This window comes from Schistocerca nitens, chromosome 3 (genome assembly GCF_023898315.1).
Source record: "Schistocerca nitens isolate TAMUIC-IGC-003100 chromosome 3, iqSchNite1.1, whole genome shotgun sequence".
Taxonomy (NCBI): Eukaryota; Metazoa; Arthropoda; class Insecta; order Orthoptera; family Acrididae; genus Schistocerca; species Schistocerca nitens.
Window position 1 is genome coordinate 279,017,055 of NC_064616.1, and position 72,089 is coordinate 279,089,143.

Sequence of the window (72,089 nt, forward strand, 5' to 3'; positions counted from 1 at the left end):
TCTCACGCGGTCTGCACGTCCAGCACGAACGCTGGTCCAACTGAGGCGCCAGGTGGAAATCGCATGGCAAGCCGTTCCACAGGACTACATCCAGCATCTCTACGATCGTCTCCATGGGAGAATAGCAGCCTGCATTGCTGCGAAAGGTGGATATACACTGTACTAGTGCCGACATTGTGCATGCTCTGTTGCCTGTGTCTATGTGCCTGTGGTTCTGTCAGTGTGACAATGTGATGTATCTGACCTCAGGAATGTGTCAATAAAGTTTCCCCTTCCTGGGACAATGAATTCACGGTGTTCTTATTTCAATTTCCAGGAGTATATATATATATATATATATATATATATATATATATATATATATATAAAATTTCCACCGCCAGTATCTCTGCAACCACAATAGATATTCACAAACGGCTTTCACGAGTAGGAATGTACGGTAGGGGCACACTAAAGTAAATACACACATCAAAAAAGTTTTGCGCTCATGAAAACCACACATTGTATGTTGTACCACCATACAGCGAGACCTTCAGAGGCGGTGGTCCAGATTGCTATACACACTGGTACCTCTAATAGCCAGGAGCACGTCCTCTTGCATTGATGCATGCCTGTATTCGTCGTGGCATACTATTCACAAGTTCATCAGGGCACTGTTGGTCCAGATTGTCCCACTCCTCAACGGCGATTCGTTTTAGATCCCTCAGAGTGTTTGGTGGGTCGCGTCGTCCATATACAGCCCTTTTCAATCTATCCCGTGCATGTTCGATAGTGTTCATGTCTGGAGAACATGCTTGCCACTCTAGTCGAGCGATGTCGTTATCCTGAAGGAAGTCATTCACAAGATGTGCACGATGGCGGTCGAATTGTCGTCCACGAAGACGAATGCCTCGCCAATATGCTTCCGATATGCTTGCACTATCGGTCAGAGAATGGCATTAAAGTATCGTACATCCGTTACAGAGCTTTCCATGACCACCAGCAGCGTACGTCGACCCCACATAAATGCCACCCCAACACAGCAGAGAACCTCCACCTTGCTGCACTCGCTGGATAGTGTGTCTAAGGCGTTCAGCCTGACAGACTTGCCTCCAAACACGTCTCCGACGACTGTCTGGTTGAAGCATATGCGACACTCATCGGTGAAGAGAACGTAATGCCAATACTGAGCGGTCCATTTTACATGTTATTGGTCCCATCAGTACCGCGCTGCATGGTGTCGTGGTTGCGAAGATGGACCTCGCCATGGACGTCGGGAGTGAAGTTACGCATCATGCAGCCTATTGCGCACAGTTTGAGTCGTAACACGACGTCCTGTGGCTGCACGAATAGCAACATGGTGGCGTTGCTGTCAGGGATCCTTCGAGCCATAATCCGTAGGTACCCGTCATCCACTGCAGTAGTAGCCCTTGGGCGGCCTGAGCGAGGCATATCATCGACAGTTCCTGTCGCTTTGTATCTCCTCCTGTCCGAACAACATCGCTTTGGTTCACTCCGAGACGCCTGGAGACTTCCCTTGTTGAGAGCACTTCCTGGCACAAAGTAACAATGCAGAGTCTATTGAACCGCGGTATTGACCATCTAGGCATGGTTAAACTACAGACAACACGAGCCGTGTACCTCCTTCCTGGTGGAACGACTGGAACTGCTTGGCTGTCAGACCCCTGCGTCTAATAGGCGCTGCTCATGCATGGTTGTTTACACCCTTGGGCGGGTTTAGTGACGTCTCTCAACAGTCAAAGGGACTGTGTCCGTGATACAATCCCCACAGTCAACGTCTATATTCAGGAGTTCTAGGAACCGGGCTGATACAAAGCTTTTTTTTATGTGTGTACTGTGTGATATTCTAAACCACGTGCAAATATTGGTTTCAACTCAAACTCGTTTTTTTTAATAGGGGCCCCATGTTACCCCATATCAACAACATGAGAAATCACAATAATAATGGCGTTGGTTGCTTCGCAATAGGTCAATTGGATCCCGAGAAATTGGAACGCAAAGTTGACACGAGAAAGGAACGAACACCGCCGCTGTTTCACTTGCTGCGATGGAATCGTGAGCCGTTCGGTGTTAGTAATCGCGATGTGATAGACGCACTACGATGCGACAAACGCTGTACTTAAATATTGCTATGTACACTATTACGATTAGTACGTGGCCTGGGAAACATACGGATGTCCTTTCATCCACAATGAAAACAAAGATACAGTTTACTCGCACGTTCTTTGTTGAACTTTTCGATAGTACTACAATGGATATATCGGTAACGAAATACCGATAACCACCGGTCAGAGTAAACAAAATTAATGGTTGTCAAAGGGTCGCACAGAGCCATACATGCTATTTGTACGTAGTTGTACATCAGTGACACGATGGTACATGGCATGTACAAAAATGGTTCAAATGGCTCTGAGCACTATGGGACTTAACATCTGAGGCCATCAGTCCCCTAGAACTTAGAATTACTTAAACCTAACTAACCTAAGGACATCACACACATCCATGCCCCAGGCAGGATTCGAACCTGCGACCGTAGCGATCTCGCTGTTCCAGACTGAAGCGCCTAGAACCGCACGGCCACAACGGCCGGCATGGCATGTACACGACCTGTCACTGACCATCTTTAATCACTGCGACACAACTGAACCGTTGCAGATGGAGCAAAGCATACATAAGCATACAGTAGTACAAACAAAACAAACATACGTCTTCTCCGTAATATATAAAATATATGCCGGTGTGCAATCACGTTTCTCACTGCCGACACACTACAATGAATGTTCGGAACGACGGCTCTTTGCTTGGCAACACCGATGTGCATGCGCTATCACGGGTCCACTCACTAATGAGAATGTTCGTGGTGTTACTGCAGCGCATGCAGCGGTAATATGGGCTTTCATGTTGACTGCTGTTGTTGTGACCTTATAATTTTATTTAATATTGTGTATATACTGGTTTCTGGTGAGGAGGAAAGTTAGTTATTAGAATTTTATTAATGATCTCGTTGATAAGGAGCCGTATCACAGTCATCACAGTCGCTCAAGAAAGTTATAATTAAGCTTTACTTGTTTAATCAGAATCGGACGATGATTCTCCTTACCGCAGTCTCGATGATTCGAAGCGATCTGCAGTCCTGTGTAAATAAAATGTCTCGGTTTTCTTACGTTGCGTAGTCAGTCGGGAAACCTCAGATCAAGCGGAAAGTTTGCTTTGATAGAATTTAACTATCCGATGAAATAATGAAGCTCTTGGATATAGTAATTGCATGTTCGTTTCCAATTCATAGGAAGTTCCCTTCTGATTACCAACGAAACGACACCTCCATGCAAATTTCCAATTAGAGAATACAAGTATAATGAAATTCCTTACAGACCTTTGATGTAAATGCTCAGTATATATTCTCTTGATTAGCATACAATATATTTCCAATCTCGTTCTTCCAGTAATCTCGATAGCAAAATTACAATTATTCAGTGCGGTTACTCGGCACGGAGAAGATCCTAGAAGTCCTCTCAACACACCAGAGAGAATACTACAAAGAGTAATTATGCGTTCATGGAATAGTAACAGTACTGTACTACTTTGCGCATCGATTCTGCGAGTATATACAGGGTGTTTCAAAAATGACCGGTATATTTGAAACGGCAATAAAAACTAAACGGGCAGCGATAGAAATACACCGTTTGTTGCAATATGCTTGGGACAACAGTACATTTTCAGGCGGACAAACTTTCCAAATTACAGTAGTTACAATTTTCAACAACAGATGGCGCTGCAAGTGATGTGAAAGATATAGAAGACAACGCAGTCTGTGGGTGCGCCATTATGTACGTCGTCTTTCTGCTGTAAGCGTGTGCTGTTCACGACGTGCAAGTGTGCTGTAGACAACATGGTTTATTCCTTAGAACAGAGGATTTTTCTGGTGTTGGAATTCCACCGCCTAGAACACAGTGTTGTTGCAACAAGACGAAGTTTTCACCGGAGGTTTAATGTAACCAAAGGACCGAAAAGCGATACAATAAAGGATCTGTTTGACAAATTTCAACGGACTGGGAACGTGACGCATGAACGTGCTGGAAAGGTAGGGCGACCGCGTACGGCAACCACAGAGGGCAACGCGCAGCTAGTGCAGCAGGTGATCCAACAGCGGCCTCGGGTTTCCGTTCGCCGTGTTGCAGCTGCGGTCCAAATGACGCCAACGTCCACGTATCGTCTCATGCGCCAGAGTTTACACCTCTATCCATACAAAATTCAAACGCGGCAACCCCTCAGCGCCGCTACCATTGCTGCACGAGAGACATTCGCTAACGATATAGTGCACAGGATTGATGACGGCGATATGCATGTGGGCAGCATTTGGTTTACTGACGAAGCTTATTTTTACCTGGACGGCTTCGTCAATAAACAGAACTGGCGCATATGGGGAACCGAAAAGCCCCATGTTGCAGTCCCATCGTCCCTGCGTCCTCAAAAAGTACTGGTCTGGGCCGCCATGTCTTCCAAAGGAATCATTGGCCCATTTTTCAGATCCGAAACGATTACTGCATCACGCTATCTGGACATTCTTCGTGAATTTGTGGCGGTACAAACTGCCTTAGACGACACTGCGAACACCTCGTGGTTTATGCAAGATGGTGCCCGGCCACATCGCACGGCCGACGTCTTTAATTTCCTGAATGAATATTTCGATGATCGTGTGATTGCTTTGGGCTATCCGAAACATACAGAAGGCGGCGTGGATTGGCCTCCCTATTCGCCAGACATGAACCCCTGTGACTTCTTTCTGTGGGGACACTTGAAAGACCAGGTGTACCGCCAGAATCCAGAAACAATTGAACATTTGAAGCAGTACATCTCATCTGCATGTGAAGCCATTCCGCCAGACACGTTGGCAAAGGTTTCGGGTAATTTCATTCAGAGACTACGCCATATTATTGCTACGAATGGTGGATATGTGGAAAATATCGTACTATAGAGTTTCCCAGACCGCAGTGCCATCTGTCGTTGAAAATTGTAACTACTGTAATTTCGAAAGTTTGTCTGCCTGAAAATGTACTGTTGTCCCAAGCATATTGCAACAAACGGTGTATTTCTATCGCTGCTCGTTTAGTTTTTATTGCCGTTTCAAATATACCGGTCATTTTTGAAACACCCTGTAGATGGTCAAGTAGGAAACGTAATTCACTCATAGAATTGTGCAGGGATAATTAGTAGAATATAAAGAGATATTACATCCTGCTGATATACCAAGTCTTTCACATGTCCCCAGACAAAATAAAGTCCGTGGGGGTGATGTGCTAGAAATCCCTGAATGGGACTACCCTGTCCAATCCACCAATGTGGGAATTGTTGGTTTAGCGCAAGTAGTGCCACCTTGGTATTATGCGCGGGACATAACCCCTCGTACTGTCGCCCGATAAGAGTGCCATCAATGAAATATGGGCCAATGATATGATATCCTACAATACCACACCATGCATTGACACTCCACCGACGTTGATGTTCAACCCAACAAATCCAGCGTGGGTTTTCTGGTGTCCACTAGAGTATATTATACAGGGTGAGTCACCTAACATTACCGCTGGATATATTTCGTAAACCACATCAAATACTGACGAATCGATTCCACAGACCGAACGTGAGGAGAGGGGCTAGTGTAATTGGTTAATACAAACCATAAAAAAATGCACGGAAGTATGTTTTTAACACAAACCTACGATTTTTTAAATGGAACCCCGTTAGTTTTGTTAGCACATCTGAACATATAAACAAATACGTAATCAGTGCCGTTTGTTGCATTGTAAAATGTTAATTACATCCGGAGATATTGTAAACTAAAGTTGACGCTTGAGTACCACACCTCCGCTGTTCGATCGTGTGTATCGGAGAGCACCGAATTACGTAGGGATCCAAAGGGAACGGTGATGGACCTTAGGTACAGAAGAGACTGGAACAGCACATTACGTCCACATGCTAACACCTTTTTATTGGTATTTTTCACTGACGCACATGTACATTACCATGAGGGGTGAGGTACACGTACACACGTAGTTTCCGTTTTCAATTACGGAGTGGAATAGAGTGTGTCCCGACATGTCAGGCCAATAGATGTTTAATGTGGTGGCCATCATTTGCTGCACACAATTGCAATCTCTGGCGTAATGAATGTCGTACACGCCGCAGTACATTGGTGCAATGTCGCCGCAGGCTGCCACAATACGTTGTTTCATATCCTCTGGGGTTGTAGGCACATCACGGTACACATTCTCCTTTAACGTACCCCACAGAAAGAAGTCCAGAGGTGTAAGATCAGGAGAACGGGCTGGCCAATTTATGCGTCCTCCACGTTCTATGAAACGCCCGTCGAACATCCTGTCGAGGGTCAGCCTAGTGTTAATTGCGGAATGTGCAGGTGCACCATCATGCTGATACCACATACGTCGACGCGTTTCCAGTGGGACATTTTCGAGCAACGTTGGCAGATCATTCTGTAGAAACGCGATGTATGTTGCAGCTGTTTGGGGCCCGACAATGAAGTGAGGACCAATGAGGTGGTCGCCAATGATTCCGCACCATACATTTACAGTCCACGGTCGCTGTCGCTCTACCTGTCTGAGCCAGCGAGGATTGTCCACGGACCAGTAATGCATGTTCCGTAGATTCACTGCCCCGTGGTTTGTGAAACCCGCTTCATCGGTAAACAGGTAGAACTGCAACGCATTCTCTGTTAATGCCCATTGACAGAATTGCACTCGATGATTAAAGTCATCACCATGTAATTGCTGATGTAGCGACACATGAAACGGGTGAAAGCGGTGACGCTGCAGTATGCGCATGACACTACTTTGACTCAGTCCACCGGCTCTCGCAATGTCCCGTGTACTCATGTGTGGGTTCATGGCAACAGCAGCTAACACACCAACTGCACTCGCTTCTCCTTTGACGGGCCTGTTACGGACCCGTTTGCGTGCTACGACCATACCTGTTGCATACAGTTGGCGGTAGATGTTTTGCAATGTGCGGCACGTTGGATGCTCTCTGTCCGGGTACCGTTCTGCATACACCCTACAGGCTCCAGCTGCATTTCGTCGACACTCGCCATAGTTGAGTATCATCTTCGCCTTTTCAGAGTTCGAATACACCATGGTCACAGTTCCTACAACACTACACTATCACAGACGTCTGGTAACACGGTGTACTACAGTTGGTCTGCGTGCGGAGACGAATGCAGAATAACAATAGCAGCAAGCGCTACATGCGGACACTGCGACAGCTAGACCAAACCACAATAGTGCACTACAGTCACACTCGTAAACACGGTCGTCATCATAAACATGTCCCTGCAGATGCTGCTCGCCGACCGTGGCCCGTGTTTGTTACAACACGCAACTGAACGTCAGAGGTTTCAAGCGTCAACTTTGGGTTACAATATCTCCGGATGTAATTAACATTTTACAATGCAACAAACGGCACTGATTACGTATTTGTTCATATGTTCAGATGTGCTAACAAAACTAACGTGGTTCCATTTTAAAAAACGTAGGTTTGTGTTAAAAAACATACTTCCGTGCATTTTTGTATGGTTTGTATTAAACAATTACACTAGCCCCTCTCCTCACGTTCGGTCTGTGGAATCGGTTCGTCAGTATTTGATGTGGTTTACGAAATATATCCAGCGGTAACGTTAGGTGACTCACCCTGTAAAGTTGACGTTCCCATTGCTTATAAAAGTGGCCTCATCGGTAAACAGTACCCTATGCATAACGTCATGGCTTTGCCACAGAACCCACTGATAGTATTCTAGAGACTGTGAACGTCGGTGCCGTGGAGGCCTTCATGTAGCGCTACGTGATACCGTTAGCATCTATGCCTGTGCGGAATATGCATCACTCTTGTTCGAGGGATTCCCACCTCTCTTTCTTTCTCTCTCCATTTCACGAACACTTGCGTGAAGGTTTATTGGAGTGGCTGCCAGAACATCTATGTCTTCTGCTTCGTGTATTACGCCTCTGCTCCGGATCACGTTCGTGGAGACAGCCGCCCCGTCACGCGAACCCCTCCAGCAATATTCATGAAGGTAGGGCGGGTCGGATGCGTCTATTTGGGTATCGCTGGGCATACACATGTGCCGCACGTGAGCCATTTTGGTGACGTTCTCCGCACAGTAATATCATGCCACCCATTCATAATTTGTGAATACCATGTCGAATGCCTAGAACGGATGGACGGGTGAATTAATATCATGATTACAACAGTGACGCCAGTTACAGTGTACAGTACGCCGGTGTCATTTTCCTATACGTACATCCACACTGAAGAACATGATTTGTAGTGAGCCGTTCCCGCACACAGCGTCGATTTCGGTCCGTTCCTGTACACAACTGCAGAGGCGGAGAGCTGACCAGAACAGCGTAAAGGGGCGGCTGACACCGACCGGTACTGTTCCGTAGTCTGCACGTAGATAAATACAACACGCGCGAGGGGCACCAGTATGTACATATCAATGTTTGTGGTAGGAATCCCTATTATTACTTCCTGTCCTAGTGATAACAGTAAAAGTAAGAATATGTACGTCAATTACATCGCGATTACGAGGTACGTACGGGTCACGCTTGCATCGCTGGAAGTACAATAGCGGCGTGTTTCGTCCCTTTTACGTGTCAACTTTGCGTTCCAGTTTCTCGGGATGTAATTCACGCATTGCAATGCAACAAACGCCATTATTATTGTGATTTCTCATGTTATTGATTGCGTATGGAAAAAATATGAGGTGTTCGTTTAAAAAAAACACAAGTTTGCGCTGAAACCAATATTTGCGCACGGTTTGGAATGTCTCATCGTGAGCCGGCCGGTGTGGCCGAGCGGTTCTAGGCGCTTCAGTCCGGAACTGCGCTGCTGCTACGGTCGCAGGTACGAATCCTGCCTCGGGCATGGATGTGTGTGATGTCCTTAGGTTAGTTAGGTTTAAGTAGTTCTAAGCTGGCCGGGGTGGCCGAGCGGTTCTAGGCGCTTCAGTCCGGAACCGCGATACCGCTACGGTCGCAGGTTCGAATCCTGTATCGGGCATGGATGTGTGTGATGTCCGTAGGTTAGTTAGGTTCAAGTAGTTCTAAGTTCTAGGGGACTGATGACCTCAGATGTTAAGTTCCATACTGCTCAGAGCCATTTGAACCATTTGTCTCATCGTGTTTACGTTCGTGAGCCCCTGCCGTACATTCATACCCGTGAAAGCCGTTTGTCAACATCTGTTGTGGCTCCACAGATATTTGCGGTGTAAAGTTTAAGTGCCTGTTCGTTCCAACGTGTCCCAAGGAACAGACAACATTTTGATCCATCAGCCACTATGAATTAAGACACAAAGGAGTTAGAGACATTAGCTGCAAGCGGGCATTGGTTTAAATCAAAAGGGAGTTGGAAAGTTGTTCAGAATTGGGATTCGAACATGGGCCTCCTGCTTACTAGGTAGACATGCTCGCCACTGCATCATCTGGACGCAATAATCATTTCAGTTTGCACGGACTATCCAACCACGCCTACCGTCAGATCCAACTTCTCAATTTATCCACACACGAATCTAATGCCCCTTGTCCATCATCCTCATTACTCATGGCATTTCGCCCATTCCAGTAAGAGTTCGAACCTAGGGTGCATTCGCACTGAAGAGATCAGTGGCCATCCTCACCCTATATATATATATATATATATATATATATATATATATATATATATATATATATATATATATATATATACCTGTGCCGCTGTTATTAATTGCGTATGGAAAAAATATGCCTTAAAGTATGTGAAAGTTATTTTTCAACTCCGTTCTTTTCGTAATATAAGGATGTAAAATATAATGACTATAGATTTAAAATACATAGCAAGAACGTTTAACATTAATATAAAATGATATTAATAGAAAATGATATAATAACCACCGCAAAGCTCTTGTGCTAACGTCTTGTCGTCTGTTTCTTCGGATCTGTGCGAAAGAACACACATGTAATTAAGGCGAGGACAGCCAGTGATCTCTTCGGTGCAGATGCAAACCAGGCTACAACTCTTACAGGAATCGGCGAAATGCCGCGACTCATGAGAGTAATGGGCAAGGGGTACTACATTTGTAGTGTGTGGGTAAATTGAGAATTTGGGTCTAGGGTAATCAAAGCAGTTGCGCTGGCCACTGTGTCCGGATGCCGAAGTGGTCGGCGCATCTTTCTGGTAAGCAGGAGACCAAAGTTCCAGTCTCAGTCTGGGGTAAATTTTGTACTTTATCCATTGATTTAAATCAATGCCCATTCGCAGCCAATGTCTATAATTCATTTGTGTCTTAAAATAATTTAACACGTGGCTTAAAATTACACAAGGGAGAGCTCAATGTAACTTATCTGTCTACCTTAAAGTATGTGAAAGTTATTTTTCAGCTCCGTTCTTTTCGTAATATAAGGATGTAAAATATAATGACTATAGATTTAAAATACATAGCAAGAACGTTTAACATTAATATAAAATGATATTAATAGAAAATGATATAATAACCACCGCAAAGCTCTTGTGCTAACGTCTTGTGTCGATGCTGCAAGCCTGGACAATCCGCCGCTGTCCTCAGCCGACGTACACTATGTGACCAAAAGTATCCGAACACTTGCCTGAAAATGACTAAAAGTTCGTGGTGCCCTCCATCGGTAATGCTGGAATTCAATATGGTGTTGGCCCACCCTTAGCCTTGATGATAGCTTCCACTCTCGCAGGCATACATTCAATCAGGTACTGGAAGGTTTCTTGGGGAATGGCAAGCACTTCTTCACGGAGTGCTGCACTGAGGAGAGATATCGATGACGGTCGGTGAGGCCTGGCACGAAGTCGGCGTTCCAAACATCCCAAAGGTGTTCTATAGGATTCAGGTCAGGACTCTGTGCAGGCCAGTCGATTATCGGAATGTGTAACCACTCCGCCACAGGCCGTGCATTACGAGCAGGTGCTCGATCGTATTGAAAGATGCAATCGCCATCCCCGAACTGCACTTCAACAGTGGGAAGCAATAAGGTGCTTAAAACATCGATGTAGACCTGTGCTGTGATAGTGCCACGCAAAACAATAAGGAGTGAAAGCCCCCTTCCTGAAAAACATGACCACACCATAACACCACCGCCTCCGAATTTTACTGTTGGCACTACACACGCTGGCAGATGACGTTCACCGGCCACTCGCCATACCCACATCCCGCCATCGGATCGCCACATTGTGTACCGTGATTCGTCACTCCACACAACGTTTTCACATTGTTCAATCGTCCATCGTTTACGCTCTTTACACCAAGCGAGGCGTTCAAAAATGGTTCAAATGGTTCTGAGCACTATGGGACTCAACTGCTGAGGTCATTAGTCCCCTAGAACTTAGAACTAGTTAAACCTAACTAACCTAATGACATCACAAACAGCCATGCCCGAGGCAGGATTCGAACCTGCGACCGTAGCGGTCTCGCGGTTCCAGGCTGCAGCGCCTTTAACCGCACAGCCACTTCGGCCGGCAAGCGAGGCGTCGTTTGGCATTTACCGGCGTGATGTGTGGCTCATGAGCAGCCGCTCGACCATGAAATCCAAGTTTTTCACCTCCTGCATAACTGTCACAACACTTGCAGTGAATCCTGATGCAGGTTCGAATTCCTGTGTGATGGTCTGGATAGATGTCTGCCTATTACACATTACGACCCTCTTCAGCTGTCGGCAGTCTCTGTCAGGCAACAGACGAGGTCGACCTGTATGCTTTTGTGCTGTACGTATCCCTTCACGTTTCCACTTCACTGTCACATCGGAAACAGGGGACCTAGGGATGTATAGGACTGTTGAAATGTTGCGTACAGACGTATGAAACAAGTGACACCCAATCACCTAACCATGTTCGAAGTCCGTGAGTTCCGCAGAGCGCCCCATTCTGCTCTCTCACCGTGTCAAATGACTACTGAGGTCGCTGTTATGGAGTACCTGGCAGTAGGTGGTAGCACAATGCACCTAATGAGGAAAACATATGTTTTTGGATGTGTCCGGATACTTTTGATCACATAGTGTACATACGACGGATAACTGGCACGCACCATCCTCGACCCCGACCACTGCTACACCAGTATGTCTTGGAAGATGTCAAAATACCCTTTTAATCTGATATCATTATGTTCATTGACCATATGCTGTGATTCTCTTTTGCCGTGAATGAAGATTTTCAATTCTTCTATTACTGGGTGACTATAGTTAAACTTTTGCTATTTGAGGGGGCACCCATCAAAAAGAAGTGATCGTAGGACAATAAAACTTCTTGGAAACATTTTTTAGTACATGCGGAAGAGAACTAACGAATATACCATTGACAGAAATAAATTTTAATTTCCACCTGAGAGGGTAACATCTGTTAAACGTATTCGCTCTTTACGTTCCAGTTCAGAAACTTTGTTCAGTGTGACGACCATCTGCCTCCACGACAACCTGGAACTTCACTAGAGATACCACTTCACTACTGTTCGCAGCACTTCTGAAACGGTGGACCATGGAATGTTCAGCAGTCTTGACACAGCTCGTGCACTGTTTGAAGATCTCATATTGCGTCCGGCATTCTCGGCCATGACAACAGTAGCTTCTTCAACAATTTTTGGCACAATTGGCCGTCGAATTCTCACAAGAGCAGTTCCCAAATCGCCAGTTGATTCGAACTTCCGAATCATGTTTTTCCCCAGTGCGGAAAAAGGACCCTCCACATGCCTTTGATGGGTCGATACTCGCGAAGTAAATACTTGCATACCTTGTCCTGACCATGTTGACTGTTTGCAACCGTAATGCACACTGATGCTTGTGTTTCAGCCCTACGTCACCGTACCACTACCGGCGCGTAACGACAAGTCATGACACTATAACATTATTAACAATACAAATCCTGCAGCGCACAATCTGTTAATCGTTCCTATAAAGTTGGCTATCCATACCGTACACAGTTTTCCGTCTATACTGGCTCAAATAGGAAAATTTTAACTGTAACCTCCGTTTATACCGAAGTTATAGCTTTTAGGTGCCATGTATAAAATTTATAAATTATCTTGTATAGAGCCTAGATTGTTTATCAGTGTTCAGTCTATTACCGAGGACACTCTCGTTCTGATAGCATACACTGATCAGCCAGAACATTATGACCATCGATCTATTATCAATATAAGCCCGTCCAGACGAAAGCAGCGTCACCTGGTGAGGAATGACTGCTAGTCAGTCACACGCACGGTACATGTACACTAATTGCCATTAAAATTGCTACACCAAGAAGAAATGCAGATGATAAACCGGTATTCATTGGACAAATATATTACACTAGAACTGACATGTGATTACATTTTCACGCAATTTGGGTGCATAGATACTGAGAAATCAGTACCCAGAACAACCACCTCTGCCCGTAATAATGGCCATGATACGCCTGGGCATTGAATCAAACAGAGCTTGGATGGCGTGTACAGGTACAGATGCCCATGCAGCTTCAACACGATACCACAGTTCATCAAGAGTAGTGACTGGCATATTGTGACGAGCCAGTTGCTCGGCCACCATTGACCAGACGTTTTCAGTAGGTGAGAGATCTGGAGAATGTGCTGGCCAGGGCAGCAGTCGAACATTTTCTGTATCCAGAAAGGCCCGTAAAGGACCTGCAATATACGGTAGGTGGATCAAAACAAAATGTCCAGACACTCTGTGACCAAAATGGTACTGAAACAGAGGATGACAGACTAAAGGTCGAAATACTAAATGTCTTTTTCCAAAGCTGTTTCACAGAGGAAGACTCCACTGTAGTTCCCTCTCTAGATTGTCGCACAAATGACAAAATGGTAGATATCGAAATAGACGACAGAGGAATAGAGAAACAATTAAAATCACTCAAAAGAGGAAAGGCCGCTGGACCTGATGGGATACCAGTTCGATTTTACACAGAGTACGCGAAGGAACTTGCCCCCCCTTCTTGCAGCGGTGTACCGTAGGTCTCTAGAAGAGGGTAGCGTTCCAAAGGATTGGAAAAGGGCACAGGTCATCCCCATTTTCAAGAAGGGACGTCGAACAGATGTGCAGAACTATAGACCTATATCTCTAACTTGGATCAGTTGTAGAATTTTGGAACACGTATTATGTTCGAGTATAATGACTTTTCTGGAGACTAGAAATCTACTCTGTAGGAATCAGCATGGGTTTCGAAAAAGACGATCGTGTGAAACCCAGCTTGCGCTACTCGTCCACGAGACTCAAAGGGCCATAGACACGGGTTCCCAGGTAGATGCCATGTTTCTTGACTTCCGCAAGGCGTTCGATACAGTTCCCCGCAGTCGTTTCATGAACAAAGTAAGAGCACGGCGTTGCGTATTACCCTCCTGAACCCACCGATTCCATATTCTGCTAACAGTCATTGGATCTCGACCAACGCGAGCAGCAATGTCGCGATACGATAAACCGCAATCGCGATAGGCTACAATCCGACCTTTATCAAAGTCGGAAACGTGATGGTACGCATTTCTCCTCCTTACACGAGGCATCACAACAACGATCCACTAGGAAAAGCCGGTCAACTGCTGTTTGTGTATGAGAAATCGGTTGGAAACTTTCCTCATGTCAGCACGTTGTAGGTGTCGCCACCGGCGCCAACCTTGTGTGAATGTTCTGAAAAGCTAATCATTTGCATATCACAGCATCTTCTTCCTGTCGGTTAAATTTCGCGTCTGTAGCACGTCATCTTCGTGGTGTAGCAATTTTAATGGCCAGTAGTGTAGTATCAGTGGGCGTGCTGTCCGTGTGCAGAATGAAGGGTGGCGTGCGATCTATCTGAGTTTGAACGAGGGCAGATTTTGATGGCGCGGAGACTCGGTTCGAGCATTTCGGAAACTTCACGGCTTGTAGGGCGTTCGAGGAGTGCTGCAATGAGTGTCTTCAACACGTGACGAAACCAAGGTGAAAACACGTCCGCCGGCCGGTGTGGCCGAGCGGTTCTAGGCGCTGCAGTCTGGAACCGCGCGACCGCTGCGGTCGCAGGTTCGAATCCTGCCTCGGGCATGGATGTGTGTGATGTCCTTAGGTTGGTTAGGTTTAAGTAGTTCTACGTTCTAGGGGACTGATGACCTCAGAAGTTAAGTCCCATAGTGCTCAGAGCCATTTGAACAATTTGAACCTTTGAGATCGATAAATTACCTCCGGGAATCGATCACACAGCTGTTAAGGGCTAGCCTGCCGCCTTAAGGCCATCTGGAAGAGGGTGCAAGGGAACAACCACAAAGCAACCAGGAAACAGATGGAAAGATGTAACAAAAATGTCATCCTCTCCCTATAAACCTGGTGATTTGGTTTTGCTAAAAAAAAAAAAACCTAGTATAAGGAAAGGAAGAGTGAAGAAATTTACCCCTCTGTGTGACGGACCATATTCAATCATTTGGTTCTCTTCCCCTGTCAATGCAGAATTACACTGCCTGACCAGAAGGTGGTCGTCCATTTTGAGAGACTAAAACCCTATTCAGGAACTATGCCTCTCCCACCGCCCTCTGAGACAAGCGCCGGACCTTCAGCAGGTTCTGCTCCCCCTGTGAAGTAGAGGAAAATGGAAGTTCCACCACCCTCAGCTCGTCCTAGATACGCTCTGAGATCTAAACACCCATATGCCCTTAGATCCAGGGACTAAACACCAAGGTACTGCTTCTTACTTAGGAGATTCCCAGTTATATCAACCAAAAAAAGGGGCGGGGGGGGGGAGGCTTAAGCAACCACGTTGTTACTTTCCTTTGCAACTGCACATTCTACCTATACAATATGTGTTTTATGCTCCCATGCTATGGTAACTAAGATATCACCCTACCCTCCCTCTCTGAAAGAGGTTATCAGAGCTTTACCCACCCATCTCATACCCAGGTAATTTCAACAACTTGAAAACCCACCCATAAATTTACTTGCACACCTAAACCCTTTACATGCCCGCTGACCAGATTATAACTCCGAGGGGAGTTTGAAAGTAAGCAACCTCGAGCTGATGGAGCGCAAAGCGGAAAAGCATCGCAGTAACAAAGGGCTCTGTTATGGGGTGTCTTCCCGTGCACCACCATTTAGCTTGGTGGCGCTCTCCATTTCTGAGCCTCCTCAGAAGTATAGTACCACCATACCACCTTCTGTCTAGTCTGGCGCATATTAAGAACCGACTACCTGCTCCCTTTCCAAATCCTTGAATGGTTTCACCATCATGTGCCCATCACAGCCTATTCACTTTTGCCACCAAAAAAGTAAAAAAATTCTTTATAAATGAGCTATAGTAATTTTACCCAGTAAACCCTTATAAATCGATTCATTCGAGAAAGGAGTTAGAGTACTATTCGTAACAGTCACTAATCCTACTCTAATATTATTAAGTTACATGAACTGCATTTTATAAATGGTTAATTCAAATGTCGCCTGCCGGAGTGGCCGAGCGGTTCTAGGCGCTACAGTCTGGAACCGCGCGACCGCTACGGTCGCAGCTTCGAATCCTGCCTCGGGCATGGATGTGTGTGATGTCCTTAGGTTAGTTGGGTTTAAGTAGTTCTAAGTTCTAGGGGACTGATGACCTCAGAAGTTAAGTCCCATAGTGCTCAGAGCCATTTTTGAATTCAAATGTCCCAAGGAGTCATGAAAATCTTTCACTAAGAACACACCAGAGCTATCTCAGCGCTAACCTGAAACCTGCCTCCGTCGCAGCATGTCTGCTTGTGCCTCTTGTCAGTTTTATAATACTACCTGCTTCATCATGTACCGAGTTTGATAAATTGTTTTACCACTCAATTTTGGCGGCATTCTAAAAACTCACACCCTACATGCATCTCCACCAATAAGAGAACCCCCAAACAGACAAATTTAAGAATTAATACTGTGAATAAAATATTATGTACCTACTCACTACACCCCACACCTCGAACATAAGACTTATGAAAATCGACTATCGAATTGTCCCCTTTATACTCCTGATACCTTTACTGGTATTAGGAGAGAGCACACGACCCAAGAGAACCAGGCTTCAAGCCTCAGCCGCAGCCAACAAGAAAAAAAATAATTACAGGTAAGTCTGTCCCTTGACTACAACATGATACACCACGAGAACACTAAAACAAGTACACCCCACCAGTTAACGGTACCTAACCTCATCTTCCCCACCCATATGTATACCAGAAGGCTCAGTATTATGCACATTTTGCGTGATTAGAGATGTTGAGATATGTCCCACCCGCTATGCACTGCCAGTTGCTAGCTGATTAGATTAATAATTGATATCCAGTAACTTGTCTTTTCTCTCCCCTTATGATTTTGTGTTACATTTAAGCATTTCATAGTCATTTTGCTGTGCAGCAAAGCCCTTGCTATACCCTATATGTTATACCATGCATGTATTTTTATAATTTATGCCATTTGTTTTGTACAATATGCACTTGTATTTTATATTTATGACCCCAGTATGTATAGGCCACCACAGCCCTGGATGCTAGACTAGATATGTTGCACTATAGCAATACTCTCATTACGTAGGACCCCCCTTCAGTCGTGATACACGATTTTGTGAGTTAGCGATTCCGTAATCCTATTATGCGCCATGTTCCTGCCCAGAGCCAGACTGGTATGCTTAGAAGAAAGGAAGCACCCGAGTTGTGTAAGATACTCAATAGAGAAGAGTCGCATGTGCTCCTGAAGTTGGGAAGAAGTGTGCTACCCTCTCGCTGTAGAGGGGTAAGTGAAATAGAATTTGTAATAGGATAAAACTAAATAAGTTTCATCAAAGTAAGTGAAGAATTATAGTTAGCACACCATGTGCGTTTTGCACATTTAAGCGCTCACCTAGATGAACATAAGTTTCGTTGTTGTTCACCCTACTTTTTACAAAGTAATTTAGTGATGAAGTGAAGATGTTACAAGCAAGCATGGTAATCGGCACTGCTACCATTTGGATACAGTGCTCCGCCATGTGTTTAGGAAGTGAGAGACACCCATTTGTTTATTCAAACAAATACACCCATGACGTAGTAAGATTGAAGCACCCGCTGAAATAAGCACTAGATTGTTGATGATTAACACCCATGATGTGACGTCATCACCCAAGTGCAGTAATACATTATCTTATTGGAAATATAGTTAGTAAGACACTTCTCTCTTAATGAATAAAAGTTTTTATTGTACAATGTCGCAGTAGTTCGTGCCCCACTTTTTTTCATAGTTCACCCTGTTACTTCATGGATTTTTGGAATTTTGTGGTAGTTAACCCCCACGAGACGAAATTGCCCGGAGACAGAGCACAGTTCCTCCCTTGCCCATGCATTGCACTGTGTTACTACCATTGCTCTGAGTTATTCGTCTATTTGTTCCAACCTCAACCACTACTTTTTACCTCCCTCCTCCTGTGCCATGTGCCTTACACGGTGCGGTTAGCAACCGCTGAGTGCCCAGCTGATCAGGTTATTCTTTCAGTTTTCGCTTTCGAAAATTGATCGCCTACCTATCTCTTTCATCTCTGCATCAATGACACATCACGACGAGGCTCGCTTTCATCTGCACCCTGGACAGTAGCCAATGCTACTCAGACATATTGCCTCCCCCCCCCCCCCAGAGGGAGGGGGAAGGAAAAACCTCGCATACAGATACCTTTTATATTTTTTCTTCATTCGTACCCTCTTGTGATTGATTTATTTGTTGTTGTTGTTGTGGTCTTCAGTCCTGAGACTGGTTTGATGCAGCTCTCCATGCTACTCTATCCTGTGCAAGCTTCTTCATCTCCCAGTACCTACTGCAACCTACATCCTTCTGAATCTGCTTAGCGTATTCATCTCTTGATCTCCCTCTACGATTTCTACCCTCCACGCTGCCCTCCAATGCTAAATTTGTGATCCCTTGATGCCTCAAAACATGTCCTACCAACCGATCCCTTCTTCTAGTCAAGTTGTGCCACAAACTTCTCTTCTCCCCAATCCTATTCAACACCTCCTCATTAGTTACGTGACCTACCCACCTTATCTTCAGCATTCTTCTGTAGCACCACATTTCGAAAGCTTCTATTCTCTTCTTGTCCAAACTAGTTATCGTCCATGTTTCACTTTCATACATGGCTACACTCCATACAAATACTTTCAGAAACGACTTCCTGACACTTAAATCTATACTCGATGTTAACAAATTTCTCTTCTTGAGAAACGCTTTCCTTGCCATTGCCAGTCTACATTTTATATCCTCTCTACTTCGACCATCATCAGTTATTTTACTCCCTAAATAGCAAAACTACTTTACTACTTTAAGTGTCTCATTTCCTAATCTAATTCCCTCAGCATCACCCGACTTAATTTGACTACATTCCATTATCCTCGTTTTGCTTTTGTTGATGTTCATCTTATATCCTCCTTTCAAGACACTGTCCATTCCGTACAACTGCTCTTCCAAGTCGCCCGCATCTCGTGGTCGTGGGGCGCCGGCACGGTAGCTCAGCGTGTTCGGTCAGAGAGCCGCTTGGCCTCTGTAATAAAAAACTGAGTGGAAGGATCAACCACCGAACTTGAACAGGCTGTCTTGCGACGTCCGCAACGACCTAACACAACGATCAACAAGGAACAAAATGAAAAAAAAAAAAAAAATGGGGTAGCGTTCTCGCTTCCCACGCCGGGGTTCCCGGGTTCGATTCCCGGCGGGGTCAGGGATTTTCTCTGCCTCGTCATGGCTGGGTGTTGTGTGCTGTCCTTAGGTTAGTTAGGTTTAGGTAGTTCTAAGTTCTAGGGGACTTATGACCACAGCAGTTGAGTCCCATAGTGCTCAGAGCCATTTGAACCATTTTTTGCTCTTCCAAGTCCTTTGCTGTCTCTGACAGAATCACAATGTCATCGGCGAACCTCAAAGTTTTTACTTCTTCTCCATGAATTTTAATACCTACTCCGAATTTTTCTTTTGTTTCCTTTACTGCTTGCTCAGTATACAGATTGAATAACATCGGGGAGAGGCTACAACCCTGTCTCACTCCTTTCCCAACCACTGCTTCCCTTTCATGCCCCTCGACTCTTATAACTGCCATCTGGTTCCTGTACAAATTGTAAATAGCCTTTCGCTCCCTGTATTTTACCCCTGCCACCTTTAGAATTTGAAATAGAGTATTCCAGTTAACATTGTCAAAAGCTTTCTCTAAGTCTACAAATGCTAGAAACGTAGGTTTGCCTTTTCTTAATCTTTCTTCTAAGGTAAGTCGTAAGGTTAGTATTGCCTCACGTGTTCCAAACTTTCTACGGAATCCAAACTGATCTTCCCCGAGGTCCGCTTCTACCAGTTTTTCCATTCGTCTGTAAAGAATTCGCGTTAGTATTTTGCAGCTGTGACTTATTAAACTGATAGTTCGGTAATTTTCACATCTGTCAACACCTGCTTTCTTTGGGATTGGAATTATTATATTCTTCTTGAAGTCTGAGGGTATTTCGCCTGTCTCATACATCTTGCGCACCAGATGGTAGAGTTTTGTCATGACTGGCTCTCCCAAGGCCATCAGTAGTTCTAATGGAATGTTGTCTACTCCCGGGGCCTTGTTTCGACTCAGGTCTTTCAGTGCTCTGTCAAACTCTTCACGCAGTATCGTATCTCCCATTTCATCTTCATCTACATCCTCTTCCATTTCCATAATATTTTCCTCAAGTACATCGCCCTTGTATAAACCCTCTATATACTCCTTCCACCTTTCTGCCTTCCCTTCTTTGCTTAGAACTGGGTTGCCATCTGAGCTCTTGATATTCATACAAGTGGTTCTCTTCTCTCCAAAGGTCTCTTTAATTTTCCTGTAGGCAGTATCTATCCTACCCCTAGTGAGACAAGCCTCTACATCCTTACATTTATCCTCTAGCCATCCTGCTTAGCCATTTTGCACTTCCTGTCGATATCATTTTTGAGACGTTTGTATTCCTTTTTGCTTGCTTCATTTACTGCATTTTTGTATTTTCTCCTTTCATCAATTAAATTCAATATTTCTTCTATTATCCAAGGATTTCTATTAGCCCTCGTCTTTTTACCTACTTGATCGTCTGCTGCCTTCACTACTTCATCCCTCAGAGCTACCCATTCTTCTTCTACTGTATTTCTTTCCCCCATTCCTGTCAATTGTTCCCTTATGCTCTCCCTGAAACTCTGTACAACCTCTGGTTCTTTCAGTTTATCCAGGTCCCATCTCCTTAAATTCCCACATTTTTGCAGTTTCTTCAGTTTCAATCTGCAGTTCATAACCAATAGCTTGTGGTCAGAATCCACATCTGCCCCTGGAAATGTCTTACAATTTAAAATCTGGTTCCTAAATCTCTGTCTTACCATTATATAATCTATCTGATACCTTTTAGTATCTCCAGGATTCTTCCAGGTATACAACCTTCTTTTATGATTCTTGAACCAAGTGTTAACTATGATTAAGTTATGCTCTGTGCAAAATTCTACAAGGCGGCTTCCTCTTTCATTTCTCCCCCCAATCCATATTCACCTACTATGTTTCCTTCTCTCCCTTTTCCTACTGACGAATTCCAGTCACCCATGACTATTAAATTTTCGTCTCCCTTCACTACCTGAATAATTTCTTTTATCTCGTCATACATTTCATCTATTTCTTCATCATCTGCAGAGCTAGTTGGCATATAAACTTGTACTACTGTAGTAGGCATGGGCTTTGTGTCTATCTTGGCCACAATAATGCGTTCACTATGCTGTTTGTAGTAGCTAACCCGCACTCCTATTTTTTTATTCATTATTAAACCTACTCCTGCATTACCCCTATTTGATTTTGTATTTATAACCCTGTAATCACCTGACCAAAAGTCTTGTTCCTCCTGCCATCGAACTTCACTAATTCCCACTATATCTAACTTTAACCTATCCATTTCCCTTTTCAAATTTTCTAACCTACCTGCCCGATTAAGGGATCTGACATTCCACGCTCCGATCCGTAGAACGCCAGTTTTCTTTCTCCTGATAACGACGTCCTCTTGAGTAGTCCCCGCCCGGAGATCCGAATGGGGGACTATTTTACCTCCGGAATATTTTACCCAAGAGGACGCAATCATCATTTAATCATACAGTAAAGCTGCATGTCCTCGGTAAAAATTGCGGCTGTAGTTTCCCCTTGCTTTCAGCCGTTCGCAGTACCAGCACAGCAAGGCCGTTTTGGTTAATGTTACAAGGGCAGATCAGTCAATCATCCAGACTGTTGCCCCTGCAACTACTGAAAAGGCTGCTGCCCCTCTTCAGGAACCACATGTTTGTCTGGCCTCTAAACAGATACCCCTCCGTTGTGGTTGCACCTACGGTACGGCCATTTGTATCGCTGAGGCACGCAAGCCTCCCCACCAACGGCAAGGTCCATGGTTCATGGAGGGATACGGAAAACCCGTGAAATTCTCGTTATCAGTAAGAACCGCCGGACTCATTCTGTCCTATCCAAGCATGCCTTGCAAAGCTGCTTGATTTATTTATTGAGATGAATGCAGCCACTCTTACCTCCTCAGGTCTGGTGTTCTGTCTAGCGGAGAAACTGCCTGCTTCCCTCTTCTTTTTTCCTGGCGTGAGCGTTAAGCTGAGCAGTTTTTGCACTCAACAACACAAACGTACATTCACGCATTATTAGCCCTGTAAGTTTGACACTGTCCTCCCACACCAACACTTCCTACTGTCGAGGCTCTGCGACTTTCATAGTCCTCTGCAACGAGATGCCCCACCTCCAAACCAGCTAGTTCACATTATGTGGAAAACCCGTGAAATTCTCGTTATCAGTAAGAACCGCCGGACTCATTCTGTCCTATCCAAGCATGCCTTGCAAAGCTGCTAACATGGGAAGTACTACATGTGTTCAACACTTACCCTTCGCACCCATAAAAAAGCATGTGAAGTCACGGTGTCTCTCACTGAGCAAGCAACCCCCCTCTGCAGCCATCTGGTTGTACCAACAATTAAACCCCAGTTCATTGCTATAGGCAACAGTATTTTATACACCGTACCCCACTCAGTAACAGCCACTATCGTGTGTTACGAGTACCTCCGAGCAACCCAGCCCTGCCGTGTGCTATTCAGTGGCAACAGTTTATTATTTAGTAGCTCTCACTACAATATCAAAAAGGGTTCAAATGGCTCTGAGCACTATGGGACTTAACTTCTGAGGTCATCAGTCCCCTAGAACTTAGAACTACTTAAACCTAACTAACCTAAGGACATCACACACATCCATGCCCGAGGCAGGATTCGAAGCTGCGACCGTAGCGGTCGCGCGGTTCCAGACTGCAGCGCCTAGAACCGCTGGGCCACTCACTACAATATCATTACCCCCATCAAGGAAGTGTTTGCACACTTACCTTACGCCCATAACGTGCGACTCCACCCCTCTCATGTGGTATTTACCAGAGCAACCAATGGTACTACCGTCACCTGTCAATTGGCCATCTCTCGCCAAGCACTCACATTCCCAGCTGATCCAATCTTTAACTGACCTGGTAAACAAAGAGTCAGGGCAGATCACGCTAGACCGTGCCACTGCACATATCACGGATTGGCACAACCACCAGTATCTCAGTCATATAGTCATTCCCAGTTCTGTATGTACACCTCTGAAAATTATCCTTATTGGTTTATTGCTATGGGTAGTGCAAGATCCCCTAGCTTCTAAACTGATACTGTTATTACTCAGCTTAGACGCGAGTCCGTAGAGGGTGGTATATGTGACGTACAGTATGACTGGTCAGCATTTCTACCCGGAATTTGCGAGTGTTAAGTCGGACCTTCCTTGATCCGCCTTGGTGGGTCGTGTCGTCGGATTTCCTCCCACCTGTGCGCGGTGCAGCTCTCGTAAATGTCGTCCATGCAGATTCTTCATTGTCGCATTCGACGACTCTGTCGGTGGAAGCTAATTATCTGAAATTGCTGTCGATCAACTTTGGGGTATCTATTTACTCGAAATTAACATTCATAATGCCTTAATATCACTTTTATTCCTATAAGGTCAATAATGAAACACTCATGTCACAAACTACTCGTAACCGAGTGCATGGCTACCATCGAACAAAACAGGAAGAGCTCTTAACACCGACTGCCGACTTTGGCGTGCAGTCCGTATCTCTTACTACTTTCATCACAGTTCGTGGATTTCCGATCAAGTTCGTACTTACTAAGACAGGCATTTGTTAATGAAAGGGTGTGAATTTTAATGAGACAAACTTATGATAAATAGCTTTAAACATCCAGAGGCTCCTCCTAGTATTCATGTTGTCATAAATGACTTTAATTATTAAATATAGATAAACAAAATCGATGACTTTGGCACCAAGATGGCGGTACTTCCCATCATGTATATTTCCCAAGCTAACGTATGTTGCTATAGTCCAGCACCGAACCCCACCCCCACTACGCGCGACATATGGTCGCTTCGTCACCTAACCGGCCAGGGTGGGAAATGTTTTCCGATCCATGGCCGGCTACGGACTACAGCACTTCCTAACTATCGTGAATACATCAATAAGAGACAATAATTTATTAAGACTGGTAAAAATGTCTTCCTCACATAAGAGGCACCTTACATATTCCCCCTATTGTTTCTTTCAAAAATTGTGCTTTTTTCACGAGACAAAATCGCAATTTTGGAAATAACAAAATTGCGGTATTGCAAAATTCTAAGAGTAGCCTTTACATTTTGGTCATTTGCTTTCTATTGAGATCTCTACCTTTTCCTTTAACTCAGTATTTCTTTTTTCTTTTAATTGGACGTAAACAAAATATTTTTTTAAAAAATTTTCATTACACAAAATTACTAATCGTTCTGTATTATTGCTCTTCTATGTCACCATATTATTAGAATATTAATTTCCATGCTTTCGTTATGAACTCCTATACAAATGGTTCAAATGGCTCTGAGCACTATGCGACTTAACTTCTGAGGTCATCAGTCGCCTAGAACTTAGAACTAATTAAACCTAACTAACCTAAGGATATCACACACATCCATGCCCGAGGCAGGATTCGAACCTGCGACCGTAGCGGTCGCTCGGCTCCAGACTGTAGCGCCTAGAACCGCACGGCCACTCCGGCCGGCGAACACCTATACTTTCAGATAAAGCACAATATATAAATGAATAATTGAAATAGTGAAAGAGTGTAAACATTTCCCAAATAACACCAATACAAAATGAATAACCAAGATACAAGACAATTTGTTATACAATTCAGTTTACAAAACATTAGACATTTTATGTAGAGACTTTTTTAATAATTCGTGACGCCTGTCGAAGAATACGTCACCTCAACACGAAACAAGACGCTCGACTTTCGTATCGGCTCTATTGCCGTTTTTCAAAAAGTTACCAAGAGCGTTCTTTCTTTCATTCGAACAGACCACTGTATACATTGACGATAAACTATATCTTCAACACACTTAGAGACACAGCAAATCTATCTGCCCTATTTTACAGCACCAAGCCGTCCACTACACCACTGAACACTGATGGCTCAAGACAATTTTATTTATTTCTTTTTTCGTACGCCACTGACAACACTTTCTTTCGAACCAGTATTCACTGTAATCCCGAAGTTAGGGTTCTTTGGTTCGCTGGTTCCGCTGGGATCCGGAAGCAACAGCCATTATCAGTTTTTCCCTTTTAATTGATAGGTTTCAAAAATGGTTCAAATGGCTCTGAGCACTATGGGACTTAACATCTATGGTCATCAGTCCCCTAGAACTTAGAAATACTTAAACGTAACTAACCTAAGGACATCACACAACACCCAGTCATCACGAGGCAGAGAAAATCCCTGACCCCGCCGGGAATCGAACCCGGGAACCCGGGCGTGGGAAGCGAGAACGCTACCGCACGACCACGAGCTGCGGACAATTGATGGGTTTCCCAGATTGCTTGGTCAGCTTATAAGGGCGTCCACATTACGTCTCATCATTCATCAGTTACATTACAATGGTACATGAAACAGAAAAAGACTACTTTAGACAGAAGAATACAATAACATTTTACAACAGTTCCTGGGGAATCAAATAACAAAGCTATAAAGCAATAATAATACTGTACTAACATTTATGTACCACATTTCATTACAGTGCATCCTGCTAAACACCACTGTGTCAGTATGTAAGCCTTCGTTTGTATACAAAGTCGTAGACACACCCTCATGACGTCACTCTCAGACGCTAGGGCACCGACCCGTCAGCTGGGCCGGTCAGAGAAAAGCTCATTAAGACCAACCGGTGCCTCGCGTGACGTAACATCCCGCCTCTCATTCATCGACACTGGGTCATTCACCTACTGACCTACTCTCAAAGTAAGTATTATGATTTCCTCATTCCCCTTATGTTTCTTACAGATTCTTTCCATATTATCATGTCTTTCTATATTTAATACACAAATAAGTTAGTTGCTACGTCGGATTAGAGTGTTTTTCATTACTTTTTTCTTCACTAAAGAGATATCTGTCTGGCAGCTACTATTCATGCTCGTCAACTTAAGAGGCTTCCCCGTAACTACCACGATATCGTTTTACATTCACTACATTGTAAATTCCTCTGACTACTTTCGACTCAGGGTGAGCCACTTCCATGACATTAGGGTGTGGTACCCTACTTACCGCATAAAGACCTTCAAAAATCTCATAAAATTTCTTTATTTCAGGGTCAATTTTGGACGATTTCCTGTGAGCTCTAATCAGTACTACGTCTCCCACTACATATTCCTTGGGTATAACATTCCCATCATGTCTTGCCTTCCGATAAGCCCCTTTTGCTTTCATCCTGCTAAACACCAATTCCCGTTTTTCTTCTACATCATGTCTGATCTCTTTGGGAATTTCACTACATTCTCAATCAAATTTCTAGGCTTTTTGCCTGTTAGCAACTCATATGGAGATACCTCAGTTGTCGAATGTGGCAGTTTATTCAGTATCTCCTCAAACTCTTTTATACACATTCCCCAAGCAGTGTGATGGTCGTGGCAGTAAGCCCTACAAAGCCGTCCCAGCTCTTTCATCACTCTCACTACCGGGTTTGAAGCTGGGTGAACCTTGTTATATATATGGCTTTGATGTCTAGCTTCTCCAACATCTTCTTCCATACTCTGGATACGAACTGAGACCCATTATAACACAGCATTTTTTTTTTGGTTTACCCACCTTACGAACGTAATCCTTTTCTAACTTAATTGCCATTACTTTCCCTGTACATCTCCTTATGGGATACAGCCTCAAAAATTCCGAAAATACATCCATTATCACCAAAACGTATTTAAACCCCCCTTCTTGAGTTCGGTAGTGGCCCGAATACATCCGCCGATGCCATCTCTCCTATTTCTTCCGGTATAATACAATACATCCGACCCTTGCTACTAGTTGTAGGTGTCTTCGTTTTCTGGCACTTCTCGCATCTTTCCAGTACCTTTCTAGCCCTCTTTGCCATATTACGGAAGATACATGTTTCTGCCAATTTTTCAGAACACTTTTTAGGTCCGAAATGTCCATAGCTCATGTGAATATACCAGCTAAATTCATTTATGGTATGTTCAAGCAAACAAAACTTCCAGTTTTCCCATACCAGGTTAGTTCTGCGATATACAGGGTGATTCAATACTCCAACTCGTTCCACACTCTCTGTAGCATATCAGGCGTAACAGTTTGGATAGCTGCTGTTATTTCTCGTTTCAAATCATCAATGGTGGCTGGGAGAGGTGGCCGAAACACCATATCCTTAACATACCCCCATAAGAAAAAATCGAGGGGGTAAGATCAGGGCTTCTTGGAGGCCAGTGATGAAGTGCTCTGTCACGGGCTGCCTGGCGGCCGATCCATCGCCTCGGGTAGTTGACGTTCAGGTTTCATGACTAACTTTTTTCGTAGGCCTCTCCATACAGTTGATTGTGGAATTTGCAACTCTCTGCTAGCTCTGCGAGTCGATTTTCCTGGGCTGCGAACAAATGCTTGCTGGATGCGTGCTACATTTTCATCACTCGTTCTCGGCCGTCCAGAACTTTTCCCTTTGCACAAACACCCATTCTCTGTAAACTGTTTATACCAACGTTTAATACACCACCTGTCAGGAGGTTTAACACCATACTTCGTTCGAAATGCATGCTGAACAACTGTCGTCGATTCACTTCTGCCGTACTCAATAACACAAAAAGCTTTCTGTTGAGCGGTCGCCATCTTAGCATCAACTGACGCTGACGCCTAGTCAACAGCGCCTCAAGCGAACAAATGTACAACTAAATGAAACTTTATAGCTCCCTTAATTCGCCGATAGATAGTGCTTAGCTCTGCCTTTTGTCGTTGCAGAGTTTTAAATTCCTAAAGTTGTGGTATTCTTTTTGAATCACCCTGTAGTATTCCCTTTTCTACTAGGTAATATTGCCTCACTTGTGGTTCTTGATTTTCTTCCCATTTCTCCTTTGCCTTACGCAACCTTTCGTCCTTCTCTTGTTCCTGTGATATATTCCTCAGATAACCTTTAATCTTATCCTCATATTCCACCCCTTTCATATATAACAAATGGATTTCTCGGGAATCCGACAAATCTTGATTCTCCTGGTTCATCGCCAATGGCAATCTGGACAGCGCGTCCGCTACTACGTTGTCTTTACCAGGTCTGTAATGTATCTCATATTGGTATTCCTGAAGAGCTATAGTCCAACGAGTGAGTCTGCCATGTGTTAATTGCAGCTTTTCATAAAAGATAAAGCCTTGTGGTCTGTGTATACTTTTACTTTTCTACCCATTAAATAGTATCTGAACTTTTTGAAGGCCCATACTATGGCCAATGCCTCCTTTTCAGTAACGGTATAGTTACGCTCGTGTTTTGTCAACAATCTATTCGCGAATCCGATAGTTCGATGTTCTACCCCCTCTTCCGTCTCTATCATTTGGAATAGATGGGCACCAATTCCAAAGTCCGAACTATCTGCTGACAGACAAAATTCTGTGTCCAGTTTAGGGTGGTAGAGTATTCCCCCTTTACATAGAGCTTCTTTTATGTCATCGAACTCTTTCTGACACTGCTCTGTCCACACCCAAGGTACATTCTTTCCGGTTAAATTATGCAGTGACTTTGCATTTAATGCCTGTTTATCCACGAATTTTCGGTAAAAATTACACAAACCGAGAAACGACTTTATTTCTTTCATGTTTCTTGGCTGTGGGAATTCTTTGATAGACTCCAATTTCTTAGGATTCGGCTTAATACCCTCTGCTGATATAATATGCCCTAAAAATTGTATTTCGCTCTTTCCGAATTCGGACTTACTTAAATTCACGGTAACATCGCCCTCTTGAAACGCTTTCAACACGTCTTCCAGAATCATATTGTGCTCTTGCCAATCACTGGCAGCAATCAGGATGTCGTCCACATAAACGGTGATTCTAGACAATAATTCTTCTCCCAGTATGTTATCCAACACCCTTATGAATGCTGCTACCGATATATTCAATCCGAATAACACCTGCCTCTATTTACAAAAGCTTTGTACTGTTTACGTTTCTCAGCCAATTTTATTTGCCAGTACCTGGCAGTCATATCGAGGCTAGATAGTTTACTGGCCCCTTCGAACTTTTGCAATAATTCTTCAAGAGATTCTGGCCTATCATTCTGGGGCTCTATTATCTTATTCAATATCCTAGCATCCAAGGTTACTCTCACTGAACCATCTTTCTTTGTCACATATACTAACGGACTGCAACATTGACTCGTCGATCTTTCGATAATTAGCAATTTTATCATCCTTTGTAATTCTTTTTCTATTGCCTCCCTTCTTGCCAAAGGTATCACATGGGGTCTCAGATTGAATGGTTGGTGCGGTTTGACTTTAAACTCATAAGGTTCTCCTTTCATTAACCCAGGTCTATTTGAAAATACTTTCTGATACTTTGCCAGCAACTCTCCTAGGTTTTTTTTTTTTTTTTCATCTTGGTCCATATCATCGATATTATTTAATTTAACTTTGATATCTTCTACTGACCATTCTGCCTCAACTGGCTCTCGTCTCTCTTTCCTACAGTCACTCCCCTTCGAATCTGCTTCCCACTGGAAACACTCACGCATTATTTTCAGGTGGAATTTTCCCTGTGCCTTCTCTTTACCTTGAATGGCACTGCCAAACTTAAACTCGATTCTAGTACCATTTACCGTCAAGATCACACTACCCCTTTTTAAATCTACAACAGCTGCATGGTCTACCAATGAATCCATCCCTAAAATAAGCCCTACGCAAAGGTCAGGTACCACTATAGCATTAACTTTTAATACAATTCCTTGAAATCTCACTTCCAATAACACTTGGTTTTTTATGACCTTACTTTCTCAAATGGTTCAAATGGCTCTGAGCACTATGCGACTTAACATCTGAGGTCATCAGTCCCCTAGAACTTAAAACTACTTAAACCTAACTAACCTAAGGACGTCACACACATCCACGCCCGAGGCAGGATTCGAACCTGCGACCGTAGCGGTCGCGCGGTTCCTGACTGAAGCGCCTAGAACCCCTCGGCCACACCGGCCGGCACCTTACTTTTTCCTCCTACTGCACCCACTACTCAAACTCCTTGTAACGGTAACATAGGTACCTCTTCCTGGTCTCTTATTTGGTCATAAAACCTCTCTGATATGGCGTACAACTCACTACCTGTATCAATGACTGCTACTGCTTCGATACCATTAATATCCACATCTATTATCGGTTGATACTCTTCCTTACTCACCATTTCATCTTCCTCTAAAAGAGTTTCTTTAATATCGCACCAATCCTCTTTCATTATCCTTTTGATCCGTATTGGTCCACTGTTCATTTGAGTTCGTGCTCGGACCCCACGAACTCCCCTCTAGTTTTCCTGCTCGGTAATTTCTCTTTCGGGACCTCTTTCGGTCCTGTCACCCTCATATCTCTCTCCCAGTTCTTCGTACCGTCTATTATCATGGCTGTTCAAACCTCCTCGGTTCCAGCCTCCTCTACCACATCTGTTATGCCCGTTATCACGCCTCTCATTATCCCTCATGTTATTGTGATTCCGGTTACGCTCTCTCCAGTTCTCATTTTCCCTTGACCTCCAATTTACACCTCTCCAGCCGTTACTGGGTGTTTTCTCCCCTGATAAAGCATCTAACTGATCAAGTGTTTGTAATATGTCCTCAGTTTTCTTTTTAGGTATGCCTATCAGCTTTTCTTGCACAGATATCGGCAGTTTCACCAACACTACTGCAATAAGATTCTCCTCACTCAGTGGATTATCGAAATACAATTTTTTTTCACAGAAACTCTGGAAATAATCTGTGTAACTATCGAACCCACTCCCAAGAAAATTTCTCCCGTGAAAGATACTATTACGTACAATATCTTGTGTACTATTAGACCAATATTTGTCCAAAAATTTCTTAATAAATTCGTCATAAGTTTGGCATGCTTCTCCTGCTCTCATTCCCCACGACAGAGCGTCCCCTTCCATTCTGCTAGTGACACAACCTATTTTTCTTCTGTCATCCCAATTTTCTGGCAAAACCCCTTTAAATTGCTTTATAAATGCTTTGGGAATTAACTTCCCTCTCGCATCGAAATTATGGAAAGTACACACCTTGGGATAGTGGTCCTCATTATTAATTTTTGCACTATTATTACCTGTTTCAATTAGATTTTTAAATTTAGCATCTTGTGGTGTGCGTACTGTAAGACCTTCAGTACACACACCATCAGATTATTTGACTTGTTGCTCTAACGAATTAGGCTAGCCGGCCGCGGTGGTCTAGCGGTTCTAGGCGCGCAGTCCAGCACCGCGCGACTGCTACGGTCGCAGGTTCGAATCCTGCCTCGGGCATGGATGTGTGTGATGTCCTTAGGTTAGTTAGGTTTAAGTAGTTCTAAGTTCTAGGGGACTGATGACCACAGATGTTAAGTCCCATAGCGCTCAGAGCCATCTGAACCATTTGAATTAGGCGAGTGTCAGCAATATCTCTCGTGGTCTTATCGTGGTGTGTTTATCTTCTGCCGTTAGGTCAGACGATAGAAATGCCACTTGCACGCTTAGAGTAGCAGATTGACGGTGACCAACTTTAAACAGAACTTGATTAATTTTCACACACATTTATTAAAATAATAACAAGCATAAAAATTACTTAACTTGGTTCTGGATGCTATTTACAATTGACAATCTGAGGTTCCTTTGGTATTGGTACGTTAATCTTATTCTCACATATATCTCTGATACCTGACAAAAGTGTCTATACATTTATCTTCATGGCTATGTACAAGAATATGGTAATCTTATTAGGCGCAGACTGAAACTTGACTATAGACTTGTACAGACAAATGTAGAACTCGTACAGACTGGTACAGACTAATGCAGACTGGTACAGACTGGCGCAGACAAACGCAGACTCACTAATCGGAGGTCTGTACACTCGTTATAATACCTCGCACGTTCATGTATCACTGCGCGAGTGTGATCCACGAGGAGAAAAGGTTCTGCGTTAGCAGCAATCTCATTGGCTGCGTTACATATTAATACGCGGATCGGCGGAAGCAGAATTTGGTCCATCTCTATGGCAGCGCCATCTCGTAGTGCGAAGACGGACGAGCGCTGCGCCTGCGCTGTTGTGCTTAGCGGGGCGCGCTCTATTGGGAAAGCTGTGTACGCGCTGACTACGTGGAACTATGTACACAACACATCTAATTTCTTTTCTACCTGTTCAGCAAAGATATCACTGCCCCTGTTCGTAAAATCACTGACTTCTTGCTGAAAACTAGCTACCCTGTCAGATATCTCTTTAGTTTATTCTCTACCAAAACCGACAATTCTGACTTTACTTCCTCCACTCTCTCGTTTACTTTGGGTATTTCCCCTTTTTGCTTTTTAATCTCCTTAGTAACATACTTGTCGAAAGTTGTGATACTTTGTTTAAGTTCACTGATATCTCTACTGTGATGCACTATTGCAGTCTCACTTGGGGTTATCCTCTTTGACAAATCACTTGTTACCGTTTTCTGCTCCTTTACTATAGTTGATATCCTTCCCTCTATGTCGGTGAATTTATTGTCAGCTTTTTTGATATACTCATCTAGCCTATTAGTATTTTTCTTAATTTACTCTATTTTCTTACTCAACGCTTTGTTGCCATTCATTATAGCTATCAACATTTCCCTGGTGCCCATTTCTTCACCTCTACTCTGCATAGCCTCCGGTACTGTGTTTGCACCCTCTCTAACAACGTTTCCAGTGGGAGACAAAACCCCTGTTTCTGCCGTTTCTAAAGTTTCTACCATCTTCCCTGCTCATCATTCCCTACTAGATCAACCATTTCACTTTCCGGTCGCGCTTTAGACCTAGCAAGTGTTAACAATTCATCACTACTCTCCACTAAATTTGCGTTGGCTTGGGCCATATTTTGCTCTATATTTTCCGTTAAGTCACTCATTTTAACGTTTTTCCCGTTGCTCAACAACATACCCTTCTGCACCAGAATCTCGAATCTATTACCCCTACAATGTTTAAAGTTCGACTTACGTTAGGTAAATTTCGTTGTTCTCCAGCCGTGACATTAATTTGAGGCTGGCTCGACCGCTGCGCCCGAGCGTCGAACTCCGAACTGCCGCGAGCGCGCCTCCGGCGCACCACTGTTATGCCGCTCCTTCGATCTGCCTGCCCCGCACTGCTGCCTCCTCTGTATCTGTGGCAGTCCTTGCGATGTCCGTTGCTGCCGCCTCCTTTTCCTCGGAGTCTTCCCGACGATCGATCGTTCCACTCGCGACCGCGAAATGGTCGTGATCCGTAGACGCGATTTTTCCACAACACGACTTTATTACGTTTCGCGGCACCAATTACGCACTACGCGGCGTGTACCGTTCACTTTTAATGTTGCTACCCTCTACCCGTTGTACGTTCACTATTCACTACCTGCTTCCAAATCAGTCATTTGAAATCACTATTACTTGCTGTTCGTAACACTACAAGTCCGCACTCTCGAATGCAAATTTGGTATCTTCAATAATAATCTTCTTGATAGTATTCATCTGCCCACACAGTTTTATCCGACGTCATGGACGCCAAATGCAAACTTGGCATCTGTCTTATTAATGCTCTCCCTCTCACACAGCTTTATTCCACCGAAATGGATGCCAATTGCAAGATTTGGCAACTGTCTTCTTAATGCTCTTCCTCCCACGCAGTTTCATTCCGTCACAAGGGATGCCAAATCCAAGATCCCCTCGCTTCTAAACTGATACTGTTATTACTCAGCTTAGCCACAAGTCCATAGAGGGTGGTATATGTGACGTACAGTATGACTGGTCAGCATTTCCACCTGAAATTTGCGAGTGTAAGTCGGACCTACCTCGATCCGCCTTGGTGGGTCGTGTCGTCCGATTTCCTCCTACCTGTGAGCGGTGCAGCTCTCGTAAATGTCGTCCCGTGCAGATTCTTCATTGTCGCATTGAATGACTCTGTCGGTGGAAGCTAATTATGTGAAATTGCTGTGGATCAACTTTGGGGTATGTATTTACTCGAAATTAACATTCAGAATGCCGTAATATCACTTTTATTCCTATTAGATCAATAATGAAACACTCATGTCACGAACTACTCGTTACCGAGACCATGGCTACCATCGAACAAGACAGGAAGAGCACTTAACGCCGACTTTTGCGTGCAGTCCGTATCTCTTACTAGTTTCGTCACAGTTCGTGGATTTCCGATCAAGTTCGTACTTACTAAGATAGGTATTTGTTAATGAATCGGTGTGAATTTTAACGAGGCAAAATTATAATAAATAGCTTTAAACATCCAGAGGCTCCTCCTAGTATTCATGTTGTCGTAAATGACTTAAATTGTTAAATATAAATAAACAAAATCGGTGACTTTGGCGCCAAGATGGCGGTTATATTATGTTAACCGGGGACCTAGAAACGACGGAGAGGCTCCCTCCCCACCATGCCGCAGTGGTCCACAACCCCACGATGACTGCCACAGTCCACTTCACCTCTCCGCCACGCCACAATAAACCCAGGGTTATTGTGCGGTTTGGCCCCCGGTGGACCCCCCATGGAACGTCTCACACCAGACGAGTGTAACCCCTATGTTTGTGTGGTAGAGTAATAGTGGTGTACGCATACGTGGAGAACTTGTTTGCGCAGCAATCGCCGACATAGTATAGCTGAGGCGGAATAAGGAGAACCAGCCTGCATTTGCTGAGTCAGATGGGAAACCGCCTAAAAACCATCCACAGACTGGCCGGCTCACCGGACCTCGACACAAATCTGCCGGGTGGATTCGTGCCGGGGACCGGCGCTCCTTCCAGCCCGGAAAGTCGTGCATTAGACTGCAGGGCCAACCGGGCAGGCACAAGATGGCAGTACTTCCTGTCATGTATATTTCCCAGGCTAATGCTTATTTTACGGTCCAGCGCTGAGCCCCACCCCACTACGCACGACATGTGGCCGCTTCGTCACCTAGCCAGCCAGCGTGGGAAATGCTCTCCGATTCATGGCCGGCTACACACTACAGCACTTCCTAAATATCGTGAATACATCAATAAGAGAGAATAATTTATTAAAACTGGTAAAAATGTCTTCCTCACATAAGTGGCTCCTTACAGTAGCTTTTAGAAAAAGACTTTTTGCATGACCTCGGTCACCCCTCCCTGCTGTCCCTGAACAGCAGCCTCCTGGGGAATATCACGCTTAAGTTTTTTGTAATGGGAACAGGAATGTTTCTTGTTGCCCCATACTGTAGTAGTCCAGTAGAAAATTGCCATGGTCCAAGTACCATGTGAGTAGAAAAGGAATAATAAATAAATAAAATACCTCCAAAAAGAAAAGGTATTGCCCTCCTTTAGGTATAAGCAACAAAGTGAATCACCGTATGTGTGTGAAGTAATGCAAAAGTGTTAATCTCCTTTCCCCTTTGTGATCTGTGCTTCGTCCCTTCCGGAACCCCCCCACTCATACACTCCGGTGGAAGTTGCAGTGCATCACAGCCCACCGCTGCCCGCCGTGGCCATCAACCTTCACCGCTGCCAGCCCCAACAGCTGATTGGTGCACTTTGTGCTGCCACTCGCAGTGCCTCACAACACCGCCTCACCATCCACCATCGCCCAAATTTTGTCACGCAAGATATTAATACAAAAAGTATTATCATTCTTTCAATACTTTTCCTAAGCAAAAATGCAAATTTTTAAAACAAATCAAAACTCTATTGTCAAAAATTATATAATGCTGTCCTTCGCAGGAGTGAAGGAGGAGAGAAGGGTGTACAGTGGGGATTGTTAATGAATGGATGTAATTTTATAAAAATTTAATTTTTTATATTTCGGTTGATATTCGCCAGTGCCTTCTGCCTGGTGGCTAGTTTCAGCTCATAAGTCACGTTGCATTATACCAGACAGAACCACTTCGAAACTCACATGTTGAACCATCACCAGCTAAACTCATGTGTTACTGATGAGGTAATGCTACCGAACTGCACATCTACAATTTGGCTGTCCAATAGGGAGGTTTGGAGGTGGTCACGTAGGGGTGGAGCCGTGGCCAGCTGCCAGGAGTGGACACGCCTTCCGTTCTCTTCTGCTGGCAGCTTCTGACCCGGTTAGATGCTCTCCTCTCCTACTCTCTTGGGCAACAGTCCATTCAGTTTCTGCGGCTTCTCTAGGCCTGCCTTCAACCACTTTCTGCTGAAATAAACCATCATGTCTGTCATAAAATGTTTAACTTCATCACCTCAACAGGTGCCTACTGCTTTCCCTCCCTCGCCAGTTCTGACACATTAACAGTATCATTTAGTAGCAAATCATGATAACAACAAGGAAAAGCCACACGTTGTTGAGTTCAATCCTGGCTGAACAGAGGGGACGAAGACAGTGGCATATGAGAGCTATTCAGAAAGTATGGTCTGATCAGTAAAGAGAGAGGGAGTGGTGGAGATGGACAGAGAGATAGGGAAGGAGGAGATAGACTAATATAAGACTGGAATAAATACATATCCTGTCATTGCTGGGTACTCAACTAGTAAGTCTATATACATCAGCACCAGCATAAATATATAAAAATGCTTTCTGTTGTGTGTCACCTGTTATGGAAGTGCTGTTCCAACCTGGCAATGTAGTTCGACCATGGCTTCAAATTCTTGTTGAAACTCACGAACAGAGTGATGGCAACCTCATTGTCTGTGCTGGATCAGTGTGGAAAATTTCTAGCATCCTCTCACGGTCAGTTTAGTGTTTAGTATGAGTCTAACAATTGTGTTGGTGCTGAACACAACAGAAATACATTGACTGACATGGAGCGAATATCTATTGACAAACACTGACAATGTACTGTTGGACATAATGCATTGCTACAGTAAAAGGCAATTTAAAGGGGTGTGAGGCACTGTCTAGACCCTCACCTACCTGCAGTACTGTGTTCTTGAGGGCCAGCTGCACTTCTCCAAGCTGTGAAGCTCGGCTGACCTTACCTCTAGTGCAGTTATCAGTACATTGTGCTCCAACAAGTGATTTCTGCCAAGATAGGTTTCCAACACAACCACACTTGGGGAATTTTAATATAACTAAGAATGAGGAGAAACTAATTGGTGGCAGAAGTGAAATATGTTGTGGAGACCCAGTGTCTTCAAAATAAATGGTTGCACATTCGTACTTACATCGAAACTAATTCAAAGATGTCACTTATCAGAATTCATGGAGCTGACATAAACGGAAGTGTGCAGATAGCAGTGGTGCTAAGGCAATGTGCAAAACTTCACTCATGTCAGAGTTTATGTTTTATAAATTCCATAACACAGTTAATCCAAGTAGGGGAGATGCAATTAATGCTCTCTGTTACACGCAACTTATCACAATTCGGCAGGACATCTTGGAATATCGAAAATAAATAATTTGATATTCACCAAGTTAACAAGCCTGCTGTATTATAAAGCAAATATCTCTGCTATATACACTCTGTGATCATCATGCTGTTTTCACCATTCTTAGTGTAATAAAATACTACATTCAGTAATGCATCTTGCAACTAATTGCTTCCATTAGTATTATGCTTGACTGTTTACTTAATTTATTTAGCAGTTTGGGCCCACACAGTGTTATGGCAGCCCACTGCCACCTCTCATGCCACCTCCATTGTTTTTAAACTTCTCATTAATTTTAAAGAAAACTACATTTCTGATGATTATGGCTATAAGGTGCTAATATTTTCATCACTCTTTCTCTCACCAGCTTAATAATTTACAAATTTTTTGACATGGATACCGGCTTTTGTGTCCACTTATGTGAATTATGCTTTCCTTTTGGCCACAGTTCAATGAAAACCCTTATTAATTATTACATCTAACTAATCTCTACATCTAAATCTAATACCTAGACTTTTTATAGTGTTGTTTCATTCTGCCATTCTCGCTTAAGTGCTGCAGTTTTCACTCTTTATTTCTAACAGTCATCGCGATGCTCTTTTCACTTTACACTGTGCGTATAATAAGGAAGGGGTCTGCTTCTCCTCCTTGAGGCCTGCTGCACTCAGGGAACATGAGGGGGCCATGGTGATCCCTGCATTGCTGTGATGTCATTTACTCCTTCAGCCATACTGCCACTGTCTGCGCTCATTCCTACTTGTTGGCTCTCTTTCCCTAATGTGCTCATTTCATTGTCTAAATCAGGTTTTTCATGGGATCACACCACTACCTATTGTCTTAACCCTTCACCTAGTTTGGTAATTAATTGACTCAGATACCTTGTCTAAACATACTGATTAACTTCAGCCGTAATGATCACTTTCCTCCACATCTGGTAAACTTTGGGAGCTTTTCAGCAACACAATCCATATTTTTCATACCAAAAGAGTCTCAAACTTTGTTTCCATGAACATTTTTGCTTAAAGTTTATTACTGTTGTACTCCTACTTACTATATATTGCACTTTCTGTAGCATATGACTTTTCATTGCTTATATCTGTTATACATGTAATAACATTGTCTACCTTAGCTTAAACTATTATTACACTGATTCTCAGTCTTTGTTCACCCACATCATAACCCTAATGGCATACTTCTCTTAACCTGCCAATTTTCTATTACTCTGGAGCTCAAGGCATCTCAGTCCGAATCACACAGGTTTTTGTTCATTTACTTAATCTAATATCAGCAGGCCCATTATAAAGTACAGTTTCTGTTACCTACTTTGCTTCACATTTCATATAATCCTTTATCAGACTGATTAAGAAATATCTTATCATTAACACAAAAACAGTTGCATTGCACACACCTTATCAACTTCACTTCATAATTAAGTGTTTGCACATTTCTCACACCACTGTAACACCAATAACTATCAAACTTTGAAATATATTCAGAAAACGTATTCATCATTCACACCCTCTGTTTATGCAACTCATATACTAGGTTAGTTATATTTATCATCATGTATTTCAGCATTTTGAGGAAACCATCCTTTCCTTTTATCATTCCTGGTAAATTTAGTTGACATATTTCATTATTCCTTTAGGTAACCAGCTTTACTCACATTGTCATTTTCCTTGATTTGCCATTAATTCCACTAGATTAAAGGTGAAAAACTCCCCTCACCTCTAAGGGCAAAAGACAGAAAATATATTGCAGATGGGAGTAGAACCAGGAAGAAAGAATGGCTCTACATAGTTGAGGTGTGCACAGTTGCAATGCTGTGAAGTCCCTCAAAAAGTGAGATGCCTTCCTACACTTCTCCATAAGGACAGTGAAGAGTCTGCTGTCATCACTTCATCTACATTATGTTTATCTTTTCCCAATTTTATTTCACTAACATAACACCTACATTCGCCTTAAGCTGCTCTTGGAACTCTTAAGCCATTCATGTTTATACTTCGCATTTCTTTTTCATTACTACTTTCTTCCCATCTTTTAAATTCAGAGGTTCCCTTAACTGGTTCCTTTTGCTGCAAGAGCAGTGCCTCTACTGCCCTTCCTTTAATATATATCTTCATTGAACACAATTCGAAATTTACATCACAGTGAAGCACATTTTAAAAAATCTATACCAACCAGCAGGTCAACACTGAAATTAGCAGTAATCAGGAATGTGTCATCAACTACTAAATCCACAGTTTTAATTGGTAATGTTATGCCACAATGAACAGCTTTCACACAGGACTCTGGCCACACTGACATATCAGTTTTACTTAGCAAAATTTCAAATGAATCTCCCACAGTAACTGAAATCTCAGAACTGATGTCTACTAACAATTTACTTTCAAAACCACCTATACATATGGCAACAATAGGATCAACCTCAGCCACAGTGAGAACTAACTCACTTTCCACTAACAGATCTTTAATCACGGATCTCCAGTCAAAATGTGGTTTACTTAGGACTCTTTTTGCTTTTACTCTTGCTACCAGGAAACACTAGAATTCGTTAAGCAGCCTGTCATGAAATTACAGTTCATAACCACTCTGCACCTTAGCTCACTTAGCCTTTGAGTCTAAAATCTCAGTTTTCTTATTATCTAACCGTTAAGGGCCATTTGTATTTGAAACTTTCCCTGAACTCAAGCGTATGGATGATGTCGCTTTCTCAGCTTGGCACTACCACACATTATATTTTTGCTGCTGGTACAAATTTGTTTTTCATGAGTATTTTCGTTGCTGCCACTTCGAATGTCTGTATTTTAACCCCATAGACCCCACACCTGCTGACACAAAGAACCTTTGTTTACTGTTCTCACATCCGGGGTACATGTTCTTCAAATAGTCTCACATTTCTGAACACATCCCCACATCCAGACCTTTGTATTACTCCAGAGTCTTCTGCATGACACCTATGTTGGCCAAACCCTCTGCCATTTTGGACACTCTCTGCTTTTGTTTCGTGAAAACACTGTCCAAGCCTACCCCTACCCCCTCCTTTTCCAAAGTGGCTTGAAAGTTCTAACTCCAATGGTGCACTGTATACTGAGACTATAACTGCTAACAGTGGCTGCACTTCACCATCAAGGCTATTTTCCACCACTGCCAGCTGTTGTGTGTATATCCACCTTTGCTACCTATACCATTCTGATTTGTCGTTACCTACAGGGATCTCCAACTTATCTGCCTCCGGCAGATCCCACACTGAACACTGTATAGTTCAACAGGTGATCAGTAAAAGGTTGATTGCCACACTGCATCTCCTTCCTACACTGTGCAATAATGTGTTGGCTCTCAGGTGCGCCGGCCGAAGTGGCCGTGCGGTTAAAGGCGCTGCAGTCTGGAACCGCAAGACCGCTACGGTCGCAGGTTCGAATCCTGCCTCGGGCATGGATGTTTGTGATGTCCTTAGGTTAGTTAGGTTTAACTAGTTCTAAGTTCTAGGGGACTAATGACCTCAGCAGTTGAGTCCCATAGTGCTCAGAGCCAGCTCTCAGGTGCAGTATACGAGTGCCTACTGCCACGTATAAGCCATATTAACCATCAGTGTTTTCTTTGTGGCTTCGTGATTTGTTGTCTGCTCTCACAGACATGCAAGCATTCCATCCATTCCTGGGGCTACCAATTCCTGAGTGATATTGAATGGAAATGTTCAATCTGTGCCTGTGGAGAACAGTTCAATAGCCATTCTCTTCCGCCAAAATTCGCAAAATTCCTTTATGGTCCCGTGATCTGCTTGATATTTGATTCTGCCCAGGAATCTACTAGCATCTCCGTTTGAATTTCTTCAGACCAATATTCTTTTAGAAACTTTTCCTGAAATTCTGATGAGTCAGTACAACAACTTGACACTTTGTTAGCCCATCTGATGGTATCCCCTTCTAAATGTCCTACCACAACAGAAATTTGTTCTTGTTCTGTGCAGGAAACAGGTAATACATCCAAGAACTCCTTTATGAACAACTGTAGGTGCACATTTCCATGCAGATTGAAGTAACTGAATTTCCCACAGTGATTGAAAGCTGTGTGTGCTGAATTCCCAGATGCAGCTTGCATACTCCTTCTTGGCAACTTGGAGATAACTTGTTTATTTTTAATCAGTTGTGCACTCACTCTCTGATTATGTACAACCTGTTCTCTTTCAAACAATTTATGCTCTGTTTGTTCTCTGACTAGAGCCCGAGTCATCCACGCCCCTTAAAATTATTACTGTGTTCCAAATTTATGTTATTAATGTGCTAGTTATCTTGTTATTAATTTTAGTTTCATACTCTGTCTTAACTCTATTGTTGCTATGAAAGCAAGATAATCAGTCTGATTCTCTCCCTACACTAATGAGACTTTTCATACTGATTCTTTGTGACATTTGTCACAATTACTGAATACCACAATTATATCAGAATCCACCTTCATAACAATATTCTTCAATTGTTTCGCCACCTGGTGCTCTAACTGCAACTTATATTATGTAAACTGTTCACCACTGTCACACTTTACTTCTGTTTTAAGCTCAGCATTTCCAAAGACACATGCATATTTACTGGTTCATTACCCTTATTTATTTTGGTTTGAACATCATTATTTATTTTACCCATTTCTTCAGTTAATCCATCTTGAGATTACCTTGTGTAGGAATTAGCGGCAACAGCAAGACATCTTACTCCTCACACTTTGCTTCTTGGTCAAACTGCTTCTTCTGTTCATCTGTCATTGCTTGAATGCCACAAATGCCAGCCAGCACTGAATCACTCAAATTAATTTGCAGTGGTTCCAATTACACTGATTCTAATGTTACAATACTTGCAGATACTACTTTAGTTTCCTTGTCAAACAGTACCCATGTTAAGTCATAACTAGACTAAAAATTTCTGTACTACTTAATTCTCTCTTAATAGTACCCTTATAAGTGGCTCATCATCTTGTAACTGGGTATCTACTGAATCTTTAATTTGATCTGACATTTTGAATTTGCACTGACTGGCTGCCATGTCATCCTCAGCCCTTAGGCATGCGGATACAGAGGGCATGTGGTCAGCACACTGCTCTCCTGGCCATTTCAAGTTTTTGTGACCAGTACTAATATGACCAACAGTAGTTAAAGCATATGAGAGCTTAGCTTTCATTGCAACCACCAGCACATAGTCTCTCACTGCTGTGCTGCTGTGGCACATTGACCCTTCTGTCTGACTACCAGGAACACTGCTGCATACCCTGCCCAGCATCAATTCATATGACCACTAGTTGTCATGTGGGCATCCACTACCATGTATTTATGACTGACTGTCTATCTTATCTGGACCCTCTAAAGTGCTTCAGGCACCAGAACACTCCACCAGTATTCCAAAAGCAGGGTGCATCTCCAACACAGCTGTTTTACCCAAGTGTTGCTCATTCCTATCTTAAACGTGGAGAACATCCACCAAAACCTATATACCATATTATTAATTACTCTGTAAGCTTCCTACCAAATTTCAGCACCATGGTACACCATTCTGAAACCATATTTGGCCTTATTCCATAGTTCCCTGGCTACTAATGCACTGTTTTGTAACATTTAAAACATCCTATCATGTTCAGATAACTTTTTACTATGGCTCTAACAATTATTTTGGTGCCAAACACAACAAAAGTACATCAGACAACTCTGAGAGTAAATGGAATGACAAACCCTAATAATTTACTGTTGGACATAATGCACTGTTACTTTAAGAAACAGTTTACAGAGGTGTGTGGCACTATATACACACTGACTTACCTGCCGCTACTGCATCGTTGAGGCTCAGTGGCATTTCTCCAACCTATAAAACTCACTTGACCTTACCTCTAGTGCATTTATAAGCACACTGTGCTAAAACATGTGATTTCTGCCTAGTACAATATTTCTGTTGATGCTTTGTGGATATGGGACAGTGATTGGTCAGATATTCACCAAAGAAAGATCACCAGACAGACATGTTTCCAGAATTTGTTATTTTATTTACATGGCCAGTTTCAACATCTCACTAAGCCATCTTCAGCCCTCTATGCACTCCATGTATAGAAGATCAGATACATCAGTGCATGGATAACTGGAGCCATCAATACATGAATTCCGTGAATTTTTTGTGGAGTATGTACTTCAAAGACTTGCTCCTTAGACTCAGCAGTTTACAAATGTAAAACATATCAAAACATAGTGCTCTGAATACAAGTGCCATTATTTTTGCACATAATGCTTATTTCAAATTTGACATGCCGAATCAAGTGATCTTCATTATCTTCATATGGATATTTGTGATGTGACATGATATATAGCACAGGTGGAGGAGATTATGTGAGTTTGTGGAGCATAAGATCCAAAGATGATAATGTAGTCTTACAGAAACTGGTTATTGAAATAAATGCTTTACCAGTGATCTTCGAGTTTTGAAGTTCTTCCTCTGAGATTACTATAATTAATTTTTTTCCTTGAATATTTACACTTTCCTGTACAACATTCAAATATTCAGTCTTTAAAATGTTTTGATATATCAGCTCTTACGAATGGAACATTTCATTTGGCAAATGATGTCTAGAGAACAATGTGTGTGATAATGATGGAGTAAAACCTGAGATATGTGAGAAGAGTGATCCCGTTGCTCTGCTAAAATGCTCTGCCTACCATACACTTTAAAGATATATGACTTCATCTAAGAGGTGCCCTCTAACCACTTAATTCTTGGACTGTGTGGGATGTGAAAGCATGTTACAAACATTAGCATTTCCTTAAATGAGTAAAGGCTGAGAGTGTTCTTCAGGAAGATCAGTGGGGACTATTTGATGAAGTACACACAGTAGTGGCAGATCATGGTCAATATTAACATGCTTATATTTGTACATTTTGTTTATTTTAAATTTGACATGCTGATATCCAGCAATTTTCATTATCTTCACATGCATATTAGTGATGACCATATGACCCAAATTTTCAACTGACCACACACTACTACGCAGTGCCCCTGTTCATTTATCTCATTTGTTCATGGTGTTTTCTGTATTTCCACAAGAGGTTTGAACCCTATTGTGCATCTGCACTGGGGATATCAGAGCAGTCAAGCTTACAGATAGTATGTATGCATGCTATCTGTTCTGTCAGATATGTCTGATAGAACAAACACCTCTGTTTTCAATATGGCAGCCTTAAATAGCAATATTTTAGGGAGTTACTGATGTCAGTTGCAATTCGGCACTGAAATAACTCAATCATGAAATTTGAAAATTTGTACCAGACCAGGACACGAACCCAGTTTTCCCTCTTTACATGAGGGGCTGCCTTAACTGCTTTGGCTGTCAGTGTGTGCTTCTTGTCTGAAAAATTCTCAACTTATCACACACTACCACATAGCATCCCTGGCCATTTATCTCTTTTGCTCACAGCATTTCCCATATTTCTGCAAGAGGTTTATACCCCAGTGGACTCACATTTGGCAGGACAACGGTTCAATCCCACATCCGGCCATCCTGATTTAGGTTTCCCGTGATTTCCCTAAATCGCTCCAGACAAATGCTGGGATGGTTCCTTTGAAATGGCATGGCCGAACTCCTTCCCCATCCTTCCCTAATCTGATGAGACCAATGACCTCGCTGTATGGTCTCTTCCCCCAAAACCACCCATCCAACCCTCATTATACCCCACTGTGCATCCACACTGAGGATATCATAGCAGTCAAGCTTACATATGTACTATACATGTGTGCATGTCTTTCCTGTCAGAAAATACTGATGGATGCCTCATGTACAGGCTTTATACTGTCATGAAATCCTTTGGTCTTATAAATATACAAACCATGAAAATGATGCACTGTTTGTGTTTTGGTTGATGCCTGTGTAAATTATGGCTTTTACAGTGCCTAACTGGAGCCAATTAACAAACTCTGTGGAAACTTAAAGTAGGGAAGTGAGTCATTTTGACAGTGATGGCAACTATTGACGATAAAATCTACACTGGTAATATTTTGAGTAACAACTATATCATTGAAATACTAAGAATAGCATACAAAAAGGGGAAATAAAAGGAAAGGATTATCATAGATTCTTTATCAAACATCTATAGAATAAATTCAAAATCATATGAATGGAGGTTAAATCCAAGAAAGTAATTAAGTCATAGATAACATTTATCATGGAAGAGAGTTGTAGCCACATTGAAAAGGAAATTCAATGCGACTACAATGCAACTCAGATATGGAAATATTCAGTTAGTTAGATGCTCTTGAGTCGCTCTAGAGTACTTTCACGATAGTTATCTGGATTCAAATGCTATTAGATTGTTTCAGTTTTTGAAGTTTGATAATTCGTGAGGAAGAGACTGAAGTATTGCTCAGTCATTCGACTGAAGAAAGTAAATCTTTACCTTTCTCAATGCGACGGTATAGTCAGATGAGTGTTAGACTTCAGTTGAGAGATATCGGTTTATCAGACTTAGCCTTCGTACTAATGAACAGTTACAAACCTTGAGAGCAATGGATCAATGACAGAAAAACAATTCTTAGTCTTGAGTAGGACACAATAAAATGAAGACACAAAGAAAGACAAGTATGCCGACTAGTCAAAAGTTGTCGTCAGCGTTACGATTACTGAACTGAACAGAAGTTAATCTTGAATGACATATCAGTGTGCATGTGTTGTAGGAACAAACAATAAATTACAGAAAGAACAATAAAATCTGAGTCAAACGATAAATCTTACGTGTCACCTAATTCATTAAACGGACAATACAATGTGTATTAATAAAAGTTGATTGACTCTTTAAGTATTTTAAGTGACTAAGTGAGTACATGAATAATGGACAGTGAAAAGTGATTAATTTAAACCAGTATTACTGCATATTAAAAAAAAAAGAATTGACATTTACTCCAACATAAGTTATCTCTGGAGTTACGTCAGATGATTGTTAATAACTTGATGTAACAACAGCATAGCAACGGAATAGTAGACAGCAAAATTTCATCCTCGCTATGTATGATGTGAAAAACAACTAAATGATGAAATCAAGAATCAAGATTTTATTTCATCATGGAACTAACCGGGAGTAAAATAAAAATAAACGATTGCAGTTTACCAGTTTGAACAAGCTGAGAAGACTGTTGCAGACAGATAACGGAATATTTCTAAACCACGCGAGGAGTTGTGTTCTTACGAGAGTTACAGGTGCTGTTTCACATCATACCAATAGGGATGAACATCGTTACGAGTCGCGTCTCCTCCCAGCGAGTGAAGAAGGAAGGAAGGGATGTCACAGCATACACAAATAAGTCCATGAGTTACAGCAGTTGCCTGGGATGTGCCTACAAGATGAAGTCCGTGAGTCATAATATATGGCAGAGCAGGAGGGAATAAGGATTATTTGTAGGATGATCCAACCTGGCACTCAGAATATGTCCTTGAGAATGAAGGGTTTCAGGCATGTCTGGGATCAGTGTGTGCCTGAGGAGTAGCTCTATGATGATAGATGCCACTGGAATGACAGTACTTCCTGGATGATGGCTGTCAGCAGTTGCCAGAGGTGACAGCTCAATGATGGTGATCCCATGTGGGACAACATATGGCGAGGCATGGCAACTGGGCATGGCAAACAGCAGGCCTACATAGCTTTGGTGACAGGTGCTCATGGAAGGGTGAGGACTTGGTGGGCTGCTGGTGCAGCTGGCATGAAGCCCAGAGTGGTAACTGCCCACAGCATGGTCTGGTGATGGCCTAAATAGTCTCCCATTAGGGATATCCTCATGGTGTTGAGTGAGCACATTATTTCGTGTAAGGATGTCATGTTCTGCCTACAGTGCTCTCTATTGTGATAGGCACACTGCCTGTCAGCAATGTTGGCAATGCCAGATGCCATGGAGGCTGTGTGAAGTTATGAGGTAAACTGTCGAAGCTGTCTGAAACTAGGCTAGTAAACAGCTTGGTGACTTGTATTGACTTGAGTTATTTACTTGCCTCCTTCTGGAGAGGTGGTAGCCCACAATGCCTACCTGGTATGCAGAGCAGTATAATACCAAAGTTTTGGACAGATGGAAACTGTTTTAAAACAAATTGTTTTACTGTACCTAGTTTGGCAGTGAATGTCATCTTGGAAATAGAATTTATGTCTGACTATGACTATAACATTACTATGAAACACAGGATTCTGGAACTCAATCCTGCAAGGGAAAGAAAAAGAATTAATTTTAAAAGAGAACTTAAAGGTGGTGAAATTATGGCTCATTTAGAAGATGTCTATGATACTGGTCAATCTGGCCACCATCAGGGATACAATAAATAATTTGCATTTTTATTAAGTATAATTGTATGAATATATGTGATGCACATGGACCTTACCATCAGTGGTGTGGCTTGCGTGTCTCAGCAATAGAGATTGCCATAATGTAGGTGCAACCACAATGGAGGGGTATCTGTTGAGAGGTCAGACAAATATGTGGTTCCTGGAGAGGGGCAGCAGTCTTTTCAATAGTTGCAGGGGTAACAGTCTGGATGATTGACTGATCTGACCTTGTAACATCAACCAAAATGGACTTGCTGTGCTGGTACTGTGAACTGCTGAAAGCAAAGAGAAACTACAGCTGTAATTTTTCTCAAGGGCATGTAGCTCTATGGTATGGTTAAATGATAATGGCATCCTCTTAGATAAAACATTCTGGAGGTAAAATCATCCCCTGTTTGGATCTCCAGGTGGGGACAACTCAGGACGATGTCATCATCAGGAGAAACAAAATTGGCATTCTATGGAATGTAGCATGGAATGTTAGATCCCTTCATTGGGCAGGTAGGTTAGAAAATTTGAAAAGTAAAATGGATCAGTTGAAGTTAGATACAGTGGGAATAAGTGAAATTCAGTGGCAGGAGGAACAAGACTTCTGGTCAGATGAATACACGGTTATAAATACAAAATCAAATACGGGTAATGCAAGAGTATGTTTAATAATGAATCAGAAAACAGGAATGCAGATAAATTGCTATGAACGGCATAGTGAATGCATTATCATAGCCAAGATAGACACAAAGCCAACATCTACTACAGCAGTACAAGTTTATACACCAGATAGCTCTGCAGATGATAATGAAATTGAAGAAATGTACACTTAGATGAAAGAAATTATTCAGATAGTTGAGGGAGACAAAAATTTAATTGTGATGGGGAGACTTTAATTTGATAGTAGGAAAATGATGAGAAGGAAAAATAGTAGGTGACTATGAACTGGGGGAAAGGAATGAAAGAGAAAGCTGCCTGGGAGAACTTTGAACAGAGCATAATTTAATAATTGCTAGCACTTGGTTTAAGAATCTTGAAAGAAGGGTGTATACACGGAAGATACCTGGAGACACTAGAGGATTTGAGATTGATTACATAATGATAATACTGAAATTTTGGAACCAGATTTTAAGCTGTAAGACATTTTCAGGTGCAAATATGGACTAGAGGATCACATAGGTAAAAAGACAAAGACTAGTAGAAATAATTGGATAACACAAGAGATATTGGATTTAGTTTATGAAAGGGGAAAATATAAAAATGCAACAGTTGAAACAGGTGAAAGGGAATACAAATGTATAAAAAATGAGATTTACAGGAAGTGCAAAATGGCTAAACCAGAATGGCTAGAGGACAAATCTAAGGATTTAGAACCATATTTCACTAGGAGAACGGTAGATACCACCTACAGGAAACTTAAAGAGGCCTTTGGAGAAAATAGAAGCAGCTCTATGAAAATCAAGAGGTCAGATGGAAAACCAATTCTAAGCAAAAAAGGAGGTCTGAAAGGTGGAAGGAGTATATAGAAGGTCTATACAATGGAGACATTATTTAAGGCAATATTATAGAAAGGTAAGTGGATGCCGATGAAGATGAGATGGGAGATATGATACTACAAGAAGAATTTGAGAGAGTTCTGATATATCTAAGTCAAAACAAGGCCCCAGGAGTAGACAGTATCTGTCAGAACTACTAAAAGCCTTGAGAGAGCCAGCCATGAAAAAACTCTTCCATCTGGTGTGCAAGACGTACGAGACAGGCGTAATTCCAATATGAAAGAAAGTAGTTTCTGACATGTGTGAAAATTACCAAACTATCAGATTAATAAGTAATAGTTGCAAAATACTAACATAAATTCCTTACAGAAGAATGAAAAAACTGGTAAAAGTAAACCTCAGAGATGATCAGTTTGGATTACAGAGAAATGTAGGAACATGTGAGGCAATACTGATCCTATGACTTATCTTAGAAGATAGGTTAAGGAAACATAAACCTATATTTATGGCATTTGTAGACTTGGAGAAGCTTTTGACAGTGATTACGAATACTCCTTTTGAAATTCTGAAGGCAGCAGGGGTAAAATACATGGCGTGAAAGGCTATTTACAACTTGTACAGAAACCTGAAGGCAGTTATAAGAGTCAAGGCGTATGAAAAGGAAGCAGTGGTTGAGAAGGGTTGTAACTTATCCCCAATGTTATTAAATCTGTATGATGGACACGCAGTAAACAAAACCAAAGAAAAATTTGGAGTAGCAAATAATGTTCAGGGAAAGAAATTGAAACTTTGAAGTCTGTCAATGATACTGTAATTCTGTCGGAGACAGCAAAGGACTCAGAAGAGCCGTTGAAAGGAATGGACAGTATTTTGAAAGGAAGATGTAAGATGAGCATAAATAAAAGAGAAACAAGAATAATGGAATGTAATAGAAATAAATCAGGTGATGCTGGGGGAATTAGATTGGGAAATGAGATACTTAAAGTAGTAGATGAGTTGTGCTCTTTGGGCAGCAAAGTAACTGATTATGGCTGAAGTAGAGAGGATATAAAATGTAGACTGGCAATGGCAAGAAAAGTGTTTCTGAAGAAGAGAAATTTATTAACATCAAATATAGATTTAAGTGTTAGGAAGTCTTTTCTGAAAGTATTTCTCTCTGGAATATAGCCATGTATGGAAGTGAAACGTGGACAATAAACAGTTTAGACAAGAAGAGAATAGAAGCTTTTGAAATGTGGCACTATAGAAGAATGTTGAAGATTAGATGGGTAGATCCCTTAACTAATGAGGAAGTACTGAATAGAACTGGGGAGACAAGAAACTTGTGGCACAACTTCAACTATCGGTTGATATGACACATTCTGAGACATCAAAGAATCATCAGTTTAGTATTGGAGGGAAGTGTGGGGCGGTGGGGAGTAAAAATTGTATAGGTAGACCAAGAGATGAATACACTAAGCAGATTCAGAAGGATGTAGGTTGCAGTAGTTATTCAGAGATGAAGAGGCTCACACAGGATAGAGCAGCATGAAGAGCTGCATTAAACCAGTCTTTGGAATGAAAACCGCAACAACAGGGACATAGTAGCATATGTACATACATTAATACTTGTTCTATAGATCATAAATGATGATGTAGAACATGTCACTTTAACATAAGTTTTCTTTACACAAAATAATTAATTAATATTTTTTTACAGTTACTACTTCATATCTAAAAATTAATTTATTCAGTATAAGCTGCTGTCATTCAGAATGTCTTTTAATTTGTTTTTAAATTTTGGTTGGTTATCTGTCAGACTTTTAATGTTATTTAGCAAATGACCAAAGGTTTTTGTGGCAGCATAATTTACCCCTTTCTGTGCCAAAATCATATTTAACCCACTATAGCGAAGATCATCTTTTCTTCTAGTGTTGTAGTTATGTACTTCGCTGTTATTTTTGAACTGGGGTGGGTTATTTACAACAAATTTCATACTTGAATATATGTATCACGAAGGTACTGTAAATATCCTGAGTTCCTCAAATAAATATCTGCAAGGTGATCTTGGGTGAGTTTCAGCTGTTGTTCTGATTACATACTTTTGTGCAAAGAATACTTTTACTCTTAATGACGAATTACCCCAAAATATGATCCCATATGAAAGCAGTGAATGAAAATAGGAATAGTAGGCTATTTTACTGACATGTTTATCACCAAAATTTTCAGTTATCCTAACAGCATAAGTAGCTGGACCTAACCATTTCACCAGATCATCGATGTGTTTCTTTCAATTCAATTTCTCATCAATGCACATACCCAGAAATTTTGAATATTCTGCCTTAGCAACAGACTTCTGTTCATAGTCTATATATGTATATCAATGGTGTTACGCCATTTACTGTACTGAATTGTATATACTGTGATTTCTCGAAATTTTGTGAAGAGTCCATTTGTAGAGAACCACTTAATAATTTTCTGAAAGACATTATTTACAATTTCCTCACCTGATTCTTGTTTGTTGTGTGTGATTGCTATACTTGTATCATCAGCAAAAAGAATTAGCTTTGCATCTTTGTGAATTTAGAGTGTCAAGTCATTAATACATTTTAAGAACAAGGGACCCAAGACTGAACCCTGTGGGACACCATTCTTGATGCCTCCCCCGTTAGAGGACTCTGCTGATTTTTGCAGAGTATCTGTACTGTTAATTTCAGCCTTCTGCATTCTTCCAGTTAAATATGAATTAAACCATTTGTGCAATCTCCCACTCATACTGCAGTACCGAAGTTTATCTAGAAGAACTTCACTATTCAGACAGTTAAAAGCCTTTGAGAGATCACAAAATATCTCAGTGGATAATGTTTGGCTATTCAATGCATTTCATATTTGATCAGTGAAAGCATATGTGGCATTTCTGTTGAAAAGCCTTTTTGAAAACCAAATTGACATTTTGTTAGTACTTCATTTTTACAAATATGTGATGCTACTCTTGAATACATTAATTTTTCAAGAATTTTTGATAAATCTGTCAGGGAGATAGGGCAGTAGTTGTTAGCATCAGACCTGCCCCTTTTTTATGCAGTGGTTTAACAATAGCATATTTCAGTCTATCTGGAAAAATGCTCTGTTTCAGTGAGCTACTACATATGCGGCTGAGAATCCTACTTATCTGTTGGGAACAAGCTTTTAGTACTCAGTTGGAAATGCTACCAATTCCATGTGAGCTTTTACTTTTGAGTGAATTTATATTTTTCCTATGAAGCTGTCACTGCCAAGTTTAGAAGCTGGTGTGTGGTGGAGGAATGTTGGACGTGGATGGAAACTGTCAGGATGTGCCATATTAAAATTCAGCTGTGGTCTTCAAGTGTTTTATTATTCCCAGCTACAGTGCCACGTTCATCTCTGTCTGCATCACAGGGTCCCACGATGCCAAGGATGCCACTTCGCTGTGTGCAAAACAGCTTGGCGTGGAAGGGCTACCTCAGCAACCCATGCAACATACTGCAGTGTGATGGTCGTGTACAACCGCGAAGTTTTGATGACGTGAGGATGTGCCAGCAGCCAACTCAGTGGCCTTCATACTCATTGCCTCAGTGCCACTTGCAGGAAGCTGCAGAGTAACCCGTTGCATGCTTGTTCACTGTCATGTTTAGGATTGCGGCGACAACAAGCCTTGGAATGTCTCCAGCATGTGTTGGGACCTAACAAGACTGCCCGCGATAGCGATCCATCAAGTGGCCCACCACTGGCTGGCTACGGACCCCACGTTGGCTGCAAAGGGTTGAATCAGCGACCCACCATGGACTGGAATGCTGGCGCCCCATCTGCTGCTGCATGTAGGCGGTGGTGTGACATGCCCTGCCATCCAGGAGAGGTGCCACGCCATGCAAACCACTCTATTTACTCTTTTCAGAGGTTCTATGGTCATGTGGCCTCCATTCTACTTCGCAACCGCTGGTAAGCATAACTTACTGTCAACAGGCCTCTGCCTGGCTGTAACTTGTGCACTCAGAGATATTGGACTGAATCTTTTTCCTATCTTAACGGTGGTGCCGCTACATTATTCCCCACTTAGGAAAGACCTGGTCCCCGGGTCGGCGTCTCACTACTCTTAAACTTGTTTGGATCGGCTCATACTTATGTGATATTCCTTCTACTATTAGAAAACTTAGATGTGGTCTAGTCCTCTTAAAACACATGACGTGAGACAAAACGTAAAAATTCCTTACTGGATGACCACTCCTCTTAATGCTCAATCAACCCCTTACCTACCTGTCTTACACCCTCAGTATCCAATCCACTGGGATTTGGACTACCATCAGTTCCCTCTTGGAACTGGCTCTCTGCCTGATTGGAATGAAAACAACACACCACAATGTTAAGGCTGCGATGGCACTTGGCACAGACGTGCTCAAAACAATCGTTACTTGTCGGTGCCTTTCCCTATATTGAGCGACATGTTGCACAAGCTGTTCAGCTGATATGCACCCCTCTCGCTCTGAAATGAACTGGTTTATGGATCTCAACAGACCAGACTGCAGAGTTTGATTTAACAAGGTCAGATTCTGCCTTGGCAAAAACTCTAAAGTTGCTTCTTGCCAGTACAGCTGTGGCTGTGTAACATTCAATTGCGTGACTCCTCAAATTGACGCTGGTAGATGGAAGGTTGGTCCTATTATGTTACATGCAGTTCCATTGATTAAAATTCCACTCCCCTCGAGCTCTGTACATTTCGGTTCTGCAAATGTTCCCTGCTCAAAACAACTTGCTACTACTATCAAATTTTTGTAGGTGAAGAAGATGCAATGCATACTGACTGTTTGCAAGCAGCTCAATTTGGGCTCCACAATGTCCCTTTGACAGTCTAAAAATAACTGCACTGTGCACGAGTCTGGATTGGTGCTTATCACCCTGGCTGGACATGCCATTACCTTCCCTCTATCGCAGCTCCGTAATTCCTCCCTTGTCATCTCGGCATACCAGCTGTTAACTGCTGAGATCAGCAATACCTCCTCAGTTTCTTGCTTCTAACAAGTTGCTCAACGCTCCCCTTTTCATTGCCCTGAGGACAGTGATCACCATCACCCTTCCTCCCTCTTCAAAAACACTGCAGGCTCACAATATTTGAAAACACATACAACATATGAAAATACAATACCTAATTAATCTACACAAACCCAATTACACATAACCAGAAAACAAAAAACTACAAATACTCAACTACTTTCTGAATCGCAATGCATATAGTACATAATGCTCTACTCTATCTTCCTGGTTTTCCCTGCACTTAACACCTCTTTCCACTCTCTCTTTCTTCAAAAATGTTCAAAATGTGTGTGAAATCTTATGGGACTTAACTGCTAAGATCATCAGTCCCTAAGCTTACACATTACTTAACCTAAATTACCCTAAGGACAAACACACACACCCATGCCTGAGGGAGGACTCAAACCTCCGCCGGGATCAGCCACACAGTCCATGACTGCAGCGCCTTAGACTGCTCAGCTAATCCTGCGCGGCTCTCTTTCTTCCTCTTCCCTTCCTGTGACAGGCCTGTAAGCACATCCGGACAACCCTTAAATGGCCACAACCACCCAATGTGTACTATCGTTGTTCTAGTTGGTAGCTGAAGCTTAACATTAATGGGGGATGTGGTTTCAACTACTTGGTATGGCCCTTAATACCTCGTGACAAACATCTTCGTTTTCTCTTTTGGCATATAGGGGCTGATTAGCATTACCCATTGCCCTACTCTATACTGCAGTAAACTTTGTTTACACTTCACTGCCTCTTCCTGCCTTTCCAAAGCCTTTATATTCACCTTTTGTACCTGTTTCCAAACATCCCAAACTTTCCTCGTGAATTGACGTACAGATTCACCAGTCCTTCCTTTCTGCAGCTTCACTAAATCAAATGGTGATGGCGTTTTTCACCCATACACTACCTCAAATGGAGACAACCTGGTATTGGTATGGACTTTTGCATTGTGCATACAATATGCTTCAAATACTCATCCCATTGATGGTGATGAGAATCCACATTAAAAACTCAGCATCTTCCTGATTGTTCTGTCTACCTGTTCTGTCCTTCCATTTGCTGCGGATGCAACGCACTCGTCCTCAACTTCTTTATGTTCAACAGTTTACACAGTTTCTTCATTAAATCTGACATGAAGTTGGTCCCTTGGTCATTAATTATTGACTCTAGTACACCAAACTTAAAAGTCCAGTTGTTTATTAACACTTGCGCGACAATTGCTGCCTGTTGATTTGGCATAGCCACCACCTCTACATTCCTCGAAAAATGGTCTATTATTGTCAGACTGAATCTGTTCCCTGATGATGTTAGACTGAAAGGTCCTAAGACATCAATTCCCAACATAGAAAATGGACATTCACTTCTGGCAATCACTGTAGCTGTATCTGTTTCTGACTCAAATCTGTTCTCTGTGCACATGGTATACAATTCTTGACATACTGATCCACATCTGCTTTCCTACCTCTCCACCAATACCTCTCTGCCACTCTCCTATTCATTGCTCTACTCCCACCATGACCAGATAACACGTGATCATGTGCCACTTTGAAAACCTCATTTCTCAGCTTCGCTGTCACTACTACCCTTGGCCCTAACTTTGTTTCCCTGCACAGAAGACCATCATACATATTAAATTGTGCCTGTGTCTGATACAATTCACAATCATTGTCAGCGTCCTGTAATTCTTACCATACTGCTAGGCCATAAGCTATGACTCCTACTTTTGCCACCTCTCTACTCAGTGTATCTGCATTACTGTGCTTCTTCCCAGGCTTGTGCACCACCTCATAGTCGAATTCACTAAGCATCACAACCCACCTAACGAGTCCAGTGGACGGATCCTTCAACCCCAACAACCACTTCAAAGCAGCATGATCTGTCACTACCCGAAATCTTCTCCCATATAAATAACATTTAAAATATGTGATTCCATAGATTATGCTAAGCATCTCCCTATCGGTTGTTGAGTAATTCCTCTCTGCTGCATTCAGATGCCTACATGCGTAGGCTACAAGATGTTCTTTCCCATCAATTTTCTGACTAAAAACACACCATAATGCTTGATTCGATGCAAAACATGCTAGAATAAATTCCTTTTCAAAATCTGGAAACACAAGAACCGGACTTGATGTTAACACTTCTTTCAGTTTGTCAAACGCTTTCTGACACTCTTCTGTCCACTCAAATTTCACACCATTCCATAACAATCGTGTTAATGACTGTGCTAAATCTGCAAAACCCTTCACAATCTTTTGATAGAAATTGCAAATTCCGACAAATGTTTGCACTTCCTTAACTGTTCTCGGCTCCCGAAAATCCCTTACAGCTTGTACCAACCATGCATCTGTTCACACTCCATCCTTACTGATGATATGACTTCTTCCAATGCAAAATGACACTTCTCCAGGCTCAATGTCAAATGAGCTGCTCTTAACCTCATAAAGCCTATCCTTAACTGCTGTCTATGCTGCTCCATACTACTTGAAAACACTATAATGTCATCCAAATAGACAAGACACTGCCGTGGTTTCAAACCCCTTAACACACTGTCTAGCAACCTCTGAAATGTTGCTGGAGTGTTTTTCAAACTGAATGGGATTCTGATGTACTGGTAATGGCCTCCAGGAGTAGAGAAAGCAGTTTTTGGATGATCCTCTAACTGATGATAACCACTTGTCAAATCCATCGTAGAAAATTACTGGCACTGTCCTAAGTGATCCAAAGTCTCCAATATGTTTGGAATGAGGTATGCATCCATTACTGTCTTATTATTGAGATATCGGTAGTGACAACAGAACCTGTATTTCTTATTTACATCCATAGGTTTTTTAGGCACAATAACAATGCCCGCTCCCCAGAAACTATTACTATGCTCTATAATACCATCCACCAGCTGCTGATCAATGAAATCCTCCACAATCAGCTGCAAATACCTGGTTTACAGTAAACAGATGCTTCGTTCCCTGTTCATATCCTATGTTGAACTAATCTAGTTGCTGTTAACAGCCCTCATGGAAAAAAACAAATCCATAAATTTCCACAACAATTCTTCCATATGCTCTTTTTCTCCTCCTTTCAAATGTTTAACTTTGTTATGCAGTGCAGTTCTATCAGCAGTTAGTGGCTGATAGCTATGCCTACCTCTCAAACTCCAGTTTTCATCATCTGGTACATCCAAATTCGCTACTAAAACTCCTTTTCCCAAATTCACGTCTACAGAGCTAAAATTATCCACATTCACAGGGAATATTCGCCCATTGTTCCCCTCTTGTACACATACAATACTACGTTTCACAAAACAACCTAATGGGTACAAAACCTCATTATCCTCCAATGGTTCAATAACACATACCATACCCACAGGTAGATTTGACTCCACACTTACCCAAAGCGACTTCCCAGTGCCACTAGACACTCACTCATGCGAATTAAGCCTTAATGCTAATGTATGTGGCTCAATTGGTTTGTTCATTATGTTGAACACCCCTCATGAGAGCTCTGCATTGACATCGGTTTCCCCCTAGCTGCAATAACATTACACTGAGTTCCACAGTTTGTTGTCCAAGGTCAATTTTGGCATTATGTTCATGTAAGAAATCTACTCCTAGGATCATGTCATAGCCTTCGCTTACCTGTGATACTGCCTCCATGCATGCATCAAATCCGACTTTCCCTATGCGAAAGTCAACTGTCACTGACCCCAAAGGTGTGACCTCCTTATCCCCCACTCCACACAACCTATAATGTGGTGGGTCTAACTTTCTGTGTCTCATTAAACTCTTAGTAGCCACTGACACTTGTCCCCCTGTGTCCAACAAAATCTTAAAGCTTTTAGTTCCTATGGATCCTAACACTGAACATTCCACCTCTGCATACGTATTTGTAACATTGAAATTAAATGAGAGCTCCCTTAGGTGGGTTTAGGGCCCCCTCTGCCATTTAACGATTGTCCACCTCTACTAACTCCACTTCTCCATCCTCCATGCTGCTGATTTCCACCCCTTCCTCTATTCCTCGGTGACTGGGTACATTGCCTCTGCACATGTCCTGTACGACCACACTCGTAACATTTTATACCCGCTGTAAACACTGTTTGTCTATCATGTACTCCCATTGCCATGTCTATTTCCTCACATTGGATTGCCAGCTGAGTGGCCAAATACAAATCTTTTGGAGTCCCTTCATGCACTTTCCACGCCATATGCACAAGTAACCCCTCAAAAATACATCAAGTGCAACTTTGCTCTGCCTCTTGCAATAGAACACTATTCGCTTCATCGCTTGGACCCAACTCATAAGTATACTTGTTAATTTCTCTTATTCTGTCCGAAAATTTCTCTACCATCTCCCCCTGTCTCTTTGTCATTGTACTCAACCTCTCCCTAAAGTACCAAGCGCTATTCTGATTCTTGTACCTCTGTAAAAGCCCCCCCTTCAACTGCTTAAACTGTCCTGCCTTCCTAAAGGCCTGAGAACACCTTACATATGTCTTCACTTCACCCGTTAATCTAATCTTGCCTACATGTAACAACTGTTCATCAGACCAACCATTCATCACAGCTGAAGTTTCCAAGTCCTCAGATGCCTTGCCAGAAAACAGAATAATCAAACTCGTGGCAGCTGGATCAATTTCCTGCTGTGGCAACAACAACTGATCAGATGCGGTTTCCTGCTCACTCCTAGATGTCAATGCACTTCTCAACTGCGTATTGTCCGCTGTTAATTGTGCTACCTTTCCCATCAAAATCTGTACTGCTTCTGGTTCTGACGCACCTTGCATCCTTGACTCTGCCATTGTGTTGCTTTTGTTCCCAATTAGTCCCATTTCAACCTATAAAATCCCACAGAAACAAAACACTCAAAAAATAAACTGACTTCCTACAGCTCAGTATCTCATCTTACGTTTTAGGAGCAGATAAATAAAGCATCATACTCAACCCAATACAAAAGTAAGTAAATGCCACGAAAGAAAAAAATCTTACTGTCCCAGACACACTAACACTTACTCTGACAATGCTAAGAAAGAAAACGTCCAACACTCAAAAAGAAAAATTGGTCAACACTCACCACATTTTGTGACTGTAATGCAGGCAGTGGCTCAAACATCGTACTGTACAGACAATGTCCACTATTCTGACACCAAATGTAGCCATCACTGCCAAATGTAGATGTTGGCATGCGGTGGAGGAATGTTGGACGTGGATGAATGCTGTCAGGATGCACCATATTAAAACTCGGCCATGATCTTCAAGTGTTTTATTATTCCCAGCTACAGTGCCGTGTTCCTCTCTATCTGCATCACATGGTCCTGTGATGCCAAGGATTCCACTTCGCTGTCTGCAAAACAGCTTGGCATGGAAGGGCTACCTCAGCGACCCGTGCAATGTACTGCTATGCACCAGCCACGTACAGCCGCGGAGTTTTGACGACGTCAGGATGTGCTGGCAGCTGACCCCATTGTCTCAGTGCCATTTATGGGGAGCCACAGGGTGGCCCACTGTATGCTTCTTCACCATCACGGTTAGGATCGCAGCAACAACAAATGCCTGCGATCCAACAGCCAAATCTGCAGCCTTCACCTCGGGATGCCTCCGGCGTGTGTTGGGAGCCAACAAGACTGCTTGGCTCTGTATATGTGTGGATGGATATGTGTGTGTGTGTGCGCGAGTGTATACCTGTCCCTTTTTCCCCCTAAGGTAAGTCTTTCCGCTCCCGGGATTGGAATGACTCCTTACCCTCTCCCTTAAAACCCACATCCTTTCGTCTTTCCCTCTCCTTCCCTCTTTCCTGATGAGGCAACAGTTTGTTGCGAAAGCTTGAATTTTGTGTGTATGTTTGTGTTCGTTTGTGTCTCTGTCGGCCTGCCAGCACTTTCATTTGGTAAGTCACATCATCTTTGTTTTTAGATATATTTTTCCTACGTGGAATGTTTCCCTCTATTATAACTATATATATATATATATAAATTTCTCATCTGTGTAAAATTCTAACACTTTTAGCAAAGTTGCTAAAAAAATTTAAACTTGTATAAGAGAGCTGAGTGAGATGTTTTTGGTAATTTGTTGAATATGTTTATGGCTTTTGTGTGTGAGAGAGAAAGTCTAGTTTATGGTAAATCTATAATGTGGTATTTTCTTGCATTGCGCAAATGAACATTATTTCTTGGTCTAAGTATGTTTAAATTTCCTTTGGCATAAATAAAAGAACTATGGATGTGAAGGTTGGTGTCATGATGTCAAGTGATATGGACTGATTTCTGCAAGTCTCTATGGGAGGCAGCCCTAGAATACATTTAATGGCTTTCTTCTGTCATTGAATTATGTAAGTCATCTCTACCCTATAACAGTTTTCCATATTGCAGGTGTGAGTGGAACAATGCATAACAGAAGTAGAGTAGCAGATTCTTACTAAATATTTTTTCTCAATTTATGTAACAAAAATAATGCTCTTCCAACTCTGTAAACTTTTTAAATAAAACAAATGTTATTAAACACTCTACATCTTTATTCTTCATTTCTACATATTTATTTCTCAACAAAGTCACCCTGGTGATGAACACATTTCTCCTTATGAGAGGACAGTTTGTTGATACCAGCACAGTAGAATGTTTTGCTTTGTCGATGAAACCACAGTCTCACCTCTGCTTACACTGCTTCACCATTATCAAACTGATATCCTTAAAGGCATTCCTTAAGATCTGGAAAGCTGATGAAAATTTGATGGGGTCAAGTTGGGACTCTATGGTGGATGACTGAAGACAGTGAAGCAAAGACAATTGCCTCTTGCAGATCTCGCAGCACTTGTGTGTGGTCTGGCATTGCTATACTGAAGGAGAGGGTGTTCCATGTGTGGATAAACTCTTCAGATCCAAAACTCAATTACAGCTTGCTGCTTCTTGTGTACTGACTTCATTATGTTACACACCACCACATTACACACTACAATTCAGGGCTCTCTAACAGTAGAGGACTGCAAATAAATACGCATGAAGAATAAAGATTTAGAATGCTAACAACATTTGTTTTACTTAAAAAGCTTTGATTTTTCACATAAAAAATTCAGAGACATTAATTTTCAGCATGCTGTCATACTTTGCTGCTTAAGTAATTTATGTGTCCATGTCACAACAGTCTTTATCAGTCACAAGTGCAAGTAATGTTTTGGACAGCTAGTTGTCCAGGCAACAGAGATTAGTCATCTTGATGACATCTCTTTTGCAATTTTGAACACTTTGTATTTTTCACCTACTGTTATCAGTGTGATATAATCAGCATGCAACACATTCTCACATGGTTTATGACTTGAGAAATCATATGCACAAATGAAGAGAAGTTGTCCAAGAGCTATGATACCTGCAGCCGTATGGTGCCTGATTGTTTGCATATAGTTGCTATAGCCTGTCACTTTGTTAGGTTCTAAATATATTTAATGATTTATTTCTAATACCATAGTGAACTAATTTTATTAAAATGGTCTTGTGTGACTCTTAGTTGAAAGCTTTGCTCAAGTCTGTTTTCAGCACCATCCTATGTAATATCTAACAGATTTTCTGCTGTTTCACTGTTGATAAATCTGATCTACAGGGAAACTAGTTGACATTCATTAACCTGTACGGTAAAATAGTCATATACTTTTTTACATATACAGCTTTCATCCCACCTCCACAGCTGATTTCACTAACACACACTTGTACAGTGGCATTCATCTTAGAAATAAGCCAATTCAAACAATTGGAAAGGAACATCTTTATGTGGTAATGCATGGAATGGTTGTGCCACAGTACAGCATCTGGCATGAATTTGTGGTAGTATGCAGTTTTGCCCATAATGCCTGTAATTCTTCAACAGACAGGGGTGTGGCAACACGGCAATAGCATCAATATGCTGGTGCAATGGTTTAAGGCCAGCATGTGACACTTCAAAACCCAAGTAAATAATGGATGGTTGAAAAAACTGTGTCTTGTCCAAATTATACCATCACCCTGCAAAGTGTAAAACACAAAATAAAGCACAAAGGTTGTGCAAATGTTCCTCTGCAGAGGCACCAGACACTATAATGTCATCTAAGTAGCTAATGCAGCCTGGAACTGATGCAATAAGTTGGTCTAAAAAGTGTTGAAAAATAGCTGGTGCACTTGCCACACCAAGAGGCAAACATCGGTGTTGATAAAGCCCAAATGGTGTATTGATAACTGGAAGGCATTTAGATTCATCATCTAGGGAAAGCAGGAAAGCTGTAAATATGCATCTACTAAGTCAATCTTTGAAAAATAATACCCCCCCCCCCCAAATGATTTTTCTAACAGCTTGTCAGGGCACAGTAAAGGATAGATATCAATGATTGACTATGCATTCATTGGTTTTTTTTTTTTTAATCCATGCAGGGGTGTAATTTACCTGTAAGTTTTTTTTACTGTCACTAATGGTGTTGACCATTCACTGGAAGAAGTAGGTTGAATAACATCACAGGATTTAAGGTGATCTAATTCTCCATTTACTTGATCCTGTAAAGTTACCAGTACCTGGCCCAGAAAAAGACAGCGTCCAGCAGACTGTTTCATCGTAATATGAGCCTGAAATTCTGTTGTACAGTCCAGTCCTGATGAAAATAAAGAGGAAAATTCAGCACAGATAGCATCTAACTGTTGATATGGAGCTTGATCAGAAACTAAATGCGCTTCATCACTGAAGGAGAATTTGGAAAGTTTGACAGTATCCAAACCGAATTGTTTTTCATTGTAAGCATTGTTCACAACTAGAAATTTTAATGAACAAACCATGGTCTCATGAGTTGCAGGTGTAGAAAACTGTCCAAAATGGGAACCTTTTGTTTTTTATAACTCACCAGCCTCTGTGACACTGGAGCCAAATGGGTAGAGCCCAAATCCACATAAGTTTAAAAATTTGCCAGTGTTGATGCTGCACCTGTGTCCACTTGCATTCTTAACAGTTTTTTCAACACATGCAATTCAATGAATAACTTGTTTGGAGACACTGTCACTGCTTACACACTGCTCACATCCATGTTCACTTCATCCCAACTCAGTTTCGGAAGAAAGTTACACAGAAGCAATGTGTCCTTTTTTTATGGCACCTATTACACATTGCCCAGTGCTTGGGGCACACTGTCCATTTTTTTTATGGAACAGTATGGGCATGAAGGAAGTGGAGCACAAAGCTCTTGCTGTTGTGATGCAGACTGTTGTTGTCACGCTCGACAGTTGCCTATACAGAGCTGAGACGTCTGTTGGACTGCTGCAATAGCTTCTTCATTCCATTGCAGACTAACTGAAGGCTGGGAGGGGTGATAAGAACTGATTTCTGAAACTTTGGACCAGGCTTCTATCTGACTACCTGCAGCCGTGAAACTTGAAATGACTGAGCTATGTGTAATACTTCCATAAGGGTGGATTTTCAGACTGTACAGCTCACTCCTGAACTTCCCTATCAGTCTCATGATGCGTGATTAAATCTTGAATCATCTGATCTGTTTAGGATTCCCTATGAACATTTGTCACAAAATTACGACAACACCTAAGTCCGTGCAGTTCTGCTGCCTGTGCCCTGTATAACTGTTTCAGCCACTTTTGGCAATGGTAAAACTCCACAAAGTGGGAATAACGTGATTACATTTACAGGGATAGGTAGAAAGTAACTTGCACATCTGATCAAAAGAAAGACTTAAAGGGTCTTGTAAGGGGCTGAGCTGATGCAACAACTCAATGCTAAAGTCACAAATGAAAATGTCACAGAGTGGTTTATGAAGAATAAATTACTGATAAACCCTCAAAAAACAGTCGTCTTACACTTCCATACACAACAAAATAAAAACCCATTAAAACCAAACATGTCCATGGAAAACCAAAGAATTAACAGTGTAACTGAAAAAAAAATTCTTAGCATTTACTTACAAGATAATCTTAAATGGAATTGCCACATCACATCATTAAATTCTAAACTATCGAAAATGACTTATGTGATGAGGATTATATGGAGCAACACAAGTCCTGAAACAGTTATAGTGGTGTATTACGCTTGCATACACTCCCTATTGAGATATGGCATCATATTCTGGGGAAATTCTCCTCATAGCATAACAACATTCCAGAAACAAAAAAAGATTGTGAGGATAATGAAAAATGCTAACAGCCGAAAATCATGCAAACCATTCTTTAAAGAACTGGGGATTTTACCCCTACCATGTATCTGTATACTAGATGTTGTCATGTACCTAAAAAAAAGCATGCTAAAAAATGGAAATGTATTTATTCAAAATAAATCTGTACATGAACACCATACAAGGGCAAATAGTGACATACACAGACATCACTGTTATACCAAACTGTGCAAAAAAGGTGTATATCACTCAGGTTCACATTTGTTTAATAAGCTGCCAAATAACTTAAAAGCCATAAACAAAATCCATAGCTTTAAAAAAATCTGTAACTTCATATCTCTTGGAAAACTGTTTTTACTCAGTAACACAGTATCTTGAAAAATAAGTTAATTTCTGTTGTAACAATCTAAAAATGTAATGTAACAATATAGCAATATAACAATATAACAATTTATAAATCTAATGTATACAATCAATGTAACAGTATATTAATGTAACTTCATTTTGTCCAACATCTAGGGTATAGTATACGTACCTCAAAGATTCAGGACGTAAATAAATAAATAAATAAAAATAAAACTGTTATACCCAAGGTGAGATCCATGACCAAAAAAGAGCCTTGCACAAGTTTATGTCTGTTACCCCAAATCCTCGGAAATTTTGTTGCAGGAATTTCCATAAGCATCCCAGTCTTCTGCTGCATCACTGTACACAGGAAACAGTGGCAGATATATTGTTGGAGGGTCTGAAAGTTGTGCCAATGTTATCATTAAACTAGAAATAGTGACTGTTAGTGCCTGCTATTGCTCAAGAAGAGATTTGAGTACTGTCTCTGTGGAAATTAAACTCAAATAAACAATGAATGAAGTGGAACACATGGAGTTGAATTTCATTCAGTCTCAGAGTACACTACACCTTAGTATTTTGTGGCCTAAATTTAGAGTCATTAATGTTTTTCTTATAAACAGTCAGACAGTTGCTATTTAGTATAAGTTGAACAATGTCTAGAAAAAAGCAGTGCATTAATCAAAGGTTCTCACAGTGATCAATTTACAGAAACATTCCTATATTTTAGTTCCTTTATCATATTTTAAATGCTGTTTTTATTTATTTCACTTTGGTACATTCAGAGAGTGACAGTCTTATTTTTAAACATAGTCGTTTGGGGTGCCGATGAGATTGACACCAGTATTGATCTGAGCTCATCTTTGAACCTAGTAAAACATTATCTTTGTGTAGTTCTGTCATCCAGTTCTCTGTAAGCTGTACTTGTGTGAAGAGGCAAATAAATTAACTCCTGATTATAAGGTGTTGTTTGATGTATCTCACCCAAGCATCCACCTCACTGGTGACCCCGAGTTGTAACATATTCCGTTTTTGCCATTTTACTGTGTCCACGGCCTCCACATTGGTTGTTATCATGTGTATTACATCAACACAACATTCAAACAATGGATTTGGCCCAACGCCTAATGCCGGATTTTGTGATCGACATGCTTCATGTTACGGGCGATGTACACCCTCCAGGACTGCAACACGATGCCTCTCACTCGTCGATTACACTGATTTCGCTGGACGTTTTCATGCCTGCATCAATAATTGAGCTTAGGAGTGTGCATGACTCTGGCTATCAGACGCCTTTGTTCCCGCCACATGTGCCCTCCATCATCGACAGTGCAGTTACCTCTTACGGATCTCCGTGCAGTGTGGGATCAATGCCGATTTCTGCAAATGCACCATTTAATAACCTACCACTGCCAGGACAATGGTTTGCCACCCCACAATCTGTGCAGTACCACACGGATTCCTGCCATGTGGCCCGAACTGCTTTGTTCACAGGTCAACTTCCTCAGCATCCGACCACGCCCATACCTGCCTCGGTTCAGCATCAGCACGTGCCTTCCTGCTTCAATACCTTGGCCTGCAACAGGAACAATAGCTTGTTATCTGTGCCTGACCTCCATCTCCGTCCTACTGCTACGCCTCAGAGTTTTGTGCCACAACATTCACTTTTTCTGCACACCATTTTGAGTGAAGTGACTATGAACAGTGAACATTCACACATTTCGCCCAATGTTCAACATCATTTTCCTCACTGTGCTTTTGGACAGCCCGCACATCTGCAGCCTCCCTGCAACACAAGTGGCTCCAACTCTGATCGCATGTCAAGTTTTCCACGGACAGGCATGCATTTTCAAACTTTGAATTTTTTCTCACCTGTCGCCCCCGCACACGTCTCCTTCACGCTGCCACCCGACCAGCCGTCGTCACCATATACCCTGGAGACACACTCTCCTGGAATACTGCAGCAACAACAGCTCGTTTCAGGCAGTGTCCCGATGAATTCAACTCACCCTGTTCATCCAAACATTCTACAACGCTTACCGACGCTGCCGCCGTTCAATCCCGACAGGGAAACAACCTGGTTCAAAATTGTGGACGACGTGTTTGACCATTTCAAACTCGATGAATCAACCATATTTCTGTGCTTTATCACCCACCTGCACGACCAGGAGGACTTGATTGCTGACCTGGTTGACGCCCCGGACTCAGCTACCCAGTACACTCTAGCCAAAAATACAGTTATATGTCGGCTTGCGCGCTAAACTGAGACAGCAATATGCCAAGTGCTCCACGTCGAGCAACTAGGCAACAACAACCCTTCACAAGTTTGGAGACGGCCCTGGTCAGCGACGATCTACTCTCTGACACAGCTCTCCTCGCCATCTGTACAGATAAACTACCTCCCCACATCCGCTTTGCTCTGGCTCAGAGGTCTCCCGAACCTATCAAGCAACGAATGACAATTGCTGACAAACTTCATGGCGCATCACTGCTCTATTTCGCCAGCCACTGCCTACCTGGCAAGTCGCAGGTTCAACCTCCCACGTCGTCTCACTCTCTGCAAACTGCAAACTCGAGTGGACTTTTTTAGTGTGCAATATTGAGGAACCTATACTAGGCATTGACTTCTTGCGACACCACAAACTTTCACCAAACCTAGTGTGAAACACCGTGTTTCATCGCCCATCCAAAACTCACTTCCCCTGTACTCCGTCGAGCAAAACTCCCCGTGACACGTCGGTCCGGGCTCATCTCATCCGTACATGCTCGGCTCTGTCGACGACGTTACGAGAACCTACGCACTAGTGCCTTGTCGAGCTTGAAAACGTCACTCGCCTACACAAGGAAAACTTCGAGCTCTCCCTCCGGCTCCACAAAATTCAGCTCCAGCTATCAGACGCAGCAGAGGAATTACAGACACTGCAGCAAGGACAAAGCAAGGTCGGTAAGTGTGCCGAATCTGCTTGTAGTCCCAGCAATCGAGCATCCGTGTGCTTACCTCCCGCTACCCCTCGCAACTGTGCTATCAAGTCTACCATAAAGTGTACTGGCAGTTCCACAGGACCACACCCCCCAACACGGCAGCATTTGCCACTCGGCCTGACACGAGTGCGCATGCGCGACGAGCATCACATGTTCCCGAACTGACAGCTCCTACCCCTCCCCTCGCGGACAGCACCTCAAACTATGCAACTTCGGCTCCTGCGTGCCGCCGTGTGACCGCCACTAACAACACAAACAGTGCACTCGCGCCTAGCGCTTCGCCCGTGACCGTGCTGCCACAGGCCACGCCCTTGGACAATGGACTCACTAACGCTTCACGAGCTCTAGCGAGCTCACCCGACCACGGTGCCACTGCTTTGTGCCGGCGGCCATCTTGTCACATTGACTCCTGGGACACTTCGACACCTCGGTTCCCGTCGGAGCTGCCGAGTGGCTCCAAACACCATGACCTCGCCTCACCTGCCCCCCCCCCCCTCCCCCCCACATCACATTGTAAACAACCCGCCTCCCGTGCCGCTGGCAACATTTCCGTCGTCACCAAAGGCACGGTTCACAAGCTTCGCCTCAAGCCAGGCCCCCCGATCTCCACATCCCAATGCACAGCTTTTCATCACCACAGATGCGAGCGATACTGCTTTCGGCGCTGTCCTTAGCCAGACAGTCGACGGCCAAACTTCGCCTCTGCAGTTCTTCTCGCGCAAGCTCACCAATGCACAATGGAAATATTCTGCGTTTGACAAGGAGTTACTCGCGGTCTACAAAGAGGTCAAGCATTTTAAGACCGACGTTGAGGGACGCCCTTTCTATGTTTTAACAGACCACAAACCCCTGGCTGCGGCCATTTCAAACCCGCCAGCTGACCCACCTCCTCGCCGTTTCAGATACAAGGACTTCATATGTCAGTTCACCACCAATGTCAGACACATTAAGGGTGCTGACAATATAGTTGATGATTTCCTTTCACAAGCCGACGCCGCTCATTTGCTGTTAGACCTCTCTGACCTGCCTAACCTCCAATCCACTGACGAGGACACACAAAACCTGATTCCAGACTCTACCTCTTCACTACACTTCGTCCGCACCACCTTCCCTGGCATTTTTGGTGAGATCTGGTGCGACGACAGTATGGGCACGTTACGCCCCCTCATCCCAACCGAGCTCTGCCGAGCTGTCTTCAACGCACTGCATAATTTAGCCCATCCCAGTGTTTGTGCGTCCGCCTGCCTCGTAGTGGATCGCTTTGTGTGGAGAAATGTCAACAATGACTGCCAGCAATGGGCACGCTCCTGTGTCGTGTGCCAACGCTGCAAAGTATACAAGCACACTTCATCCCCCCTCGGCACCTTTTCGATCCCTCCTGGGCGTTTCCAGCATATTCACATTGACATTGTCGGCCCTCTCCCCCCCTCTAACGGCTTTCGTTATGTTCTCTCGTCTATCGACTGAACAACTCGCTGGGTCGAGGCTGTCAGGCAGACAATTTGAGTCGGCCCTGTTCAACGAGATTTGTAACATTTGCGGCATCCGGCGCATCCACACCACAGCATATCACCTGCAATGTAACAGGTTAGTTGATTGCTGGCACCGCACTTTCAAGGTGGCTCTTCGATGCCGTGAGTACCTTTGGACGGAGGCCCTTCCCCTTGTTCTACTCGGCATTAATGCGATCTATAAGGAAGACCTCAAAGGCACAATAGCCGAGTTCGTATATGGCCAGAACATTGTTCTCCCTGGCAAACTTCTGAGCCCTTCCGCTTCTCTCCCTCAGTCTGACTTACCTTCCTTCGTGGACTGCATCAGACGCCACTTCATCAACCTCCACATCCCTCTGCCCACCAGCCATTCCTGCCCTAAGGTTCACATCCTGAAATCTCTGAACAATTGCGAGTACGTCATGCTCCGAGCTGACTGTCCGTGCTCCCCTGCAACCCCCATATACCAGCCCATACTGAGTTCTCCGGCGCTCAGCCAACACCTATGACATCCAGATAAAAGATTCAGCTGTTACAGTCTCTCTCAACAGACTTAAGCCTGCTCATTTCGAGCCCGCTTCTACCCCCCCTTCAGGTCACGACCACGCCACTCACTATCGTGGCTCATGATGCTCCGACCACTCCCTCCACGTCGGACGTACTCACTCAGTTGAGTGACTTCCAGCTCCAATCGTCGAGCTCTTCTCCGACCTCGTCCTCTACTCCGGTCTCATGCACTCCGTCGAGTGATCACATGCTCCCCACGTCGAGCTTACCTACGATCACGCCCTCGCTGCCGGGCCCTTCTCTGGTCCCTTCGACCTCTCCCCCATCGCCTGCCTCACCCTGTCAAGGTTTCTCATGGCCCCCCCCCCCTCTCTTGAACGTGCCCTCGCTCGAGGTGTTTGTGCCTATTCCCCTGGACATCATCCACGACATCTCTATAATACTACGCGATGACGCACTGTTCATCATATGTTTCCCTTCATCCGGTGCTCATGACACAACCTCCACCATTCCTGCCACCTGGTGAAATGTGTTCCCCTCTCACCCGATGTCGGCCTGGACATGCTTCATGTGTTCGCCACATCCACCGGAGACATCGTCGTCGTCGCTCCGTTCCTGCCGCAAATCGCCGACCTACATGTTGCCGCATGCCCATCATGCCCAGCATGCCCAGTACGACGCCTGGCGCACTTCAGCAACTTCCAGATTCAGTTGCCAGACCTTCCTTCACGTCATCTACCAACACAGCTCCCCGACAACGCTGTCGAGCTGTCCACCCCTGCCGACACCATAGTCACCCCCCCCCCTCTGTCCTCTCAGGAGTACTCCATACTGCGGAGGAGGAGGGGGGGGGGGGGGGAGCTATGTGGCACCGATGAGATCGACACCAGTGTCGATCTGAGCATCATCTTTGAACCTAGTAAAACATTATCTTTGTGTTTCCGCCATCCAGTTCTCTGTAAGCTGTACTTCAGTGAAGAGGCAAATAAATGAACTCCAGATTATAAGATGTTGTTTGGTGTATCTTACCCAAGCATCCACCTCACCTTCATGGTCAGTTATTCTTAATTTGACCACATTACACTCTACATAGTCTATATGCTCATTTGTCATTATGTCATCGAAGCATGCTTCTATCCTTGTGGATTTTTCATTGAAGTGGTAGAGATTAAGTGACTTAATTGTATTTATTAAGTGAGATACATTCTTTCTTTTCTTCCCTTATGTCAACATCACTGGCTATGAAAATTTTGTGATTTCTGTATCTTGAATCTAGTAGTATGAGAATATCTATGAAAGTTTCTTCATCAGTTTCTGTTTTACAGTAGAGTGATACAATTACCATTTTTCATGTGTGTAGTATCACTGCTGCTGCTTCAGACACACCTTCTAGACACAGACTACTAACATCTATAACTGACAGCTCTATATGTAACCTGTCTCTAGCACAAATTGATACCCCATCATGTGCAGTTTTTGTTGTCCAATAACTTACGATCAGTGAGAATCCAAATGGGACACACAATTCTATATGTGAACTATTTAACCAGTATTCATTAATACAGAGTACTCTACAGTTACACAGTCCAGTCACATTAATGTGACCACCACATATGTTCAACATTGGCATGCAATAACCACTCACAGACAGAGGTGGCAGCACTAGCAATGGAGGGTATGTAAAGCATGCCAGGGAAATGAGGAAAACAGTGCAGTCATTGTCCTAATGCAGAAATGGAGTGATTTATCTAATGCCCAGTAGAGAGTGATCATTGGCTTTTGGGCAAAGGGCAGAATCGTTTCTTAACTGGCTGAGTTTATAAACTGTTTGTGTGCTGTGTTCTTTTTCTTCTTCTTCTGTGCTCTACAACTCATGATGAATCTCAGCCTCTTCAACTGTCTCCTTTCATTTATCCCTGTCCCTTGCTAGCATTTTCCAATTCCTTT